This window comes from Lactuca serriola, chromosome 8 (assembly GCF_051521515.1).
Source record: "Lactuca serriola cultivar US96UC23 chromosome 8, Lser_US96UC23_V15, whole genome shotgun sequence".
In the NCBI taxonomy this organism is placed as follows: domain Eukaryota; kingdom Viridiplantae; phylum Streptophyta; class Magnoliopsida; order Asterales; family Asteraceae; genus Lactuca; species Lactuca serriola.
The window spans coordinates 239,758,175-239,830,263 of record NC_136415.1 but is presented as its reverse complement, the minus strand read 5'-3'; the positions used below and the strand labels follow the sequence as shown (position 1 = coordinate 239,830,263).

General features: G+C 35.4%; 3 protein-coding genes and 1 long non-coding RNA gene across 7 annotated transcripts; 1 reads left to right on the top strand and 3 right to left on the bottom strand.

Annotated features, from left to right (window-relative positions):
* Positions 1 to 2,192: 2,192 nt before the first annotated feature.
* Positions 2,193 to 5,187, bottom strand: LOC145065707 (uncharacterized). Its single transcript, XM_079012756.1, has 2 exons — positions 2,501 to 5,187; positions 2,193 to 2,402 (listed from the first exon to the last, which is right to left on the bottom strand). The coding sequence occupies exons 1-2, from the start codon at positions 5,111 to 5,113 to the stop codon at positions 2,379 to 2,381; spliced, it is 2,637 nt and encodes an 878-aa protein (XP_078868882.1). The 5' UTR covers positions 5,114 to 5,187; the 3' UTR covers positions 2,193 to 2,378.
* Positions 5,188 to 31,524: 26,337 nt separating this feature from the next.
* On the bottom strand, positions 31,525 to 33,886 carry LOC145068697 (uncharacterized). Of its 4 annotated transcripts, none has more exons than XR_013689078.1 (4): positions 33,680 to 33,886; positions 32,866 to 33,541; positions 32,660 to 32,757; positions 31,525 to 32,522 (listed from the first exon to the last, which is right to left on the bottom strand). It is a non-coding gene; the product is annotated as an uncharacterized LOC145068697 (long non-coding RNA). The 4 variants fall into 4 exon arrangements; XR_013689077.1 differs by having other exon boundaries at positions 32,660 to 32,971; positions 33,430 to 33,541; XR_013689079.1 differs by having other exon boundaries at positions 33,430 to 33,541.
* Positions 33,887 to 39,580: 5,694 nt separating this feature from the next.
* LOC145068414 (Alkaline-phosphatase-like family protein) lies at positions 39,581 to 46,161 on the top strand. Its single transcript, XM_079015376.1, has 21 exons — positions 39,581 to 39,873; positions 40,471 to 40,793; positions 40,875 to 40,909; positions 41,251 to 41,372; positions 41,539 to 41,628; positions 41,752 to 41,871; positions 41,948 to 42,031; positions 42,140 to 42,217; positions 42,936 to 43,061; positions 43,180 to 43,269; positions 43,368 to 43,403; positions 43,498 to 43,553; positions 43,656 to 43,791; positions 43,886 to 44,315; positions 44,393 to 44,484; positions 44,556 to 45,057; positions 45,161 to 45,296; positions 45,398 to 45,439; positions 45,521 to 45,686; positions 45,779 to 45,862; positions 45,942 to 46,161. The coding sequence occupies exons 2-21, from the start codon at positions 40,504 to 40,506 to the stop codon at positions 46,044 to 46,046; spliced, it is 2,820 nt and encodes a 939-aa protein (XP_078871502.1). The 5' UTR covers positions 39,581 to 39,873; positions 40,471 to 40,503; the 3' UTR covers positions 46,047 to 46,161.
* Positions 46,162 to 63,439: 17,278 nt separating this feature from the next.
* Positions 63,440 to 65,901, bottom strand: LOC145070968 (basic leucine zipper 34-like). The gene is made up of 5 exons (XM_079017917.1): positions 65,300 to 65,901; positions 65,118 to 65,208; positions 64,884 to 65,010; positions 63,793 to 63,997; positions 63,440 to 63,703 (listed from the first exon to the last, which is right to left on the bottom strand). Exons 1-4 carry the CDS (start codon positions 65,833 to 65,835, stop codon positions 63,837 to 63,839), a joined length of 915 nt encoding a protein of 304 aa, XP_078874043.1. The 5' UTR covers positions 65,836 to 65,901; the 3' UTR covers positions 63,440 to 63,703; positions 63,793 to 63,836.
* Positions 65,902 to 72,089: the final 6,188 nt, after the last annotated feature.

Below are 72,089 nucleotides of genomic sequence, written 5' to 3'. Positions count from 1 at the left end.
TACATAAAGAACATATGGCTTCCTTGGAAAAAAAAAATTGTTAGTGCTTGGACCGATAAGTTCTTGCATTTTGGCAACCAATCTTCATCAAAAGTTGAAGGTGCTCATGCTAAACTTAAACAATACTTGCATGTTTCTACAGGAGATTTGCGGGAAGTGAAAGAGAAAAACTGTGTTGTAGTTGAGCATAAATTTAATGAGATTAAAGTGAAACTCTCGAGTGATAAACTTTAAGTTCCTCACAATTGCAATATGTTGTTTTTTAAAGAGCTTCTTTTTTAGGTAGTATATCTCCTTGTATCGGTGTCTTTATGACAACTATGGGTCTTCCATGTGCTCACAAAATAAAATATTGGAAATGAACTACTTTATCGTTGGATTTAATCGAAGGATTGACAAACTATCGCTAAATTTTCAAAATGATTTGCATGACGAAGGCATTAGTAGATTTAATGAGTTGTTTAACGACTTGTGTTTAGCGTATCAAAGGTGTCCTTAAACAAGAAAGAACATGTATTTTTAGTGATCACTAAACTTATGAATCAATCTAACACTGTTTTTGAGCCCGTGATTCAACGACCAAAAGGAAGACCTCCAAATCAAAAAAGAAAAGAGTAATAACTTCCACAACACGAGGTCCTTCAAGATTTGAGTTGGTGGAATCATCTCAGTGACGCAATAAAGTGGATGGTGAAAACAACTTAATCGATTTAAACGTATATACAGTAAATCCGTTTGATTTGGATGCTCCTTTTTGAGCACGTAATAGTTCTTCATTTTTATATTGAATGACTAGTTCTTTATTTATTATTTTCTTTTTTTGATTTGGATAATTGTTTAGATTTCTATCTGGATGATTGTCTGATCATATTTTTTTGGTAAAAACTTGGTCATATAATTAAATTTTTGATTAAATTTTTGATTTTAAACGTTACAATCAAGTGAATTATATACGTTTGATTTATATTTTTGAAGTTTATTTGTGACAAAAAAAATCTAGAGCAAAAAACAATTTTTGTAGTGATAGGGGTAAAATGTAAGTTTGATAAAATAGATAAAATTGTAAAATTGAAATTTTGTAAAAAAAAAATGATAAATATGGTAGAAAAAGATATATTTATATAGTCAAAAGGATAAAGAATGAAGTTTAGTAAATAGAGGAAAGGATAAAATTGTCTATTCATAAAAAAAATAATAAAAAAAAAATGTTGTGGATTGCAAAATTTTAATATGTACAAATCACCTCCCTCTACAAAAAAAAATTAACATGTTTTTTTTTCTTTTGGTATTACAAGACCCAAACACGCAATGGTTTCCGGCTTTTAACATTTCTCTCTTGCTTTTCTACGTAAAATGATAAATATCAAGGTTCTTCGCCATGGCACGTCACAGCTCCAAGGCTTGCACCTGCCGCCAAACTTTGCCAAAACGCCGCCTTAACTCATATATGTGTATAAAAATGAATAATAGTTGAAAATGCATGTAAAAATATTAATTATATAGAAAATTGACGTCTTAAGTCATGCCTTATAAACGCCGTGACTCGCCAAGGCTTGGAAAAGCTTGAGACTTGACATTGCCGCCAAGTCACGCCTTACGTTATTTAGAACCTTGATAAATATACCCTTGATTAAGATAAAATGATAGACACCAAGTCAAACACATAATTAGGACACAACATTAGCGTTTTATTACATTTGGCAAGCTTTTTTTGGAACACCGACCAACATACATTGTAATCTACTTTTTAATTTCACCTATATCCCCACACACAACTAGAACAAGGTAGGCTAAAGGCATGTTGGTACTTACTAGGGTAAGTACTTAATCTAAACGACTATATATGATTGTTTCATTTTTACTTAATCTAGACATAATAACTTAATAGGTTAAGCTAATAACCACATGTAAGCAACCTATTAAGACATTAACCCTTTATTTATTTGTCCTTTTTTGCCTCACGTTAAAATTGATGAATATAACGGAAACAAAATTGGTTATTAGTCACATTCACACTATTTATTCAAACTTTACTCATACATAACTTAATGAAAGGGGAATAAATAAAGAAAAGACTTATGTCAACCAGACAAAATTTTGCAATTTTTTGTCTCATAGGGAGGGATATCTACCACATCAAGTTTGGTCTAATCTATGTTGGCCACGTCAGCAACACACATGCACATGATGCATTACAAAAAATTGATATAAACACTAACATAACATATAACATAACATAAGATATAAGACAAACTTTTGACATGTGTCACTAATCCAACCCTACATTCAATGATAAGTAGTGTTTACTTCTAAACAAAAGCAAGATTTACCAATGGAAACTTACTATCTTCCTCTTCCCTTCACAACAAAAAATCACTTCAATCTTCACCACCTTCCTTTTCCTGCAACATATCAACCATCATCACATCACATCACATTCATGTATTACTATTTCATGAAAACACTATAACCAAGTTTACAACTTACAACTGATGTTTACCTTTGATTCATCAGCATCAAGAGGAACACTTTCCACATTATCATTCTCCATAACTTCATCTTCTACCTTCTGATCCATTTCAGGCTCCACAGACATTTCCTGATCCTCCTCCACTGACTTCTGGTGGACTTCAGCCTCACCCAATAATTCCCCTTCATCCCGATTCTCTTCACTTTCAACAGCTAATTCCGGTTTATCCCGAGTCAATTTCCGTTCCACAGACATTCCTTTTAGATTCTTCACTTCATTCTCAACAGACACCAATTTATCAGCCATCTTCAAGACCTTATCATGATGCATTCCCAATTTAGAAACACATTCTTCTTCATGATCCTTCAACATCTTAAGAATCTTCACACGATCTTCCTCTTGCTTCACCCGTTGTTTCTCTAACTCCCGTGTACTCAAAACCAAACCACCGGGACCCGCGTCTTTGTAAATTGGTTCCTCATGAAGGGCATAACGTTTTCTATACTCGGAGAATTTGAATCTAGTATCATTCAAAGCCTTTCTATACCCTGCTACAAGATCCCCCATTAGATAAAGCTCACGTTCAAGCCTAAATACCTCTGTGTGCTTCTTTGATAACTCTTCATCTTTTGACTTTATCAACATTTCCATGTAGTTTTGGCGTTCTTGAAGCTGGTTTATTGCTAACTCGTGATTATATTGGGAGTTTTCGAAAGCTTGTTCTTTTGATTCGTGTAGCATCTTGGCTTTTTCCATCCATTGTTGCATTTGATCCATGCATGTATTGAAATCGGTTGGTTTTTGACCCCAAATTTCATCGGTTTTTAACCTTTTGTGATTTGGGTCGACATGGGTTATGTGTTCTTCGGTTTCCATCACTCTTTTGCCACCATTGAAGAAAGAGGAGGGCCCACCATGAGACATGAATGAACCTTCTCTTGACCCAAAAAGATCCATGCCATTAAAAGGATTGTGAGATGCTTCGACTCCTTGAAGGAAATTACCAGTTAATCCATCTCGATCTAGAGAATCATCATTCGCCTCCATCTCCATGTTGAATCCTTCATCTGCTCTTTCACCACCTTCTTCTTCTTCTTCTTCTTCTTCTTCTTCCTCATCTTCATCCTCCACTTGTTGAATCTGTTCATCTTCATCTTCATCTTCGAGTTCTTCGACCTTTGGTTCTTCATAGTTGTTCAAATCACTATTACATCGCTGCAAAAAATGGTTGCCTAGTTCATTTTTCCCAAACAAAGGCCAGTTCCCTTGTTCCTCCTCTTCCTCCTCCTCCACCTCCTCCACCACCTCCTCCTCCACCTCCTCCGCCACCGCCTCATCCTCCTTGTGTTCTTCGGCATCCACCATGACCTCATCATCTTTCTTGACCTCTTCTTGTACTATTTCCTTGACATCTGACCCTAAAGTTAACTCAATACCTTGTTCTTCAACTATCAAACTTTTCTCTTCATTCTCTTGTTTCCCTTCTGTCTCTTCTTGTTTTCTTTCTTTCTCTTCTTCTTTCCTTTCTTTCTCTTCTTCCTCTTCTTTCTCTACTTCCTCTTGTTTCTCTCCTAAATCTTCAGCAATGCCATTAGCAACACCTTCATCTTCTTCCATGAAGAGCTCAGGACGCTGTGACCTTATGAGGTACTGCAAATGTGATGCATAGTAGCAATCAACGAGCTTATCTCCTTGAGTTAGTTCTTTCTCCACCATATGCCAAATCAATCTAGCGGGATCCATTTTCTCAGGGTGGCCATCTTTAACACATCTAGTCATTTTAGCTAAATCCGGTGGCATAACCCATGAATCCTCATGTAAAAGTATCCAACTTGAAACGAAATCATCAATGAACCCAATTGCTTCATCGGAAAACACCTCAGAATCCAAATCCACCTCCTCCACAGTGCTACTGCTTCCTTTCTCTGGCCTCGGAGCAGGCAGCTTTAGAGTTCTAGCAAAGTCAGTCCTATTCAGATTTAACCTGACATCATTAACGTAACTACACCGCTTCTTCTGATCATAATTCACAATCAACTGAACAACAAGATCGGTCCTTATGCTACGGTCGAACTCGATTTTGCTGAACTCGTATAACCCTAAACGCTTTAAAACCTCCTCGTGCTTAACAAAATCTAATTTTTTGGTTGGTATAAAGGGAATGGGTTTGAGGATATCGGTTAGGTTTTGAAGTTTCTTGCGTTTATGAGGATTACGGTTAAAGGCTTTCTTGCGTTTGTTGAGTCGGCGCTGGGGGTTGACTGGTGACGCAAGTGGTGGTGGTGCTGGTGATGGAGGTGGGTTTTTGGTTTCTTCGGGAAGTACAATTGGTTCGGGAATTGTAGCATGAGACATACCTGTTTGATGATCGTCTTTTTGTTGCGATTGTTGATCGTCTACATCATGCGTCAACAGGGCTTCTTCGTCTTTGTCTGATTTTTGAGGATTCTGAACTCCGACATCATGGAGGGGCGATTGATGAGGGTTTGGGGGATCTAGGGTTTCAGAATTTGGTGGTTGCCGCGGTGGTGACTGTTCGGCTTCTTTCGATTGAATGGAATTTGGATCTTGGTGTTGCAAATCGTCGTCGTCGTCCTTATGTTGTTGGGGTTGAGAATGGGAGGGACTACGAGTAACAGCCATGGCGACAACTGGTGACTGTTCCTTGGCTTCCTCTGCGTCAAGATTCAAAACCCGGAGCTTATTACATCAAGAGTAAATTACATAAATAGTCCTCGTCGTTTGGGTAGTCTATAGATTCCGTTCTAATTATATTCTTTGACACAATTTCACAAATGGTCCTGTTAGTTTAAAATATTTCTCTCATACGGTCCTTATGAAAAACAATTGCATAGATGGTCCCTTCCAACAAAGGTTGTCACGCCATTGGTCCTTATGTATAATGTATTTTTGGTTTGACGTTATATATTGTCAAAAAAATAACATTTATGTACAAAAAATCATAACGACTGTTTTAGGAAAAAAAAATTGTATGATTGATCCTTATGTTTTCTTAAAGCACACATAGTAAAAAATAAAAAAAATAATAAAAAATCATAAGGAGTGTTTTAGGAAAAAAAAAATTACATGATTAATCCTTATGTTTTCTTAAAACCTACGTAGTAAAGAATTAAAGATAAATATTTAAATTCCTACACGTTTGATCTTTATGGTTTCAAAAGCTTATCTGTCTAATCCTTTTTGACATAACAAAACGTTTTTGCCATTTTTATTTTATTTTTAACTAAAAATTACCCCCTCCTCACTTCATGAGAAACACAGCGTGTCAAACTCATAAGTTTCAATGTCCTTTTTTAGGGGTGAGAGTCCTAATCTATAAAATTTCTATTATGCAATAAACATTTTTCTATTTTTTTTTAAAACAAATGGACCATTTGTTGTAAAAAAATTTGCATAGGGACTTTTTCTATAAATTAAAATGACAATTTTGTAATTTACTTTCTACAAAGGAATAAAGTCAGCCAACATATGAAAGTCCTGTAACGAAAGTGACAACCCAAATAGTATATAATTAAACACATGGACCATATGTGTAAAAAATATACTTCACAAGAACCTTTTCTTGTAAATTACGGATACATATTTTCTAATTTATTTTCAATATAAGGACCAAAATTGTCAACATATGAAATTCAAATTTGATGGACTAAAGTAACATTTTATAGAGTAAATGGTGGAAATTGTCGTTCTACAAAGTTAGGGGCGAAAGGTGTAAGGATACGAAAGTCTATTGACCAAATCTACCAATATAAGAAAGTTTTGTGATCAAAGTCTAAAATAATACACTTTTGTGACGAAAGTCTAAAACACAAAGTATATTAGTCTAAAACACAAAGTATATTATTGGTCAAAGTTTATAATTATAAACTCTTATGGCCAAAGCCTAAAACCTAAAAATATATTATTCCTAACCAAATTATCTTTTATTATATATAATAATATTTCTTTTTTTAATTTTAGTTGATTTAAAAAAAACAAAAAGGGAAAGAAAATAAAACGCGTCTCTCTCTCTCTCTCTCTCTCTCTCTCTCTCTCTCTCTCTCTCTCTCTTGTTGGATCACATCACGACTCCCCGACTATCTAACAACCGCCATGTTTTATGTAACGTCCCAAAATTCATAGAAAAATTTTCATTTTCTTTAACAATAAGTCATACAAACGAGTTGTTTTAAAACTGATCATAGTGAATATATTATTTAAACATTAGAATAATAGCATTAATTGTCAATGCGGAAAACTCGTGGGACACCGTGCAGTCACGTTGGGTCCTTCCCTTTCAAACTGGAAGTACCCGAAACCATAAGCATAAAGCTTAGTGAGTTTCCTAAAATACCACATATCATACATACAATAAAGATTGTTATATGTCAACCATAGTCTTGTCATTATGCCATGAGTTGTATCATGGTCTTTCCTTTCCATGATGGGGGCCAAAACCTTGGGTCTTACTGGCAAGTTTCAAGAGTCACCTTCTGGTCTTCCATGCAAGTATCATAAAAACAACTAGCATATTACTTATAATTGTCAGGGTCTAATCTCTAGTCTTGCATACAATTTATCGGGAGCCACCTCCAGGTCTTTCATACAAATACTAAGGGTCACCTATTGGTCTTCCTATATAACATAAGCCAATGGACCGACATTGGTGCCTTCGACCCCCCGAGTACAGCGAGAAGACTCGCCTGAATCAAAAAGCCAACTAACACTCAACCCAAAGCTACACAACCGCTATAGCACTCCTATCACAACATACAAGGTCTAACCTTATACTACATACTGAAATCAACCATCTTGGCCAAAATTCAACCCATGTCAAAAGTCAATGGTCAAAGTCAAAGGTCAATGTTGACTTCAGTCAACCACCACGTCGAGGCTACCTATGGCGAAAATGACTGGGAAAGTCACCTCATTCTGATAACCACCCACCCTTACTATTGTCGAACCCAAAATAACAGAAATCCCAAGCCCTAACGAAGAATGAACTTCAACTTTATAACCCAGACCGCACAAACCTATCATTCCTGAACAAATTTACGGATACCCAAAACATATACGCCTCGACCACTTATCGATATCGAAAAATCCTCATCCAAAACAAAATCAGCTACATACTAAAAAATCGGACAAGTACAGGTGGTCATGGTCTATCCGCCAGCATGACTCCATCAGTCATTCACTCCCAATGAAGGACAGCTCAACCAACCAATGCTCGAACGATCACCAAGTCCGCTCAATAAACCCTAGTGACAGCTATAAACCAAACTGAGTTCTCACATCACATTTGGCCCCAACCCAGCCTACGATTTACCAAGTATTAAAGATGTTGAGTCCCACTCACAACCCTTCACCCAATCATGTGATGATCTAAATCATACTAGAGAATGCCACGAGCCAAGTCATAGACTTCCATCACTGTTACCATCGCATACCAACCTAGTGAATGTTATGGTGCTCTGCAGTCTTTAACACTTCCACAACCGCATCCTATCCTAGTAAATGTTACAACTGCTCCACAATCTTACATCACTTCCACAACCATACACTAAACTGGTGAATGCTACGGTTGATCTGAAGTCTTACATCACTCCTATAACCGCACACTAACCTAGTGAATGATACAACTACTTTGCAGTCTTACATCACATCCACAACCACACATTAACCCAGTGAATGCTACGGCTACTCCGTAGTCTTACATCATTCTTGCAACCGCACACTAACCTGGTGAATGTTACGGCTGCTCCGCAGTCTTACATCACATCCACAACCACACACTAACTTGGTGAATGTCACGACTGCTCTATAGTCTTACATTACTCCTACAACCGCACACTAACATGGTGAATGCTATGGCTGCTCCACAATCTTACATCACTGACCAAAGAAAATTATTCCTTGCTTAACCGTGAACCATATCGCAACCAGAAATGGCTCTCTAGTTGACTTAGGATAATACCATGTTGACTGGCCTTCCCAGTTAATCCTTAATCAAACAATATATTATCCACACCACCCGATTAGCCGTTCAAGGTCCCGCTGACCACACGGTAGTCTGCTCCACACTCACAATCTTGACCTATTTTGGATTCTTCCCAGCCTCAAGGAACCCTGATGCTTCCTACAGATATATCAATCCAAAACTCTACACATGGGCAGAAATTCAAAAGTGGATCTCACTTGGAACTATCCCCGACAGCCCCAAGTGACCATCCCTCACTTGATTCATCCACATTATGATAACTGATGGGTTTTATGCATAAGAAACAATCTTATGTGCTCATACAAACCCTAATGCTTGGATCTAGGTTTCTCTATTGTACATGCTTTGAATCCAAAGCCATAAAGCCTATATCTAACATATAATAAACTGAATTAGGGTTTAGATAATTACCTTTGATTGTTATATTGCAGTAACAATCAATTCCTTGCTTTGATTGGCTTTAGAAAGCTTAGTGACTCAAGTGCTGCACCTCTAATGGAGTCACAAACACCTTATGCAACTTGGATGAAGAGGAGAAGAACAGAGGCTGCCCAAAATGACTAGAAACCCTAGAGGATCAGTTGTCCACGTTTTTGGGGCATAAGGGTCCTTTATATACATGTAGGCTATTAGGGTTTTCAACTAGGAAACCCTAATCTGACTGCTTAAGCCCTAAGCAGCTCATGGACTCCTTTAACATATCCCTTGGACGATTTCTAATGGGCTTTCCATAGAATTCGTCCAACCTATATATTATTAGGTGATCCATAGCCCAATTATAATTATCTTATAATTACAACTTCAGTCCCCTAAGTTTAATTAATCTCTTTTAGCCACAAAATTAATTATCAATTAATTCTTTGAGAAATATTAATTAAACAATATGATTTCTCTTTTAATATATTATTCTCATAATATATTAATAAATCATAATTAAACCTTTCTCTCCTTAATTCATCCTACATATTTCTATGGTGAAGGCAACCCAAAAGGACCATGTTCATATTTGGGTCAAGTACATACCAAAATAGTTATGGACTTAGACACTAATCCAACAATAACTTCATAATCACTAGATTACCTAGCCATCCCACAATCTTCCTACCCAATCACCACCACACTGAGCTTACTAGACTAAGACCCCATGATAAAATGATATCGGGTGCTCGTACCCCAAACCAGATAAAAACACTTTACTACTCTTGAAAAAGATTTTTGTATCCAAAGTACCCTCCCTTGATAAAATTCCACATCCTTCTATAATCCCAACGGATGACTATGAACCCAAAAGATCCACAATTGGAATAGATAGATAATCAATTAAATGTTCTACCTGTTGGGTTTTATGTACTATAACACTCCTATGGTGTACATACAACCCTAATGTTTTGGTTCTAAGTTTTCTCTAGTTATACATGCAATAAAATTATCCAAAGCATGAAACCTATAACTAGCATACTATATTGATATTTGAAAAATAAAAACTACTTAGATGAATACCTCTTTGTTGTAGCTTGTAGAACTTGTCATTTCAAGAGCTTATCACCTCAAATGTGATTCCTCTAATGTTTCACAAAACACCATTAACAAATGGAGGATAATGAGAATGAGGCTAGGAGGCACCAAAAATGGCTAGGGTTTCACCTTGAATCATTTGGCCAGTTTTAGGTGCATTAGGGGTTATATATAGTGTGGAATTCCAAGAGTTTCAACTTGTAAACCTTAATCCACTTCCTTGTACCGTAATCCAATAATCCATATGATAAGCCCTTTGGACTAATTCTTCATGGAATCCACAAAGATTTAGTCCATCCTAATCAACATGGATCATTAGCCCAAACTATATGTATGAATGATTTACCTAATCAGTCCTCGTTAATTTAATTAGTCTCTTTTGATCACTAAATTAATTCCACATTAATTCTTGATCAACACTAATTAAATAATATAAATTCTCAATTAATATATTATACTTATTATATATTAATAAATCACAAAAAACATCTTTCTCAATTATCCATCCTATCAAATTGTTCTGGTGAATGCAACCCAAAAGAACCATGCTACTATCGGGTCAAGTACATACCAAAAATAGTTATGGGCATAGACACCTAATCCAACAAACCCTAGTTTCCTATAAACCATAAATAGAACATGAAGATAGGCTATCGTGATCATTGACCTCCAATTATACAACTCAAAACCTTCGAAGTAGCCCCACCCATTGATGATGAACGAGAACTGTAACGCCCGCGTTTCCAGGCTAGGCATTATCATTGATGTAATAGTCTAGGTTAACCCTTGTAACTCTTTTTGGAGTATTAATGATGAAATATTTGAGTATTATGTGAATTATGTGAATTATGTGTTTATTTTCTTAATTATTATAATTAAATGAATTAAGAATAAAATAAGCGTCAAAATTAAAGTATGAGATAAGCCCGATATCTTTGCATAAAGATGTAGTGGTCGAAACAAGGATTTCGAAGATATAAAGAATATCGAAATCCGAGTTATACAAAGAAGTTATGACCTGTCGAAGTTTCGCGACAGAATCGACAACGTTGAATGACGTAAAAAGTGAAATTTATGTTAGAGCAATATTTAGCCTTAGTGATCTAACCGAAAGTCGTAGAGTTCGTTAAACCGAGAGCGTGCATAAAAAGAACGCCCAAATCTGACTTCGTATGAGGAAGTTATGATTTTTCGAAGTTTTGACTTAGTAGTATGCAGCCCGAATACTCGATTTGAGATCGAGTGGTTTTTAGCCGAAACAATCTAAACGAGAATTGAAGATCATGTTAATTGTAGTGAAACGATGAAAAGATAGGCGAAAACGGATGTCGGATGAAGAAATTATGATTTTATAACGGAGTTTTCCTGTCCCGGCCTACTAAAAATAAATAATAAAAATAAAATCAAAATTAGCCGACGGAGTCTAAACAAAAGTTGCAGAGCGTAGTCTCACCTACGCGTGGATATAAAGAACGTCAAAAACGAAGTTCCTATGAGGAAGATATGAATTTTTGAAGTTTATTAAATATTTTCGATATTTAATTTAAATATAAATTATCCGATATTATCCAAGGGGGGGAGTCAGCGAGCTGATCCAAGTTACGCCCAGCGTAACCTTAAATTACGCCCAGCGTAATTCGAAGTTCCATCCCCTATAAAAGGATGTCGAGGGCAGCCGATTCTTTTGCTCATTTCTTCCATTTCTCTCGCGTTTTTGCATCGTTTTTCGTGCAAGAATTATCCCGAAGCCCTGGTATCATTCCCGAGCCCCGAAGCAAGTCCCGAGGACCTGAAGATCTCGAGAAGTGCAATTCCCGAGCTGAAGCTCTGCCCGCGAGGAGTCCGGTTTTTGTGAAGATCTTCCAGATCTGCCGAAGAATACTACTTCTATAAGCCGTAGTGTTGTCCGATCATCTTCTGATCAAGTGAGTGTGTGGTTACTTTCTTCTAACGCATAATTATGAAGTATTTTATATAAAATATGTGTTATGTGTATATTTTGTTGTTATATGTGTGAATGTATATTCACTTTCTTCTATCTCATGGATTTGATTTATTCTCTATGAAATACGTGTTATGTGTATGTGTCTCATCTGTTGTTTGGAATATGTATTGAATGAGAATGCTATACAAGTTTTAAACTATGTATAAAAATATATATATTTTTATCTACTAATATGTTGGGTAGAACATGAGTAGATAGTTGTGTGATAAACAGATGAGAGGCCTCGATGTTGTTTTGATTTAGTCATCTAGCGGAGTTTAGACGACGACCACAAACTTTTTTAGACAGTCCTGTGGAACGCTAGCAGGTTCGCCACCTGTAGGTGTTAATGAACTTGGCTGTTCATTCGTTGTACTCCATCCCCCTCATGGTTGCCTTATTTGACATATATTGCCGGGAAACCCCCGAATGCATGTGTTGTCGCCCCGACGAAATATTCTAAGACTAGGTCCCTTGTGTTAGTTGTTTTAGGGACGTAAAGTGAGAATAACGGGAATGGGTAATTGGGTTATTGTTGGTTGGTGGAATTAAATATAATTATTTATTGTGGGTTGAAAACCCTATATGCTCACCAGGCTCCCAAGCCTGACCCACTCAGTTTATTTGTATTACAGGAAGTGGCGTAAGGGCATAAGATGGATGAATCATCAAGTTGTTTTGTTTACAAGTCTGTATATGTATATATTTGTTGAACGACTTGTAATGTTATCGTTTATGCTATATGGTTTATATCGAAACATGACATCCCGAGTTTTGATTATATAATGAAAATACATTTCTTTATGAAATGCTTTGGTAAATATTATTTTATCACGTTTTGTTTTTAGGAACAATTCCGCATCTCTTTCAAATCAAAAGGATTTACTCTGAAATTATTTTAAAAGCATAAATGGAAATCGGTCTTTTCTGGCCAACATTTTGGGGATGTTACAGTTGGTATCAGAGCATTAGTTTAAGCGAACTAGGAATTTGTAGGATTTCTAGACTTAAACTTAAAATGCTAAGTGAAATTTTGAGATATGTGTCTGTGATATTTTAGACACGAGCACTAGTTTATTTTAGGAAAGTTGCCTAAAATGTTTTTATGTGCTAAATGTTATATGTTGCCATATATGATATTATTTGTTCGGATCTATGGTCTGTTGCCGACCGGATCTAGAAACCTTATGTGTGTAGGATTCTAAGCGTACGTCTACGATATTAGAACTAGCATGTAAACGTTTCGGAGTGATAAGGATGATTAGAATATCTATCGTGAATGAGGATCTAATTTCACCTTATTTGGTGTATAGATCAAAAATGGTGAGAACAAGAAGTGGAGTTGGAAATGCTGATGAAAACAGGAATCAACCACCAGTGATTGAGCAAATACCTGTCGTAGCAGCAGCACCTGAGCCGATAACAATGGCTGGTGTACAAATGATGATTCAAACAATGTTGGATCGTCAAATGGAGGAGACTAGGCGATTGCTTCAACAAAATCGTGAAGAACTGTCAATTCATGTGGAAGAGTCCGAATTAAATGAAGGGCACTCTGAAGGTGGAAACTTCAGTGGGTCTGTTGGTCAAGCCAACCCACCGATAGTTAGGAAAAACAATCAGGATGGAAGAAATCATGCAATGGGATGCAAGTACAAGGACTATCTGACTTGCAAACCATCGACCTTCACTGGAAAGGAGGATCCAATCAGAGTTATGGATTGGATCTCGGAGATGGAATTGGCCTTTATGACTTGTGGCTGCAAAGGTAAGTTGCAGACCACGCACGCAGTGCGTCAGTTCCGAGGTGGAGCTGTTCGATGGTGGAACACTCTAGGGAAGACTTTAAGCCCTAATGAGCCACTGCAGTTGTCATGGGCGGAGTTCTTGGCGCAGTTCAAGCGCAAGTTCTGCTCGGCTCAAAATCTGTTGGATTTGGAAAATAAGTTTCTGACATTGACGAAAGGCAGCATGTCAGTTGATGAATACACAAACGCTTTCACCGATAAGATGGAGTTTGCTTTGCGCATCGTGCCAGATGAGCTGACAAAGTTTGACCGATACGCAAAAGGACTTCCATGGGAGTACGCGGTGCCAGTGCGTCAGGCACCTACTCTAGAGGCAGCTATTTGGGTTGCCAAGTCTGTTGAGGACATGATCAAGGGAAGAACCGCCAGCAAGATTGAAGTTGGCGAGAAGAGAAAGTTTGAAGGAACTTCAGGTTCCAATAAGAAAAGCAAATTTTCGAAGTCTGATTCGAAAAAGTTTGGAGGAAAAGGAGGCGAAGCGAAATAGTGTGAGAAGTGCAAGAAAAAGCACTTTGGGAAATGTAGTGAGGATGTAACCTGCTACAAGTGTGGAAAAATTGGGCATTTTGCCAATGAGTGTCCGTCCAACAAAAGGATGTGTTTTTGTTGTAATGAAGAGGGACACATTTTGAAAGACTGTCCGAAGAAGAAGGAGGTAGATAAGCCCAACATTCCACCAAAGCCGAAGGCGAGAGCCTTCCAAATGAAACTTGAGGCTGCGAAAGATGAAGCTGATGTCGCTTCAGGTACCTTTCTTGTTAACGAACTACCTGCTCAAATTTTGTTTGATTCTGGAGCCAACTACTCCTTTTATTTCGCATGAGTTTGGTAGAAAACTAGCTTTGCCTATTGATAGACTAGATAATACTTTATTAGTTGAAGTTGCTAGTGGCAAGTTTGTACCTGTTAGCCATCGTATGAAAAACATCTTAATTGACCTTAATGGGAATAAGTTTCACGAGGAATTATTGCCTATCGAACTAAATGGTTTCGACATCGTTCTGGGAATGGATTGGCTTAGCGCCAATGATGCCGAAATTTTATGCAAGAAGAAGATAGTTAAAGTAAACCCGCCAGGGAAAGAGTCATTTATGGTGTACGGGGACAAACGCCGAGTAAATTCTGGAATCATTTCTCTAATGAAAGCCAGAAAGTGTTTGACCAAGGGTTGTACATCATATTTAGCATTTGTGATTGATGCTAAGAAGGAAAAGAAGGTGATACAGAGTATTCTAGTGGTGTGTGATTATCCAGAAGTATTTCCTGAATATCTTCCTAGATTACCACCTGATAGATAAGTGGAGTTCAGAATAGACTTGTTACCAGGGACCACGCCAATAGCAAAAGCATCTTATCGATTAGCACCGACAGAGATGAAGGAGCTGATGATACAACTTCAGGAGTTATTGGACAAAGGTTTCATTAGACCTAGTTCATCACCCTGGGGAGCTCCGATGTTATTCGTGAAGAAGAAAGATGGAAGTATGAGAATGTGCATCGATTACAGAGAGCTGAACAAGGCAACAATAAATAATAGATACCCGTTGCCAATGATTGATGACCTGTTTGATCAATTGCAAGGTTCGAGCTATTTCTCGAAGATCGATCTAAGGTCAGGATACCATCAGCTAAAAGTGAGAGAGCAGGATATCGAGAAGATTGCGTTCAGAACACGATATGGACACTATGAGTTCGTGGTTATGTCCTTTGGACTAACCAATGCTCCAGCAGCATTCATGGATTTAATGAATAGGGTTTGTAATCTGTTCCTTGATAAATATGTGATAGTATTCATAGACGACATTCTGATTTACTCGAAAAGCCAAGAGGAGCATGACAGACACTTGTGAGAAGTGTTAGAAGTCTTGAAGAAGGAGAAGCTATATGCAAAGTTCTCTAAATGTGATTTTTGGATTCGAGAAGTCCAATTCTTGGGTCACGTGGTCAACCAGGAAGGGATAATGGTCGATCCAGCAAAGATTGAGGCTGTAATGAAGTGGGAACAACCAAAAAGTCCCACGGAGATCCGAAGCTTTTTAGGATTAGCTGGATATTACCGAAGGTTTATCCAAGGCTTTTCTTCAATTGCTACTCCATTAACAACTTTGATCCACAAAGGAGCTACTTATGCTTGGAATGATAAGCATAAAGAAGCATTCGGGAAGCTAAAGAAGAAGCTATGCGAGGCACCGGTACTTTCTTTACCCAATGGAGTTGAAGACTTCGCTGTCTATAGCGATGCGTCTGGGGTTGGATTGGGTTGTGTTTTGACCCAAAGAGAAAAGGTGATAGCATATGCGTCTCGACAACTAAAGGAGCATGAAAAGCATTACCCGACTCATGATTTGGAGTTGGCAGCGGTAGTTTTCGCTCTGAAAATATGGAGACATTACCTCTATGGCACGAAGTGTAAACTTTTCATTGATCATAAGAGTCTCCAATATCTCTTTAATCAGAAAGAGTTAATATGAGGCAACGATGCTGGCTAGAGTTACTCAAGGACTACGACTGTGGGATACTTTACCACCCCAGTAAAGCTAATGTTGTTGATGATGCTCTCAGTCGGAAAGTCAATGTTGAGAGGAAAAGGCCAAGAGCGTTGAGAATAGAAGTTGTCTCGACAATTGTAGAGAGTATAAAGAAAACTCAAGAAGAAGCATTAGAGAAGAATAACCGAAAAGAGGAACGTTTGAGTAAAACGTTAGTGTTCGATATAAACAGTCACAGACTGAAGATGTTCCAAGATTAGATTTGGGTACGTAAGTCCGGAGGAATTAGAGATCTTCTGATGGAAGAAGCTCACAAAACCATGTACTCAATTCATCTTGGCAGCACTAAAATGTATAGGGACCTGAAACCCTACTACTGGTGGCCGACGATGAAGCTTGATGTTGCAAAGTATGTGGCCGAGTGTGTGTCTTGTGCGAGAGTCAAGACACAACATCAGAAACCATATGGGAGTTTAGAACCTTTACCTGTGCCTATGGGTAAATGGGAAGACATTGCGATGGATTTTGTCACTAAACTACCCAGAACAAAAAGTGGTCACGACATGATTTGGGTGGTCATTGATCGATTCACTAAGAGTGCGCATTTCATAGCAGCCAATGAGAAATGGTATATGGAAAAGCTCGTGAATTCTTACATGAAGGAAATTGTGAGGCTTCACGGTGTTCCGTTAACGATTGTATCGAATCGTGATAGCCGTTTCACCTCAAGGTTTTGGAAAAGTCTACAAGAGGAAATGGGTACCAAGTTGTGTTTAAGTACAACTTACCATCTGCAGACTGATGGTCAGAGTGAAAGAACAATACAAACACTTGAAGATATGCTGAGAGCATGTACCATGGAATTCCTAGGTAACTGTGTTAGTTGTTTTAGGGACGTAAAGTGAGAATAACGAGAATGGGTATTTGGGTTATTGTTGGTTGGTGGAATTAAATATAATTATTTATTGTGGGTTAAAAACCCTATATGCTCACCAGGCTCCCAAGTCTGACCCACTCAGTTTATTTGTATTACAGGAAGTGGCGCAAGGGCATAAGATGGATGAATCATCAAGTTGTTTTGTTTACAAGTCTGTATATATGTATATATTTGTTGAACGACTTGTAATGTTATCGTTTATGCTATATGGTCTATATCGGAACATGACATCCCGAGTTTTGATCATATAATGAAAATACATTTCTTTATGAAATGCTTTGGTAAATATTATTTTATCACGTTTTGTTTTTGGGAACAAATTCCGCAACTCTTTCAAATCAAAAGGATTTACTCTGAAATTATTTTAAAAGCATAAATGAAAATCGGTCTTTTCTGGCCGAGATTTTGGGGATGTTACAAGAACAGTCAGCGATCGAGAATGCACTGATAACAACCCGGTAATAAGAAGTTTTCCACTGAACCAAACGCATGCAGAACTACATATACCCAACCTTGAAGTTGATTGACAGATCAACCACTGCTTATTTTAGACTATAAGTAGCAATTTATACATCGAGCTGACAAATCCTTCAACAATCGATGCTAAACTTGAGCGACATAACCACCTCTTGAATAGTTCATTGGCCTTCCTGAAAGGGACCATTTGCTACAACGACCCCTTTGACTAATAAATGCTTGTCGTGAAGACAACTCATAGTACCGATTCTCCATCTAAGAATAATTTGACTACCATACGCTTCACCTCTAAATCCCTGACCTTCACTCCATTTTGAGGCGCAATCATAAAAAGTGTGGCATCATCCTCACAGTCGAGATATAACATAGACAACGAAAGTTTTTCTTCTCGATTCACTTCTTCTGATCACCTAGAACAACTTGCCAGAACACGCTCTATCCGAAATCAAGGAAAGCATACCCCTGGTCCTCATCTTATATAGTCTCCATGAAAATGACTCTTTTTCCACACATGAAATTTTCTTGAGGAAATCAAACCACAAGAATCCTCTCGCGCATTTCCATATTTTTTGCGAATACCGCAACCATCCGATTTTCTCCCACTTAGTCGTCCTTCGATCTCTACAATCATATGATCGGTTTCTCTTTCCGCCAACATAGAAAACTAGAAGAAAAAAATACTCATCATAGAAAATAACATCATAAGCCATCGACTGGTCATTCAACCTCAAGGCTGCAATCCTCAAGCCACTCATCCCAATTGTTCCATTCTTGAGTCCTGCGGCTCCAACTGTCGCTTCCTCAAGAAAGACCCCTAAGACCTTGAAATTAATTATTCATTCAGGTCTACACCAATCAACCCCAACTGACATGGCCATTAAGGCCCAAACAATCACCTGACCCGTCTTCTTCCCAGACAACCATAACCGAAAAGCTGATAATATCCAAAATGTTGCAATAGATTCATGGTGCCAAACCATGTTCCTACCTTCAACCAGCTTCTTAGATTTTTTGGGGGTTTCCTTGATTCGAATACGGATCCTGTGCTTCAAGTAGTACGAGCTCAATACTACCTTCCACACATATATGTACTTTCCTTAGAATCATCCTGAATCCTCTAAGTCACTTCCTCATAATGATACCCTCCAAAATTTGCTAAACAACGCATCACTTGCACTAAAGTGCTTCCTAAGATCTCCTAGGATTCCCACCTCGCCCTACCATCAGCTGTTGAAGGACTCCTATCGATGTCAACTAACTACTTCATGAGTATAATTACATGCAACAAAACCTAAATAATCCTTCGACTAAAAGACCCAACCTTACAACAGTTAGACTCAGACAAGAGCTGTGGAATAAGGTCAGCTCAATCACTCTGAGATTATTTAACTTTTTCAGCATGTAACATAGCATATTCATGCAATAATTAACAAGCATCAATATGAGTCCTACAAAGCACAAAGCAAGCAACATTCAAGCATATATAACTAAAATCATCACATAAATAAGCAGTCTTATCACAAAAGCTCCGAAATATCTCTAGTCACTAGCATGCATCACTACCAGCTCACGCAACAGGCATAAATGCATCTTTCCTAATCATGCATCCTATCATGCAACACCGAGCTGATCCTTAGCCCTAATCTAGTGTAACGACCCAAATTTCACGTCCAAAAAATTTCATTTTTAATCAATACTTTGGAAAACATTTGTAAATAAAACATTGTCTGATCAAATCATTTCATATTCATACATTGTGTTTGAAAACCAAAATACGAATTCAACCAAATGTCAGAGTACAAATCTCAGAAAACAGTATGTGTGTATGATGTGCCACTACCGCGCCAGCTCCTTCCCCTTCGATGAAGAGGTACCTGAAACCAAAACTGAAAACTGTAAGAACGAAGCTTAGTGAGTTCCCCCATCGTACCACATACCATACAATCACACAACATATATATATTTTCAGACATATTTGGGTGCCCGACCTACCCATTCGGTCCTCTCGACCGGATACTGGCTAACATATCTGGGTGTTGGCCTCCCCTTCGGTCCTGTCGACCGGATACTGACTAGCATATCTGGGTGCTGGTCTCCCCTTCGGTCCTCTCGACTGGATACTGGGGACTATTTCACCCCCTTACTACTACCACATAACACATCACATAATCTATCTAGCATGGTTGGACATGACTAACCCTTCGGCCCTATCGACCGGTACTCTAGGGACTATCTCCCCTACTGTCACTAGTACATAACATCATATCATACTAGAACATAAACATATCGGTAGTAGCAAACCTAGATGGATATCACATAGACAATCATCTAATCATATAACTCCTACTGATGGGTCGGCATTGTGGCTATAGACCCACCGTTACTGGAAGGTAACTCACCTCGAAGTAGCTGCTGATTTGCGCGGGAACTGACTATATGTTGTTGCTGCTCCGGAAATCCTCCGGCTGTAATTCCCACAAAACACTCAATCAAACACTGCTAACTGTCATTAGGGTAAAATAACCATCTTACCCCCGACCAAGTCAAAGTCAAAGTCAACTACCAGTTGACCTGACTCGCCGAGTTGGCTCGCCAACTCGCCGAGTCCCTATCCTTCCATTTTACCTTATGCCCATCTCTACTCATCGAGTTAGGCGATGGGCATAATTTGCCATTTTCCCTTATGCCCATTTTCCCTTATGCCCATCTCTACTCATCGAGTTAGGCTCGCCAACTCGCCGAGTCCCTTATCCTTCCAAATGAACATCGACTGAATCTTCATCCGACTCGTCGATTTGTATGAGCAACTCGTCGAGTTCATCTTCAACTGATAAACAGGTCCTGTCCTTGACTCGCCGAGTTGTATGAACAACTCGTCGAGTTCATCTTCATCCATATAAAGATTTCCTTGGACTCGCCGAGTCCCATGAATATCCCGAACAATGGCTTAGTCCAGAACATTAGGTCACTCCCCGGGACTCCCTAAAACCTTTCCACACTCAACTGGGTCTTTTTGACCCTCAACTGATTTGGGACTCAATCTTGGACTCGCCGAGTCTGTCGCATATTCTCACTAGATCTTCGATTTATGATGTACAACTCTTGATCAAAGGATAGATCTATGCTCCTAGGACCGTTCTAGCACGTAAAGTTACAACCTTTACGTGCTTTCATGGGACTTTAAGCTCAAAAGGTCCTAAAACAAGCCCTTGAGTTGCATGGAGCCTTTCATGGGTGGAAAAGCACCCCCTTTCTGCTTAGTGACCCCTCAAGGGTCCTAGATTCGTACCCTCATCCCCAACCATGCTTGCATTCATGGTTGGCTAGCTAAAATGGCTCATAAAGCCCTAAAACTACACAAAATGGGAGCTAGCATTTGGAAGAACAAGGTACAGACTTTTTACCTTGAATAAGCTGCAAATGATCCACAAATTCGGATCCCTTTTAGTCCCTTCTTGCTCCTTCAAGCTTCTCTTCCTTCCTTGGATCACAAGAACATCAAACTTACTTCAAAGGCTCTAGTTTGCTTCAACAACGGCTAGGGTTTGCTATGGGGGTCCTCTGGGAGTAAATGGGACGAAGGAGGCCGGATTAAAGTGTTTAAATAGGGTGCAAACCCTTGGATTAGGGTTTTTGTCTAGACAGGGTCTACTCGCCGAGTTCATAGCTTAGACCCCGCGTCTTATCCCGCTTCTACTCGGTGAGTTGGTCCTTCAACTTGTCGAGTCCAAGGAAAAAATGCAAATATTTAAAGAGTTAATTACAAAGAATACGTACCAAGAACCAGGTGCTACATCTAGCATGCAATTCTCATATACTCACATCAAAAATCAATCATATAACACACATGGGTATTTTGGGAAATACTTACTTGAGCTCGGTTGATTACACACATCACACCCCTTTTTATTTTAAAAACCTTCTTAGAAAATCATTTTCTTTTAGAAAAATTTACCAACTCCTCGGTTTGAGTTCAATCACAACCGAGAGTATGCATGAATTCCTCAAACCAAGGCTCTGATACCAACTTGTAACGCACTAAATTTCGACCCAAAAATTTCAATTAAAACATTAGGTGTTTATTCAAATCATAACTACAAGATCGCAAAAACAATTATCAGAGTATCATTAAAAGTTATCATGTGCACAAGTTCCCCATTGATGCGATGCAATCGATCTGTGCCCCACCTTTAATATAAGAAAACTGAAACATGTAAACTGTTAGCGTGCAAAGTCACTCTTGGATGTAATGTTTTAGGCTTACTCTCTTGTATGTATAAATGGGTTGAGTCTTTCCTATAAATAGGAAGTGAGTGACTCCCATTATGTAAAGGAATCATTTGGAGTGTTAGACTAGAGAGAGAATTTGTGTACAAACCCATTTGTATAATCTTTCTAGATCTAATATGAGCTTACACAGATTTATTTACTCCTTGTGTTCTTGATTTTGTATGATGAATCACTAGATCTTTCTAATTCCGCACATGCCATCATAATCAACACCACTACAATTGGTATCAGAGCGGGTGTTCTTGATTTTCATCAAGAATTGATCCTTGATGGCTATTTTGTTTTGATGATTCTTTTTCTTCATTGATCTTCGTGTTTAGAGAGTGTTCTTGTGTTCTAGAAGTCGAATTTCTCTTTGATTTGATCCATAATTCGACTTTCTCTCTCTAGAATACTTGTTTGTATCACTTTATCTCTCTAGAAAACCCATTCAAAATCACTTTCTCTCTCTAGAATTCTTCAAGTTTTTGTGATCATGGTGGGTTTGCCATATGATTCTTGGATTGTGATCGTTAAAGATGTGAAATACAAAGTCAATGAAGATCAATTTTATGGGTTGTTGTTAAGCAAATTGATTTCATGGGGTAATTTGGTTTCTTATGGAGGTTTGAAGGATGATCATGGAAGCTTGGTATTTCAACCAATTTGTAAAATTACATGGTTCAATAAAATTGCCTTGTTCATATTAGTTCGTAGTAGAAATCAAAAAGAAGGAGAAGAAAGAGATTTGTTCAATAAGAAATACATTTCTCTAATTGAAAACCCAAATGATCTTCGTGCTCTTAAGTTTGTTGAAGTTCTTGACAATGGAGTTCAATGTGATGTTCTTGATGTTCAAGAAAAAGGAGTTCAAGTTGATTCTCAAGATGAAAAAGTTTTTTTCTCAATTGGAGTTCAAACCGATGATATTTTGTGTTCTTGTGATTCGTTTGAAGGAATGATTCCTTATCAAAAGCCGGTGATCCAAGAAAATCACAAATATCAAACTCCAAAAGATTTGATTAAAACTCAAAATGTTCATGTTGTTGAAAGTGGGTTTGTTCATGGAGTCAAGTCTTCAAGATGCAAAAAGATGAGAAAGAAAAAGAAGAAGAAGATGAATCGAAAGAACAAGCGGGTTTACTCACAAAAATCGTCATATGTTGTGAAGCCAAAATCCGTGAAGCAAATTTGAGTTCCAAAGCAACAATCTCCAAGTGTTGAATTGAATTTGAAGTTAAAACCCAAATGTGTTGGTGGTTCTTTTGAAGATGTTCTTGGATCGTTGAAGAACACGAAGAACATGAAGAACGAGTTGTACATCTCGCATGGTGGGTGGTAGAATGTTCGATTTGGAGATTTTCTCATTCCGACAAAAGAACCAAGATCTTCCAAATTTGATTCGTTTGTTGAAAACGGAACTTGATTCGTCAAAAAGGTATCACACATTCTCAAATGGATTCCAAAACATCCATGATTTTGATTCGTATTTTGCGTTTTTCATTTTTGATCGATTTGCCTCATTGGATCAAATCCGTTTCAACCTCTTTGATTGATCCAATTATTTTTTGTTTAGATCAAATCATAAAAATCAAAATCAAATATTATTTTTTCACTGTTCATCCACATTTGTTTTTGAAGCCCACGATAAATCAATTAACTTTTTCATTTGAGGCCAACATTTGAATCGTCATTATTCATTTCCAATTTCTTTGAGCCCAAAGTTAGATCATATACTGTTCATATATCTTGAGCCCAAAAGTATTCGATCCAATATCTTTAAACTGTGAGCCTAAAAAGTTGTTAAATCCATTCGATGCTTATGAGTGATTGTTCTTCATTCGTCAAAGTCATATGCATTACGAGTTGTACATTTGTTCCAAGTCAATCTCCAATCTTCATCAGTTGGTCTTTCGCAGATTATTCATTAGTCGATCTTTCATCTCTTTGTTCTTAATAATCGATCGATTTGTTTGTGAGATTCGATTTCAAATGATATGTATATGATGAAATCGATTTTCTTCAGGTCATAGAGTAGAAATCGATCGGAAATTTGGCATTAGAAACATCGATTTTGTGTTTATTAATCCATGATTTTGAAAATTCAAACGCGAGTAAAAGTCAAAATCGATTGTTTTGTTGTTCAAATTCAAAACCGAAATCGATTTGAGAATCAATCTGATCTTCGAAATTGATATCAGATGGTGTTAATTCAAAGTCGAATGATTAGAGTCGATTGTTTAATGTTGAAAATTTTCGAAGACTTGATGTCTGTATTCGTTAGTTTGGAATCGATGGGTTTGTTGGAATCGATGGGTCACTGTTTGTTTGTTCTTGGATTTGATTTGGGTTTATCAATTCGAAGGGTTGTGATGTTAAGAACGAATGAAGTATTTGAGTACTTGAACAAAAAGCGAATACCTGTGATTTGGAATAGTTGGATTTTGAACGAAGGGTTCATATATGATCAGATTTTGATTTGTGATTTCGAATGTTTGATGTCGGATCAGAGTTAGTTTCTTGAAGTCGGAATGAATTTGGAATCCGTCAACATTCAATTGAAGTGTTTTGATAGATCTAATAGTTTGAAGGATTAGATGAGAAAGTTCAATTTTTTTCAATGGATCGAAGATTTGTTTGGATTTGGTGATGATATACAAAGGGTTCCAGTGTGTTTGATCGATTTTGATCTTTGATTTCGAAGGGTTGGTACTTGCTTTGTGTTTGTGATCGGAACGAAGAATGATAGGAATGAATTTACGAAGGGTTTAAGGTCGATGATTTGATTAAAAGCTTGATAACGAAGAGTCCCTGTGTTTTGATGAATTAACGAAGGGTGTGTTGATGAAATTTTCGAAGGGTTCCTGAAAGCTTAAAAAAAAAAAAAAAAAAAAAAAAACCCGAAGAGTCTAAAAACGAAGGGTTATATTTTTGGATGTATTTTTCGAAGGGTGTGAATTTACGAAGAGGAGAGAGAAAGTGAGACTCTTCGTATGTTTGTGAATTGAAAGAAAATGACTGAATTTTCGAAGGGGGTATTTTGGAAATTCATACGAAGACTTTTACTGTTCATTAATGAGTCTTCGTATGCTTCGTGCTTCGAAAGAATTAAGCAAATGACAAAGTTTCGAAAACAGCCCCTAAAGCTTCGAATTTTTGGCACTTCAAACATTAACACAATTTTCGAATATTTGACACTTTTCACCCAATTTCGAAATTTTTTTTTGGAGCTTCGAATATTTGAGGTCTTCGTATGTTTGGAGCACAAAGAGCAGAATTTTCGAAAATGGTCCCTGAAACTTCGAATTTTTGGCAGTTTTCACCCAAATTCGAAAAAGGACTATTTTTTGCTGAAAATTGAAGATTGTGCATTTCTGGTCCCTGCAGTTTGTGCAAATTGACGCTTTCTACCCAGATTTGAAAAAGGGGGAGAGTTTTGCATATTTGGCTGTTTTGGACGCAACGGGTCTCTGCAAGTTTCAGAAAGTGACAATTTCTACCCGGATTTTGAAAAATCTTGCAACTTTCACTTAAAAAGTCAAATTTTTTCATAAATTGGAAATTTTTGTGGTTTTTTCGTGATTGTTTTTCCGTGCAAGATTTTTGGTGATTCATTTTTGGTACACATCAAGGGGGAGTATTGTGAAGACTATTCCTCGGGCGCTTCTCATCCTTAGTGGGTTTTATAATCATTTTTTGATTATAAAAAGGGGGAGAATAATGGGTATTCGAAGCTTCTCGGGTTTGTCGAATATTCATTTGCGGATTTGAAGACCGGTGTTACTTCGAGGGGGAGTTTGGTCTTGATCGCGCTAGCTCGTTGGAGATTAAAGTCGGGACATCCAATCCTAACTTTGAGGGGGAGAATGTTAGGGTGCAAAGTCACTCTTGGATGTAATGTTTTAGGCTTACTCTCTTGTATGTATAAATGGGTTGAGTCTTTCCTATAAATAGGAAGTGAGTGACTCCCATTATGTAAAGGAATCATTTGGAGTGTTAGACTAGAGAGAGAATTTGTGTACAAACCCATTTGTATAATCTTTCTAGATCTAATATGAGCTTACACAGATTTATTTACTCCTTGTGTTCTTGATTTTGTATGATGAATCACTAGATCTTTCTAATTCCGCACATGCCATCATAATCAACACCACTACATAAACCACAAATCGTAAGCACAAAGCTTAGTGAGTTCCCTAAAATACCACAGACAACACAACACAAATAAACAACTATGGGTTATCAGCAACCCTAGGGATTATCAGCAGTCCTAGTGGGCAAGCAGCACACCCGGTGGGTTATCAACAACCCTAGAGACTATCAGCAGTCTTAGTGGGCAAACAACACGTCTGGTGGGTTATCAGCTGTCACACCCCCGAACTAGACGGCGGAAACGTCCGGGGGCTTGTGCGTGTGACTTCATCTTGAAATATCATTACAATGAATATAATTGAAACATAACATCATCATCATCACACATGTAATATTACAACATTCATTGTTTACATCGTGTATTGTATTTGAATATTACATGCCAAAACAGTAAGAGTATGATGAAACAAAATATAACACAATATCCATTAGTTTGTTTTGTTCATCCTGCTTCAACGATTTCCTGAGAATACAAGTTATTTTGAAAACGGTCAACATAAAATGTTGGTGAGTTCATAAGCATGTTTGTGAAAATGATTTGTATAACTTTGAAAACCACTAGAAAATCCGATATTTTCTGAAAACTGTTTAGTGTGTTTGCGTAAGATCTTGTATTAATGCATGTATGTTATTGTTGTTTGACTAAAAAGGTAAATAGAATATAGAGAGAATGTAAGAGCATGTAAAGAGAATATTCTCAGACAACCCGATGTTGTCTGTACAAGAGAAAGTTGTCGTACCAACCCCCGAGGTTGAGTACCAGTAAGAGAATGTTTCCGAGTAATCCAAGAGAATGGTGAATGGTGAATGGTGAATGGTCTTCCGTAAACTTCATAACGTTAATTTCTCTAAGCGAGCCGTCATAACCATACTAAATAATGACAATTTCGCCTGTCTTGGCATCGTTGGACGCCGACAGAAAATAGAATAAGGTTTTTGTCACCCTAGACTGGCCTAGTCTAAATGTAGCGAATAGCTCAGGTGTGGGGTGTCATCCCTGTATAGATCTATACACAAATCCCCGCTCTCCCTCCAAGAGACTCTGGTTATAACTACAGGCTACGATCGTACACTTAATAGGTGCCAACCGATAAAAACTCGCTAGATCCTTAATCGAATTTACGCGAAGAAAAATGTATAAACTCATTCTAGGACCAATGATCCATGTAAGTGAACCACTAAGGCATCACTAAACATGTAAATCATTTCAAGACCTAAAGGGAATGAGATTATATAACATGGGCCCAAAATATATGTGAAATGACAACTAAGGCCCATTTCACATGTAAGGTATTTATAGTCCCAAATAGCATGCAAATAGTATCCACTAAAATAGCATAAAAAGAATAACGCTTATAAAACTCATTCCTAGGCCCAATAAACATGTAAGTGGACCACTAAGGCCCACTATACGTGCCTATTATTTCCAGGCTCAAGGAATGTGAATGTCTATCCTAAGCCCAATATACATGTAAAAGGACACTAAGGCCCACTAAACAAGTATATTATTTCCAGGCCCAATAAGGATATGAATACCTATCTCGGGCCCAATATACATGTAAAAGGACACTCAGGCCAACTAAACAAGTATATTATTTCCAGGCCCAATAAGGATATGAATACCTATCTCAAGCCCAATATACAGGTAAAATGACACTAAGGCCCACTAAACATGTATATTATTTCCAGGCCCAATAAGGATATGAATGTCGTTTTTAACCCGTTTGTTATTGTTTTGTTTATTTTAGCTTGATTATTTACATAATTGATATCTAAAGCTCACTTTTTGTAAAAATGACATTCTTGGCCCAATAAGCCAAAAATTTACAATTAGGGCCCAATTTTGTAAGAATAATACTTTAATCTCCAATTTTGTTAAAAACTTGTGTTGATGACTACTTTGTGATAAAAATAGCATTTTAAACCCATTTTTGTCAAAAATATCATTTTTGGCTTGGTTTTGTGAAAATACATATTTTTCTGGTTTTTGGCTTCCGAACTAGTTTTTAGAAAATTTGTAGAAAATTCATCGTAAGTCGAAATCTGGATCCGTAAATTTTGGAAGTTTGGAAATTTTGTCTACTCTGTTCACAATTTTTCTCATAATTTTTTATGGCTTCAAACTAATGTGAAATTACTCATCTTCACAGGTTGGTCCGAAATTATTTCAAATATGATAGGCAGTTTTGTAAAATTCGCCAAAAATTGTAGAAAAATCGTATGAAAACGTGAGAGTAGTCATTTTAAAGGTATAAATCTCAACTTTATCCATGTAAAACAGTTTTGAAAAATACTTCCATTTGGAGGGTCAAAACAGTCCGATATTGGACCAAAAGTTTTCTGTCAAGGGCTGTTTTGTGGGTTTAGTTTATAGATCTTTGAACACAACACTTATTTTTGCTATATCAAGTATACAAATCCCAGATCTACATATTTACATGTAATACTTGTGATAAAACATACTTTTCTCAAGATTCATATGAAGATCCTAGTGATAAACTTCAAGTTTCTTAACATATTTTTAGATTAGTGAAGAAATCAACACATAATCACCAAATATTTCATGGAAAACACACATAGTCATGCATATACACATATATCTACACAAATCAACTTGTATTCTCCCCCAAAAACAAGTAAAAACCAAAAACAAGGGGGTATGAACTCACCTTGGGGTTTGGATTTCGGTTTTGATGAAGATAAGAAGAAGGTGGTGTAAGTTATGACTCTAGTTAGCTTCTTGAAGTGATCTTCGAATCTTGATGAGTTCTAGGGAGCATAATCACGAATTTGAGGTGGTAAGAGGAGATTTTTGAAGAGGTTAGGAAGTTAAATCATAGAACTAAGTAAGAACTTACCAAAGTTGATGATTTCTAAGAAGAATCTCTTGAAGCATACTCTAATTCTCGATTTTAAGAGGGAAAAAGAGGAGTTTTCTTTGGAGAGTTTAAGAGATAATGTGTTTGAAAAATGAAAGAGGATGGTGGGGGGTTTGGCTCTTGTGGCCGTGAGTAGAGAAGAAGAGGGGAAGGGATGTGAAGTGAGATGTAATATGTATAGAAACATGAGACATTCATAGATATATGTTGTATAATTTGCATGGAAGTCTATTAGATAATTATGAGGTGGCACGCCTCTAGTTATCCCTATATTTTATTTTATTTTATTATTATTATTATATATATATATATATATATATATATTTTTTGAAGACATAAATGGGCCGAGAATGAGGGAAGGGAAAAGAGAGGGAAAAGAAAAGTTTGGGCCCTTAATGAACATTCTCGAGATCATAGGCCCATCATGGATGTTTTCGGCCCATTGGGCCCTTTTTGTGGGTTTACGGCCCAAATCTATGTTGTTGAAGAGTTTTCGGCCCAATTAGGACCCACGAAAATGAAATGAGTCATTTTAGACCTAATAAGGCCCATGGGAAAACTTATGGCCCAAAAAGGCTCTTATTTAATAAGTATGGGTCTATTTAAGGTCCAAGTAGTGTTCTTTCCTCAATTTAACCAAATTGAGAGTTTGCGGGCCCATTACGCCCAACATGAGGATCCTAGTCCATAAGGAACTTGAACCGGGATTTCTAAGGTTTCCAACCCTTAGTTGAATATATGAGATGTATTTGAACGAGGATAGAGTATAGTATTCACTTAGATTACAAGCCTTACAATAGATGATGGTTTAATGAGAATAGAATTTCCTAGCAAAAATGCCAGTTGTGACATCAGCAACCATGGAGACTATCAGCAGTCTCAGTACACAATATCACATATTATAGTAACAACAAGCAAGACCCGGCTAGTCAACACACACACACACACACACACACACATATATATATATATATATATATATATATATATATATATATATATATATATATACACTAGCCGTTTTACCCGCGCCAAGCGACGGGTGCGAACAATTTTTTCATATATTCGTTTCTATAGACGTTTAGTTCTTTTATGCAAGTAGTTTACTACATCTAAACAAATATAAATAAGAGTCATGTTAGCAGAAATGAATTCAATGAGAATTTAAAAATAAAAAGATGGGATTCTTCACAAATATACTAACACATGATTGATTGTAAGTTATTAATTGTGCAACACTTCTTTATACATTACATTTGATGTACAAACTTCATTGTCATTGAATTGTTCGTTAGGGTTCACTAATACTTTTGTATATGTCACATAAAGTTGGCAAGGCGAATATTTAGTTTCGAAATTCTTTCCATTCAGAAACATGTTATAATTCAAGGAACACAAATTATTTTTCAATGAATCGTTTCCTTTTGGTGTTTATTTGTCTTTCGAAAATCTCCATTTTTATTTGTTGTTTTGGATTAAAAATAGAACTATGTTGATGCTTTTTGTTTAAATGCACATTGTTGATTAGAAACCCGATTAAATCTTTATTATTCTGTATAATTATGATTTGGAAAAACTTAGATGTTTTGACTATAACTATATAAATGTTAATTTAAATTAATTATTTTTAAAAAACATTTGTTGATAGTTCTCCTAAAATAATGTGGTTTTTCCCACTTTCTGTGAGTTTTAGACATTTAACCAATATCATTTGATTAGTATCTAAAAAATGTCTTTATGATCACTTAACGTGGTATGTATTCAAGAAAAACAACAAAATTAAAAGAGAACTAAGGCTATGCGAATTGGTCTCGCAAACCACTCGACATTTGCCTATTTGACATTTGGCACACCGCGCCATGAGTGCAACATGGCAAAAATGGCAACTCTATTCGGAAACTTATTGCCAAGCATTCTAACCCGTTACTCCCATTTGACTTTTTAACCAACCAATCACAATGGATATTTTTTTAAATTTTATTAACATGCAAAAATGGAAATGTGCACCCCGTAAATGAAAAAACTTTAAAACAATGTGACAAATCCTAGGTAGCGCCTATATAGATCGTGACAATTGACACCACTCCTCCAACCTAATAAAAGAATAAATATTGACATGGAAATCTTGTATGTATCTTTGGTCAAATAATTTTTTAAAAACTATTTATTGTGATGATGCTATATGCAAACATCTACATCTAAAAGATGTTCGATACATATTTTCAAATTCCACATGAAAACTTTCATTTGAACAAAGCATAAAAATTACAAAAAAATAATTAATTGAAACAATTAACTGAATGAATCGTAGATTAATAATTTAATATACTAGAGTATTTTGGATTTTTTTTTAGTTTCATTTCACAATAATAAAACGAACAATAATACGATGCTATAAAATTAAAATGAATCCAAAAAATTGAGACTATAATAAACAAAAGAAAAATACATTGCAATTCCCATTTGGTTCTGATTACAAAACACTAAATAGGAATTAATATATTTATGTTAAAAAATTTTAAATGAATCCAAAAAATTTGAGACTATAATAAACAAAAGAAAAATGCACCGCAATTAACATTTGGTCCTAATTACAAAACACCTAAATAGGAACATTTTCAAATTAGAAATTAACATAATTTAGAAATCCAATACACGAATGTGCCGCCTTTGTTTTAAACTCCATCTACACTATCCCACCTTGCTCCATTGCTCAATTGAGTTGATTTTTAAGAGCACAATATGTTGATAAGAAAAAATTTAGCAAAAGAAAAAAGATAATTTATTAACATCAAATTACTACTCAATAACAATCAAAAGGGATTTTCATTTAACAAATATTTTATTGGACCTAGCAATTAGTGATTCATACTCCATTGTAGTAACTTGTCAATACTTCATTAATCTTTACAAATATGGAGAGATAAATAGAGATCCAATTATAAAATACTTATTTTTAATTACTTTTATTGAGGCTCCTTTGAGAATTAAAATTGAATTCATCTTCTTGTGAAAGACTATTGGGTAAACATCATATGACAAAAATTAAAAATCAATAATTTATTGTTTTTTCCTTTTATTTCAACACGATGTACCAACTAAGAACGAACATATAAGAAAAAACATGTGAATAGCCTGACACGTTAGATGGTCGTCGTTGATAAGTTATATAATATGAGAGTGCAAATTCTTTTGTTAACAACTTGTATTGAAGGCTTTAAATCGAAATAATACCTCCAAGATATACAAACCTGCATAGAGGAAGTAACCAATCAAACATCATTATTCATCCACTTTAACATTGCAAAGAAACTTTAGGATCCTGAAACAATTTCTTTTTTTGATCCTTCTAAGAAAGGAGGATTTTGAAACAAAAATCTGAAGTTGCTTTGGGGGATTAGCAACAATAAATAGAATAAAATGCAATTAGAATCAAGAACTCGTAATTACCAAGAAAGAAAGTAATGTTAGTTTTGTTTTTATGGAGAGGGTAAGTGAAACATACCAACTTTTGAGAGATGGTGAGTTGCCGATGTTTTTCCTTCAACAAATAGGCAAAGGATCAGTTTGGTTTCCATCTCCTTATGAAACTCTTATCCAATGAAATAATAGAAATGAACTTTGATAAAAATATATGTAATTTCTTATAAACTTGACAATTGGAGTAAAAATGTATACCTTCGTCCTCACTTGGACTTTCAGTTTAAGGATTTCGCTCAACAAAGAGAACGCAAAAGACATCTGCAAGTCCCTTTTCTATGAACCACAATCATTTCCTGTAAAAAATTAACAGAAAGTAATCACTATAATAATTCAATATGTTTTACATATATCAATTTTAGATCTCAAAGAAGATGTCAAAAAAGGAATGCGATTCCAACTACTTCTAATTAATCGAGCTATTTATCCACCAAAAGAGCCCCTGCAACTTCAAACCATCATCAACATTAAGTTCCCAACCCATTGCAGGAGTGAACTTTTCACCATCCCCTGTTCACGGACATTTTATCAAACACTTGTTTAGTACCATCAATATAATCTATCAACCTCATAATCATTAACTATTTAATGAATAATATATCATTTAATCTAATGAAATTCTATTTTATTGTTTAATTAAATATCTAAACCATAATATATTTTAAATTTCGGATAAATTAATTGAAACCCAACATATCCTTTAACCAAATCGGCACATGAATGAATTAGGTAACTATTTTTTTATTTAAGATCAAAATTAGGATAATCGGTATCCATTATGAGTACTCATTCCATCGAATAAAAATACAATATCAAACCTGCGAAATCAAAGGAAGCCATTTTCGTTTATGGTGATTAGGTCTTCGCAGAGGAATTTGTCGGGTTTAAAGTAAGAAAAATGTATACCTTGGAATTCCTTGAGCAATAAAAGAGAAGATTTATGAGAGAGAGAGAGAGAGAGAGTTTACCTAGATTTTATCATAGCAGACAATAGAAAGGACAATAGCGTTAAGATGCCCCATACAGATCCAGTTTTTTGTGTTCTTCATCACCTAGATGAACCGACTGCTTGTTGAAGACCTGCAATTAGTGGAGTAAAAGAGAGTTATGGAATAATAGATTAAAAGAAAGCATGAGCCTCTAAACCCTTAGAAAAAAATAAACATAATCATCAGAAAATATGAACCTTTTAGTGCTAAAATGAGAGCTCTGACTAACCTTTGTTCACTTCAAGATGCGATTAGTGGTGATATATCTAGGGTTTTATTGAAGCAGCAACATTGAATAAGGAATGGGTGCTATAAAGCAGCAACGACGATTCAAGGGTTTGAGGGGTCATCATTTTTAGATGGAACTCGGTGTTCGCTAAACGCAAAGAAGAGGGGTTCGATTTGCCTACTCATGGCGGCTGTTGTGTTGTGTGTAGAGAAGATTAGGTGACATCAAACAGATACGGTAATACCATGTATATGCGATGTAATTATAAGCTTAATATTATTGTACATGTATATGCGATGTAATTATAAGCTTAATATTATTGTACATGAGGTAACAGGTATTATACCTCTTAATTTTCAAGAAACATACAATACGTTTAATAATATAGTAAAGATAAAGATATATATATATATATATATATATATATATATACACACACACACACACACACACACACACATATATATATATATATATATATATATATATATATATATATTACCACACAGGCTCATACAAACATGCAAGAGTCACAAAGATAACAACATCCTACATATACAATTTAGTGAGTCGCCATTGGTGCCTTCGAGTCACAAGCACATGAAGAAGACCCACCAGAATCGAAGAGCCTTGAAACACTACGACACAATCTCTTTTCTGCACTGCTTGCACCCACAAATCCACTAATACCAGAACAGATAAAATCTTAATTAATAGTCCCAAACCCTCAAGTTTGACCCAAGGTCAAACTTGGTCAAAAAGTCCACGGTTAATATAAGTCAAAGTCAACAAGTCAAACTTCAGGCTGAGTACGCCCAACTTACTCAGCTCGTACAAATGGCATACTCACCATCCAGAAACTGGACCCCATATGAGTACGCGCAACATACACAACGGTACGCCCAACGTACTCGGCCAAATGCCACTTTTCCATTAAGTGCTTAATCTCTTAAGTCCTTTCATCAAACACTCAAATCTAGTCCCACAACATCATTCTAAGTCATAAAGTTTCCACATTTATGGCTTTCCAAGTCTAGAAAAGATCCAAAAGCCAAAACCTTAACTATATAAATCCATTAAGACATCATGACACTTGCATGGAAGAAATAGAAGGACAAATATCACATTTTAATGGATCCCAATAGCTTCATAATGGATAAAGTTTCCAACTTTATCCATTGGAGTGGTCCAAACCACGAAGATCTGTCCTTTAAGTATAAAAAGGGACAAAAAATGCATCTTTTTCAACTTAATCCATTAAGTCTAAGTCTCAAATCTTCAGATCTGAATCACAATGATGTTTAGATGGATAAAGTTTCAAACTTTATCTATAACAAGGTCACAAACTTTCAAGATCTAAACTTTATGCACTAAAATGACCAAAAGCTCATAACATCCAAAACTAGCTAGATCTATGTAACACCCCGTTTATTTAAATAAATTAATAAATTTAAGTCCCGGACTAAGTTGTGAAGAATTTTGAAAGTCGAGGGTTAAAAGTGTACGTTCGGGACTTAAATTGAAAAGAAGTGAAGGCTTAAGGATTTATTGGCAAATTAAAGATTTAAACTGAAAAGATTTTATAGAGTCAAGGGCTAAAAGTGTAAGTATTGGATTCAAATTGAGAATAAATTATGAAGGAGGGGCTGTTTAGTAATTTTGGGCCTTATTATGAAAAGAATTTTAGAAGTTGGGGTCAAAAGAGTAACTATTGGATTAGATTTGAAAAGATTCTATGGGGAGGGACTAGAACTGTAAATATGGGAAAGATGTATGTGGAGCCGGGTATAAAGCGTGACATCCGGCCAAACCCTAACCCTACGAACCATTTATGCAGCCGCCATCATCGGAACTCCTCCGGCAGCCGCTCTCACCCCACCTCCCTTCCAGCCACCGCAATCCTTTCCCCTAGCCGCCGTGAATCCGGAAATCGCCGAGTGACCACCGCTACCCTCCTGCCGTCAAGTCGCATCCACTCTCCGCTGCTGTCGCTACTGTTGCATCGCTGCTACCGTCGATGGAGGGCTCGTTTCCATTGCTCCGGTCAGCGGTTTCCATCCCGAAGGTCTACTGATTTGTTGTCGCTGCCCCAGCCACCATGAGCGTCGTTGTACCGCTGCCAATAACGCCACTGCCGTCATTACCACCGGCCGACAATGCCGCCGCTGTGCGTTGCTGTGAAGCTAATAGGTCGTCGGTTCTCATGGATAGCTCAGTCGACGTTGTGGTAGTGTTCGTGGTATAGTTGTCCCACCGGGAAGCCTTTGTTGCCGCCATCTCGTGTCACCACCGCCACTGTACGCCACCAAGTAGGTGGCCGGAGTTCGTTCGCAGCAGAAGACGTATGTGTGGGTGTGTTTATTGCAGTTAAGTGGTGTTTGGGTGTTGTTTAGTCGGAATTCTCGATGAATAGCCACAGCTACCACCATAAGGTGGTGGCTGCCGCCTTGTACCACCGCCGGCCGCCACTAGGGTGGTTGTGTGTGTGTTAGTTAGTTAATGTGTGTGTATAAAGCATTGTAATTGTAATTTCCAAATTGAATAATAAAAGAAATGGGAAACCACCACCTTAGGGTGGCCGCCGCCGCCGTGAGCCGCCATAGACCACCACTACCCGAGGTGGTAGTGGGTGGTGTCCCACAAGCAAAACCCTAATGGGCTTAGAGAGCTATTTTGGGCCTATTGGGCCACGTTTGGATGAGGAACCCTAATTAGGGTTTAGAAAGCCCTAATTATGGGTATTGGGCCTTAGACCTATTGGACCCACTGTTGGGCCATTGGGATTGGATTGTGAATTAATCCCAAACTATTCCATCTCATTTATATAGTAGAGTAAAGGACTTAATGGACTAAGTCCTTAATGGGCTAATTGAGAAATACTAATATTTGAGAGATTATCAGCACGCACACGAGAATTATTTAATAAGTGAATATTAAATAATAATCATTGGCAGAAATTAATCTAAGCAATAATGGACTTAATGGATTAAGTCCCCAGTGTATTAAGTCCTTAGTGGGTTAAGTAAGCAACACTTAACCCTAGTTATCATTTGATGTGAAACCCTAATTTCACTTGGGCTTTGTGTTGGGCCATCCGAGAATAATCAAATGGACTAGAGTAATTAGTTGGGCTTTAAGGTAAGGCCCGTATGAAGGATTGGGCCCAATTTGGAAAATTGGGCCATAGATGGGCCATAGTTGGGGCCGAGAGGATTGTATGATATTGGGCCCTTAGAATGGAACATGTTGGACTAGAATGGACATTTGGGCCTTAAGGGAAGTCCATGTAGAGGTTTGGGCCCAATTTGGAAAATTGGGCCATATGTTGGGCTTTGATCCCTAGTTAACTTTGGGCCTATGGATTGGGCCTTGGGCTTGGGTAAGCCAAGCTAGGGGTAATGTAGTAATTATCCAAAGCATGTATTTATAGTTATGTGTTAGAACCCAATTATTAATTGGGTGTTATTTGGTGTTGACAGTTCGGGAACCTGTCAACCAGTAGCTGGGGTGGAGTCTGCGGGACTTCAGCAGTGTGGGATTGTGTCTACGGGACTTCAGCAATGTGAGGTGAGTTTCCTTCCAGTAGGAACGGGTCTACGGCCACAATGCCGGCCCGTTTAGTTAGCAGTAGTTCCGGACTTCAGTCCGATGCAGTAGTTCAGTATGCTTGGTGTCTTTGTGATACAGACAGGGTATGAGTTATGTGTTCCGGACTATGGTCCGATGCAGTATGCGGTATATGTGTTTAGATTATATGCTATGATTATGTTATGCTATGTTCAGTTAGTTTTGGACCTCGGTCCGTGCAGTAGTTAGAGTGCTTGATGTCTTTGTGATTTAAGCATGTTTTGTGTTATGTGTTCCGGACTCTGTTCCGATGCAGTATGCAGTATATGTATTCATGCTAGTTGATATGTTTATGCTATGTTATGTTCAGTCAGTTCCGGACTTCGGTCCGATGCAGGGGACAAGGTCCCAATCAGTTCCGGACTTCGGTCCGATGCAGTTAGTTCCGGACTTCGGTCCGATGCAGAGGGCAAGGCCCTGGTTAGTTCCGGACTCCGGTCCGATGCAGTTTCCGGACTCCGGTCCGATGCAGTTTCCGGACTTCGGTTTGATGCAAAGGGCAAGGCTCTGGTTAGTTTCCGGACTTCGGTCCGATGCAGTGGGCAAGGCCCAATAGATGCTTTATATGTTATTGTATGGTATGTGGTAGTTTGGGGGAGCTCACTAAGCTTCGTGCTTACGGTTTTCAGTTTTGGTTTCAGGTACTCAGTTTTTAAAAGAGGAGCTCGGGAAGATTGCAGTGCACACACCATTTGTTCAGCCTGGGATGTTTATACTCTGATATATTTGACAATTGTTAAGATATTTTGAGATACATTCTTTATGATTCTTATATGACGATTGATGAACAGGGTTTTATTACTATTTTAAAACGAAATTTTCAGACTGTATTTTTGGGATGTTACAATCTAACAAATACATCATCAAGATTCAAACTTTATACCTTTAAAAGAGAGATCAAGGTGAATAAGGCCCGGATCTACAAGCTCTAAATGCAACCAACTCTTCTTCAAGGAGTTCCTTCGTCTCTAATGTGCACCATGCACACTCCAATGTACTCAAAACACTTTCTTTTAGCTCACAAGGCTCAAACTAGGGTTATGGTTTCATGGGAGGGTGTTGGAGATTTGGAAGCAGAGAATGGAATGGGTTTGGGGAAGTTAATGAACTTAAATAGGGCTCAAACTAGGAAAATAAGGTTTGGGCACTGATCGTGTACGCCCAACATTCTCCTGGTATGCCTAACGTACTCGGGATGCCCTAGTATGCCCACCGGACGCAGTTTAACCCAAAATTGTCCAAACTTCAAACGGTCGTAACTTCTTCGTTTTAAATCCGATTTCGACGATCTTTATATCCATGGAAAGGTATTAAGGAGCTCTACACCCATATGTGATTACTTTTGACTTAAAACACATCAAACAAAAATCCACAATTCATTAAAAAGTCTGAAACACTACTTTTCCCATTTTACCCTTTGACTCCAAAGCACAAACCGTACGCTTAGATCACATAATCTACATTACCCACATTCGAATAGGTCTAAGCCTCTATCTCCCAAAGCCCGAATACTTATGATACTTGATCTTTGGGTCTCGACCCAAAATTATGAAACGACTCGAAACAGGGTGTTACAGTTTAAATAAACAATCCCATACACCCCCTTATTTGATCTAACAATTCAAACTAACACCAAATAGTATTTAAGGCCTTGTTTGATAAACATTTTATTGGGTTCATTATGAAAAATAACAGTTAAAGTCTTATTTGATAAGGTTTTTACTGGGTTAATTAAGAAAGATAATATTTAAAAATCCTTTTAGTGCGTTCATTAAAAAAATAAGTATGAAGGAGTGTCATTTGATACACTATTTATGCCTCGTAGCCTCATAGAAGATAGATTTTATTTATAAAAACAATTTATTACTTTTTGAAAAATCAATAAGTTAAACAAAGTTGCAATATGAAAGACTTTTAAAATAATTTGTCATCACTCTTCAAAAAAGAAATTTATAAGTTATGACTTTTCAAAACCCTTATCATTTTTTGGATTATAAAAGACAAATATATATATATATATATATATATATATATATATATATATATATATATATATATATAAATAAAAGTTAAAACAAATACTTTTAATAAATAACTTATTTACTTATTGATTTTTTTCCCTATAAAAATTAATCCAAACATTTTTTTTTAGAAATTTTTTTTTCCACCAGGATAACTTAATTAGACTTTTTAAGCCATAAGTATTTTAATTTTAATTTTATTTTATGTTTTTGTTAAAAGTAATTTCGAGATTCAAAATGAAATCCAAAGCTGTAAAAGAAGCCTCGTTTGCCCTTCTTTCAAAAACACGCTCCTTTGAAAATAGCTTCTCCACGCCGATGATCAATATGCTGACATTGCTTGTTCGCAATTAACCATCACCATCACTGCCATCGTTCTTGTTCTCCATCGACTTCACCTTTTCTTCTTCATTGGCGCTGCTTCTCCAATCGAAAGAAAACCAATATTAGAAGGGAGACGAATAGAAAGGGGAAGGCCTGTTCATCGTATTGTTTTCTAGTCCATCATGCCTCCGTAAAGCTTCAGTTGCTGACATCAAACTACAAGTAAGTAATTTCAAATTATTGTTTTTAGTACCTGTTGCTGAAGCAATTTATTATTTCTAGTACATGTTGCTGAACCAATCTGTTTTTCTTTTTGTAATTTCCGCTGAAAAGATGATTGCAATAAAGGCCCACTAGCTGTTTGATAAAATGCCTGAGAGAAGTGTCTCGATTTTGAGTTTCCTGGTGCTCATTGATGCTGCTTTATTCATCGTAGTTTAAAGTTCTCTGCTATTGTAGAAGGCATTGGGTTGTTTTCTATAGCTAGATCATGTTTTATAGAAGGCTTTAGTTTGTTTCTTATAGCTTAGATCATGTTTTATAGAAGGCTTTAGTTTGTTTCTTATAGCTTAGATCATATCCTAAAGTTTGATGAATCATATGCTCATTTTCTTCTGCAATAAACCTGTTTTTCTTCAATTAGTTCAAACCAGTAACGAAATCTTCTGCGTTTTCAAAATTAAAAATAAAAGGAAGCGGAAGAAGTCTTTTGCTCATTTTCTTCTCCAATCAAGAGCTACAGAGGCTGCAATAATAGATCGTAGGGCTTTTACTGAAGCTTTTTCCTCAACATCCATCTCCTGTTTCTTGATTGCATAGGTTGTGGTTTATCACAAGTAAAAAATCGTCTACATGGGAATGTCATTGACTGAGTGGTGGAGGAGCAAGTCCTGGGGTGACCAGAGATGGGTGTTCATGGTGTTCTTCTCGGTGTTACTTCTCCATTGTGTTGCCATACTACTCTTCACCAGTGGTTTCCTCCTCACAAGAACAGAACTTCCACACTTCAGTCATTGTTCACAGGTTTCCCAATCTCCCTGTGGACTTCCAGTTTCATCTCCTCAAAGCAACCATGAAAATGTTACTTGCTGGACTAAACCTGCAGTTGATCGCATTGTTATCATCGTTCTTGATGCTCTCAGGCACACTTCTCTCTCCTCTCTCTGTTAAAAATATTCCCTCTCTACTCATGTGAAGTGATTTTTTAACATTTCGGTTTTCAGGATTGATTTTGTTGCTCCAAGTACATTCTTTGAAGGTAATGTTATGCATTGAATATGTCACAATCAGTTTACAGCTCTGAATTGAGATGAGAAAGATCAAAAGAAAACCTACATAACTAGAAATTACAGATTTGTGATTGCCTACACAAATCACAATTCTGAAATTTGGGTTTATCCATCTGTTCTCTCTCAGTTTTTAGCCCTAAAATTAAACAAAATTGGGAACCTTATGAACACAAGAAATGATATCTATGTTTTGTTATGATAAAGAGGGAATATTTAACTTTAACTTGAGGTTATCTCAACATAGAATTTATACCAATTTTCATGGGAAGGGAATGATGCTTATTGAAATGGTATTGTGGGAATGTTACAGAGAAGAAACCATGGATGGACAAACTGCAAGTGCTACACAAACTTGCATCAGATCCAGAATCTGCTGCTAGGATCTTCAAAGCTATTGCAGATCCACCTACAACAAGTTTGCAGCGTTTGAAGGTGAGCATAGTTGACTATAGTTCATACTTTTTATAAAGGGAAATACTTAAAAGAATGTAATGGAGCAAACCATAGGCTATAATCATTAATCAATCAGCAACCTCTAAATTGTTTTTTGTTTCTTACAAGTGATAAATGTGGCACATTTTAACTTCAACTCTTTCAGGGATTGACAACAGGTGGACTTCCAACTTTTATCGACATAGGGAATAGCTTTGGTGCCCCTGCAATTGTTGAAGATAATCTTATACATCAGGTTTGATTTAATCTTGAATTGGAACTGCATCATCATTCTTTTCTTTTTGATCCTTATATGGATTTGAGTTGGTTTTCTTAAGAAATTCTCAATGACTATTTGTTATTATATTTCCATCTACAGCTTGTTGAAAATGGAAAACGAATTGTAATGATGGGAGATGATACTTGGACACAGTTGTTTCCCAATCACTTCAATAAATCATATCCCTACCCCTCTTTTAATGTTAAAGATCTGGATACAGTATGCTTTTCACTTTGTTCTTGCATTTGATATTCATTTGATTGAGGTTCTTGTAAGTAACCGATTTGTTTGCCAGGTGGATAATGGTTGTATCAGTCACTTAGTTCCAACCCTGTATGATGATGATTGGGATGTAGTTATAGCACATTTTCTTGGTGTGGTATGTGTCCCTTTTGGGAAATAAGCTTTGATGATGTTTTAGTATGTAGTTTCTGATTATATAATATATGAGAATAAGCATGGTGGTGATTTATTTTGGGTGAAACAGGATCATGCTGGACATATATTTGGTGTTGATTCAGCTCAAATGATTGAGAAACTGGAGCAGTATAATGAGCAATTGGAGGTATATGCCCTTATAGATGCTTGTGTAAATTAGGTGATATTAAATTTTAAGTGATCTAACAAGTTCTATCAGCATTAATAAATAAAAAAATTGAAAGTACAATTCTATAAATTATAATTGGCTAAATTTTTCGAAAAAGGTTGGAAATACAATGCTGTAACATTGGTTAATCTCATAAAAGGCCTTATATTTTGTGTTTTTCTTGAAAAAGCCCTTGTATTTTTTTTTCATTTTTTCCGAAATAACCCTCAACTTTGTCATTTTTCCAAAAAAAAAAAACCTCACCCTTCTAACTGTTTCCGCCAAAAACCCTCAACTTTTTTAGTTTTTTCCGAAAAAACCCTCACATTTTACAAGTTTTTTTTTTCGGGAGAAGATGACTAAAAGGGCCAGATCTAAGAAAATGAAAAAAATACAAGGTCTTTTTCAGAAAAAAAAATAAAGTTGAGGCTTAATCCGGAAAAAAAGCACAAATTATAAGGTCTTTTACGAGATTAACCCTAAAAATAAATGAAAGCAGGATACAATAACACACAAATAAATGGAAGTACGTTGCTATTTCCTGTATTCAGCTCTATATGTTATCATCTAGGGAGCCAAATTACATGGTGTTTATATCTGAAAGACAGTAGACTGAATGATATATAGTTATCTTTATATTCTTTATAATCTTTTCTCTCACACTTTAGATTGAATTGGTGTCATTTTTCTACTTCAGAAAGTTGTGGAAGTGCTTCAGAGCCAATCTGGTAAAGGTGGCCTCCATGAAAATACTTTGCTTCTTGTTATGGGTGATCATGGACAAACTATAAATGGTGATCATGGTGGTGGAACTCCTGAAGAGGTATGTAATAATTTGTAAATTTGTAAATTTGTAATTGTATTTCTCTTAAAATGTCATTGTGTAAATTGTAAGGTATGATAATTTAAAAAGTAGCATATATCTATATATCATATAACAGGTTGAAACATCAATTTTTGCAATGAGTCTGAAAAAGCCTCCACTTCCTATTCCATCAGAGTTTGATGCCTCATCTTGTAAACTAGATCTGGTACTATTTCCTATTTATTCTGTTAAATAATTTTTTCTGACAACATTACCCCTACTATTATTATATAACTAGTACTCATTTTTCTATTGTATTCACAGCTTGGAAGGAAGGTTTGTGTTAGCTCTATTCAACAGGTTTGATTCTCTATATTCTTAATGCATATATTGGATTTTCTTTATAATGATTTTCAGTTTTCTTACAAAATTTTAACTTAATTAAACTCTACAGCTTGATTTTGCTGCAACAGTGTCAGCATTACTTGGGATCCCCTTTCCTTATGGAAGGTATAAATGATATAAATTTTTTTTTATATAATTTGATCATTTTTATTTCACCAATTAAAACTTCTTTGTTGTTTTTATTTTTTTATTTTTTTATTGAAACAGCATTGGTGGTGTTAATCCAATGCTATATGGTTTAGTAGCTGGAACATGGAAAAATCTTGAAGAAGGCCTTAGTCAACAAAAAGTCAAAGAATGGATGCAAAATTATGCAAAAGTACTTTGTGTCAATTCTTGGCAGGTAAACTTTTTAACTAGAATACATTTTCAAAAATTTAAAATTATAGTTTGTAAAATTACATTCTAGCCCTTCCTTTTTTCTGATATTCACATAGGTGAAGAGATACATAGATGTCTACACAGCTTCATCAGTTATAGGCTTCTCCATTGATGACTTGAAGCATGTAGAAGAAATATATGCTAAAGCAGTCAACACCTGGTCAAACTCAAACTCAACTTCCTTCCATGCCACGTCATCATTTGATTCTCTCAAAACACAAATAGATTTATATTCTAGTTTTTTATCAAGTGTTGCTGAGCTGGCACGCACCAAGTTCACAGAATTTAATTTAAAGACGATGGGCATTGGTTTTGGGATTTTATTCATGTCCATATTCGTCCATTTACTTTTCATCGTGAAGGTGGATCGTGTACATAAAGACATATTTGCCCCTAATGAAACTAGTCCTGTCTCCTTTGCGCTGATTGTGAGCTGTGTTTTAGTGGCTGCACGTGCGTGTAGCTTCTTATCAAATAGTTACATATGTAAGTGATGATTGTGCAAAAAGACGTAAATGCCCTCATCCTCATCATTGAAAATATTTTGTTTTTATCTGATTTAGTGGAAGAAGGAAAAATGACGAGTTTTCTTTTGGGGTCTCTTGGTGTTCTGAGCTTACGCCATTCAATCATGAGAAAGAAGATGATATTAGAAGTAAGGAAAAATTACGATTTTGTTCATATCTTTTTTTTTTTTTTTCTTTATTTATTTTTTCTTGTTCACAGGCAACTACATTTATTCTAATAATCTCCATCCTAAGATTCACAATAGAACTCAACTTATCAAAGCAAGGTTCCAATGAAGTATTGGACTCCAAGATGTATGTTGCTGACGTGGCGCCATTACTACCTTTGATCATATTAGCCTACATGCTTTACAAAAGCATTGCTTCATGTAAATTGGTTTTGAAACTTGTTATTACAGGAAGTATATTTAGTTACATTCTAGTTGCATTACATTGGATTTTAGAAAGTAACTTATCAAATATGACACATCCCATATATGATGTCATAAAAGGCAATGTCATCCCTCGTGTAATTTACATTATGGGTATTACACAGTTATTATCTCTAGTAGTTTTTCGGTTTTTTGAGGAAGTTGAAAGGGCAAAATGGGGAGAAACAACAATGATGAAAGGAGTTGCTATGCTATCTACATGGAGCTCTACACTCATGATCTTGTCTGGGAGACAAGGTCCCTGGATTGCTTTGGCTTTGGTTGTTGGAGGTACCCCCTAACCCCACCCCACCCCACCCCACCCTACCCCACCCTACCCCACCCCGACCCCATCAACCATTTCATACAATCTTTTGCTTTTTTGTTTTTGTAGGGTGGATGATATCAAGGCTGAAAGGCCTAGAAGAGGATCAAAAGAATGCTAAAATTGGTGTTTTAGCTTGTTATTCTTCCTCTGTTACTCAATGGAGCCTTTTTGGATCATTTCTATTCTTTTGCACTGGTCATTGGTAAGAAATTATTTGAAATTCTAGATTTTTTATAATGATTTTTGAAGTTCATATTTTTATTTATTTGTGTATTAAGTAAAGTGAGTTGTTTCTTTATGAAGGTGTGCTTTTGACGGACTTCGGTATGCTGCTGCGTTTGTTGGGTTAGTGTTTTATTTATTTATTTAATATCACAAAATTTCTAAAATGGTAGACAATAGAAGTTAAGTGTGAAATTGTTTCAGGTTTGACGAATTTACTATTATACCCCAAGCCATCCTTCTAACGATTGAGACTTATGGCTTTTCTCATATTCTTCCAACTCTTGGACTTCCATTTCTTGTTGCATACCATTATAACTCATCTAACAAAGCCAAACAAACACCACACTCCTTAATCCAATTATTTCAGGTTATTTTTTATAACTTGTTTTACTTAATTTTAACCCTTTATTTTGTTAATCTCTTTGAAATCATAGTTTGTTAAATTTTTTTTTGGTACAGGTTTATCTGATATATGGGCTTATTATGGCTATAACAACCACATTCACTGTTCTATGTGTCATAATCCAAAGACGACATTTGATGGTATATAAATGATTATTAAAAAAATATCAAAAAACAATTATTCAACTCAACTGAATCTTTTTCCACTGTTTTTTTTTAGGTTTGGGGATTATTCGCTCCAAAATTTGTTTTCGATGTTGTGGGACTCATTTTGACAGATGTCTTGATATGTCTTTCATCCCTCTTCTATTTTGTTCAAACATAGTTATAACAAAACAGACGTAAATATCCCTGTGATCTATTTTTTTTTTGTTGATTAATGATTTTCTATTTTTATATATGTTTGTTGAAGCATGTTAATGAGTAAGACATTCTTTACTTTTTTGAGAGTTATTTAATGTTTCTTTAAGAACGCACATGAGGATTCAGAAAAGTCCATGCTCTGAGCATCAATCATTCTGAGATCTGAACAATGTAACATGAGAACATGATTTTGCCACTATCCAATTATTTAATGGCCAAGTTTATAAAATATTAAAAGGCAATGTCCCACAACACATGCAACATAACATCTATGTTTACCACAAGCGTATATAAAATATTGAAAAAGCATATGTATCTTTCACTGTTTCATCGTTAACTATATAATTATTTAAAACAACACCTTTTTGATTACAGCAGAACAGCAGCATATTGTATCTTATTATTTTATGGGTTGATTCTTTAAAGTGTGGTTTTCTTTTTCCATTTAGATATCGATTATTGTATTTTATTGAGCTAATCATTACAACAATGAAAAAAATTAATACTTTGATACCCAAATTGACGAAATGGTAACAATATATTGTGTTTTCTTTGCATTTTGCCAATTTTGAAACATAAGGTCAAAAACAATACTATTATGGTTTTAACTACTACATAAAAAACTTATTCAGTACAAACGATTGTGACATAATTATAATCTTAGGGTGGTCGGAGTGGCTCAAGAAAACATGAATTGGGCAGTCGGTACGGGGGCTTGGACCGAGCAAAAAATGGGACAGCAGGTTATGTAGCCCGTGAGTTTGGTGAAGAATCTTGAGGAAAAGCATGCGCATCAATTGTGCACTTTGACCATTTTTTAAAACTTTTTATGTGTATATTTCTCTCTATTCCTCTATATAATTCCATAAATTCCTTATATTTCTCTCAATTCCGCTCAATGGATTCCAGAGGAAAATCAAAACAAGCCAGTTCTATCCTAAAACGCAAATCAAAGCAAGGCGGTTCAAGTCAAGAAATTCTATTTTTTTCTCCAGAATCCCAAAACTACCAATAAAATCTAAACTATCAACAATATCAACACTATCAACAAAACCCAAACTATCAACGATACCTGCTGTGACAAAGCTACAACTCATTTCATTTCCACATGATAATATGGGTTTTACTTAATAAATGCAGTATTCTCAAGGGCTTCCTGAAACGTAATTCCAAAGTTCTCCGCCCGATCAGGGCGGTCCAAACGTATATGGGGCCAGGGCAAATAGAAAAAAGGTCCTTTAAAGACAAATATAATAAAGATTAAAAAAAAATATCATTTATTCTTCACTATAAACACGTTCGATTAGCAATAACAAGCAAACAAAATTGTTTATCTTTTGAGCTAGTTTGAGTTTGAACCAACTTTAGGCCCTAAAAACCATTTAGGTAATAATTTTTTTTATATGTATACACCACATAACCCAGAAATTTTGGGCCCCCTAGACATGTGGGCACTGGGCGGTCGCCCGGGTTGCCCACCGTCTGGACCGGCCCTGTGCCCGATGTATCCTAGTACCAAGATACTCAAAACTTAGAATCATCAGATTCTAGTGACGAGCGCGCTCTCGAACAAGATAACAATGAGCAACAACCAGTTGCCGGGAACAAATGTGACTACACAAAGCGCCAAAAGTCAAAAAATGGTTGGAAAAGTAAGAGGTGACTTTGGCTAGGGCGTTTGTCGATGTTTCTGAAGATAAAAAACATCGAAATCACCAAAGGTCGGATGCATTTTGGGAGCCGGTTTTAGAACATTTTAATGTTCAACTGGGTGATACGTATCGAACATGATATCAAGTAAACTCAAAATGGAAATACCTTCAAAAGAAATGCAATGATTTCAACTGCATCTATAATCGTAAGATAAACAGTCTTGCTAGCAGGAGATCCGAGGTCAATGCTCTAAAAGATGCACAAAGCGAGTACCAGAGACTTATTAATTAGAAATCTTTTCCTCATGAAAAAGCTTGGGTTGTTTTGAAATAGCATGCAAAATGGTTGTAAGTAAAAATAACCGGTGACGAATCCATGCCTCATTCTTCAAAATGAACCAAATTAAACTCCTTCATCCAAAGCCAACACAACATCTTCAGATGCACAATTTCCACCCAGGTTCGACCATCAACACCAATAAAAGAAATGACCTTACCGCCTCAGAGACAATGAAAAGGAAAAAAACGGTATCCGGAGCATCAACACCAAATAAAATCGTTGACCTGGTCAACGAAATTGCCGACATCCATACTGTGAACAAAAAAGAGGCAAAAAAGAGAAAACGATGTCGGGATGAAAAATTGTGTCTTAATTGAGAAAATGAAGAAAGGAAAGCCAAATTGTTGGACATGGAGATACAAGAGAGAGACATGCAATTTTTTCTCAACCTACATGATCACTTGACAGGAGATGTTTTGTGGACAGCGCTTGAACGAAAACAACAAATTGCAAAAAATATGGTTAAGAGTTATAGAATTTTTCATGACCGATTGTTAATTTTAATTGTTGTTTTTTATTTTTAATGTTGTCTTTTTGTTTATGTTTTTTTTTTCTAGTTATTGTTTTTTTATATTTATCGTGTATTTTTTATGTATACTAGTTTTTTTTTTTTTAATTAAAAACATATTATGTTTTATTTAATGTTATATTTTATAATTTAATTAGATTAAAAATAATGATGTGGCAAGCGGGTTGGAAAAATGTTATTTTCATGTATTGTGAGTTGGGAAAGATAAAAGAAAAAAACAAATATGGAGCTGATGTGACATTGGGTTGAGTGAGTTCTACTCATACCACACTTATGGAGGTTATTAATATCGATTTCTTCATCCAAACTCATTAAAAAGGACAAGATAGACTTTTAAGTAATATAATTAATAATAAAAATAACCACATCTCTATAATTAAGGATATTTGTATGATTCAATTTTTTTGACAGTTTCTAAATATGTTGTAACCCCTCATTTTATGAATTGTAAAAGTAAACCGTGGTATGATTATCATTTAAAATAGTTGGTTGAATGATAATTACTCTTGCATACACTGATAAAATAATATAATGAAAAGTCATGTTGTTTTGAAAAGATTTGCTGATTTAATACCAATAAGCCGTTAGTTGATAGACAATGTTTGTTAATATGGAAGTTAGATTTAATGAGGTCTAACTGACTAAATCTTGATCATAAAATTTATCCATGATGATGCAGAACACGTGAGTGAAAGAATCGCTTAAAACAGAGTCCGTATGAGGAAGTGATGACCTATGGGAATTTGAAGTTTGGGGGGGGGGGGGGGGTTAAACTACAGTTGAGTTGGGAAGGTACATTGCCAAAAATGGACAAATTGGACCAAAACATGATCGTGTAACGCAAAACACGATCCACGTTTATGTTTTGGTGTCTAAATGCCTGAATTGTGTTAAAATATATTTAAACAATGTAGGATGCTATATTAGGATTATTTGGCCACACACGACCATGTTTTGGAAATACGACCCGTGTTTGGTGTTGAGTTCTCAACAACATGGATAAATGGGTGAGTCGGTTCATATTTTCCTATAAACACTTCAAATACCTTCTAAAAGTTCTTAAAACAAAAGAAAACATTTATGGAGGTCCCTAAACACCAACTTGAAGAGAATTAAAGAGGAAATCAAGAGGATAAGGTGGTGACTCCGAACTCAGACAACGCTTCGTTACTCTTAAAATAATTTCCTTCGACAAAACCTAGTATCATTACCACTAGGGTTTAGTCTAATATTCACCGAGACTAATTAATAGTCCAACTATTATTACTATTATATAAGCGTTAAACAATACTCTTCACACACTATGTACAGACAGGGGCCAGACATAAAACACTAGAGGGCAGGACCATTTTGGCATATAGCACTTCTGAAATCCAACAACCCTATGCGGCCCTTTTAAACCAGATTTCTCGTACCGCGAGTGGTTAAAAAGATACTATAACGACACTTATATAACACATAATAATAGCCAAAATTATTATTATAAGGTCCTAATAACATTACTATATTTAAATAAAAGCTACATTAGAAATAGTGTAGGCGTAGCTCACTTACAACGGGGTTTTTATAAAAAAATCAGGCTTCGCTGGAGCAGCGTTTCCGAGCCGAAAGCTTTTCTTCTTGGAGCCGTCGGGCGCTCCGGGGATTCCTTCTCATGCTAGGGAGGTTCCCTATACTGGGGTTTAGGGGGGCTAGAGAGAGAGAGAGAGAGAAAGAGAGGCTTATGGTGTGAAGAAATTATGAAGAGTTCATCTTTTATTTATATGGATTTTATCGTAGAGTAGCCCCTAAGCTTCGTCCGTATCTTCTGTGTACGAGCTCTGTTTTCTACGTTATTTATATCCATGTGTTGGTATTTACAAGTACTACAACTTTCATTTAGACCCCGTCGGCTAGTTCTCATTCTATCTCAGATTTACAAAACTGTATTCGAATTCGCCGCGCTTGAAGAATAGAGACTAAGTTTTGTCCATATCTTTAACATACGAACTCTATTCTCGACGTTATTTATATCCACGCATTGGTATTTAAGAGTACTACAACTTTCATTTTGACCCCGTCGGCTAATTCTCATTGTATCTCAGATTTACAATACTGTATTCGAATTCGCCGCGCTTGAAGAGTGGAGACTAAGCTTCGTCCATATCTTTCGCATACGAGCTCGGTTTTCGACTTTCTTTTTATCATTTAACTCTTATTAACGATATCTTCATTTCTCGTTTGTATTATTTTGGCTGAAAATCGACCGATCTAAAATTCGAATTTCCGGGCTGTGTATTGTTAAGCTAAATCTTAGAAAAATCATAATTTCCTCATACGAAGTCAGATTTGGGCGTTCTTTTTATGGACGCTCTCAGTTTAATATATTCTACGACTTTTGTTTAGATTACTAAGGCTAAAAAGTTCTATATCATAAATTCACTATTTACGTCTCCTGGTGTCGTGCCGGTTTTGCCGAAAAACTTCGACGGGTCATAACTCGGATTTTGGCGTTATTTATATGCACGGAACCCTTATAACAAATACTACAAATTGGTTAAGATTAATCCTTCTAAAAAATCTTCCATCAAAAACTCATTTTTGATGCTTATTGTCTCTAAATTGACTAGCCCGAATCTGCGGGCGTTACATGAATTAAACCCTAACTTGGAGAAAGTTGCTAAGAACATGGAACTTTTGTTGTGATGATTTGGGAAATTTTGAATCAAATCCTAAATTGTTAAACTAATTGAAATTTAGAAGAAAGCTAATATGCTTATTAATGGATGAAAACTAGAAAGAGATGAAATTGTATGTTCAAGTTCAAAATCAACTATGGATTGAACAAATGATGGAAAAGGTAAAAGGGTGTTATGAAGTTAAGTTACTTTAAGAAGCTAGTTATGTTGTTGGGTTTGTATACTGAATTATGCTTTGTTGTTTTGATAGGTTAGGAAACAAAAGCTGATAAAGAACTACATGAATTTGGAACTAATCCTTAAGTAAAACCTAAGGTGAGTAACCATGCTTCCTTCTTTGTTGATTTGGTATCTAGATATGTTGATATTGTTATGTTGATGAAAGATACCATTGTTGACAAATAGTTAGTTGATTTTTTTGTAGTATATGATAAGTTGATATAATTGAAAATTATAGCTTATTATAGATGCATGATGTAGTAAGCTTATATAGATGAAGTTCTTACTAGTGGTGGTTGTTGATGCCAACAAAATTAATAACCCTAAATCTTACACACAAAATAGTGTATAATGGTAAAGGGATAGTATCCACAGAGATTGGTTCAATTTATATCTCTACGAAATTCACTTGTTCAAGTACTTGTGAAACAAAAATAAAAGTAAAATGTGGGTTTAAATCTTTTTGATTGTTTTGAGGAAACTAAAACTATGCTTGAATGTAGAAATTAAAAATAAACAAGTAAATGATTTGATTAAAATAATGAAGGGAAGTTGGTTAATTTTGGAATACACCACATTAATTTTTTAGTTAACTTATCATTAGACAAAATGGAACAACGCTTGTGATTTAATTTAACTTGGCTATAGTAATTCATAAGCACAAATCACCTAAACTCTTCTTTGTTATTAAAATGGTTAGAGGAGCTTAAAACACATTTTCTTAATCAAATTCACAAAACCAATGAAGCATGTAATTTTGTGAAAATCAACTAGCATTAAGTTTTAAGAGTCACCAAGTCCAAAACATAATCAAATGCTTACATTATCATTATGGAGGAAATATTTCCATGGTCTAAATGAAATGAAAACAAACATATAAACCAATTGTTGCTTACTAATTTGAGGGTCCATTACTTAACCAAGAAATTAGCCAACAAAATAAACATTCATTCATCCAAGCTCATGATCAAGGACAAATAAACACAAACAAAGTAGATTAGAGATACCAAACATTGTTCAAGATGAAAGATGAAAGAAATCCACAATCTTCAAAATCTTCTTAGAGAGCAAATGTGTGTCTTCTTCCAAGAGTCCTCCTCATATCCTCTCCAAAACCAGTAAAAAGTGTTTAAATCTTGGACCATTTTTTTTTTCAAAAGTATTCCACACACTTTCCCCAAAAAGAGGCTAAAGGCAAAAGTATAGATTCTTCACAGCACGATCCACGCATACCATTTGTAGATCCACACGGACCGCATGGATGTTGCTGAATGGGATATTTGGCCCATTTGATTGGCCTTCTAGTTTGGTCCTTTATTTCTTGGTCCAGCCCACATGTAAAGGTTCGTGATAGCCCAATTGCATGTGTCTTATTAACTCTGCCAAGTGAAAGATCTAGTATGCTCAAGAGTCATTAAAATGATATTACTAAATAACATATGATACTAAGGGTCACACTAACAACAACTTGATACAATTGATTATTTATTAGAAATTGATTTTAATAAATATTCATAAACTCTTATAAATAAATTAGGATTTATTTTATGGAAATAATTATTTTACAATATAAGTAACACGTTATTTCATAAGGTATGAATTAATAAGTCATGCACAACTTTTTGGACTAGTTGAAACCTTTTGTATTTTAGCAAAAGACAAAGTTTATATTTTATAAACTTAGATTTTATAAAATATAAACTATCCATTCTTATATATATATATATATATATATATATATATATATATATATATATAGACACAACTCTTTTAGTTAAGAGAGTTATGGTCTTTTGATTTGTTTATTAAAAGGAAATGGGTATGGTGCAAGCATGGGGAGCTAAGTAGCCTTAGGTGCATGAAGTGCTTAATGGGTTAAGGACTTGTGGGTAATATTGTTGCTTTATGAAGGCTTTAGAGGCTTTCATTTGCCGTAGACTATCTTGCATGACTTTTGGCCGAAAATCCTCTCAACCCTCTCACTCTCTTACCTTCTTGCAAGTATTGAAGAATTAGAAGTTACTTACATTATCTCTTTAAGTCATACCTTTGTTTTTACTTAAAGCTTAAGAGTTGTAACTAGCATTACATCATGTTGATCAATTGTTGGTGTCCTAAAGTTTATCCATCTTCTTCAAAATTCAAGCCTCCCTAGAGGACCCAAAGTTCATCAAAGGTTGTTGCTTCTTCTTGCTTCTAAGGTTGTGCTTTAAATCTTTCTATTACTTGCAAGATGATCCTTGGTGAGTGATAAAATGTTTATGTTATTTATAAAACTCAAGTCTTTCGTTTGCCATTATTTGTATTTTTTGAAAGTAGTTTTTTTTAATAAATAAAACCTAACAATTGGTATCAAGAGCCACCTTGCAAGTTTGGTTAGATTTTATGAATTTTGGAAATCTAAGTTTTTGGAAAATATGGATAACTTTGTTTTGTATAAAAACAAGTTCATACATATTTTCTTTGACAACTTCATATTTGTTATTTTATGTGATAAAAACTTACATGCATTTTTTGTCACCTTAAGTTGTCTTAGAAAAACAATGGTTGTTTTATGTATATGTTATATTGCATGATGTGCATAAACTAGCCAATGACCTTTATGTTGTTGTGTTTATTGTTATAAAAATGGTTGTAATAATTTATTTATTCATATGGTATGTAATGATTAAATAAATTAGTCTTTATTGTTTATTTTTGTAAAGTAATAGATTAGTTTTTAGAAATAATTTATTTGCACAAAGATGTAACAAGAAATGAAGTTGGAGCCATTTTTTGAAGACAAAAGGGAAAATTTCGAGTTCTACTAGTGCTGGGCAGAACATGACACTTTCTGAAGAATGTCATGAATGCTGATCATATGCTGAAAATGTGCTGAACAGAACGATGACACTTTCTGAAAACTGTCATGAAATATGTGATTTTTTCTTTAAAGGAGCCCTTCAAATCTTTTGCAAGCAATTTATGTTTAATCAAGTGGGAGCTTCTACAAAAACATTACAAGAAGTATTTTGGTCCCTTTAAATATCCCTTTAGGAATGGACTTGACATCTTTTGTGTTGGCTCACAAAAATGTCACTAGTTGACTATGTTTATGCACATATCTTTTATGCATGCTTGTGTTGTTTATTTTATGCATTATTTTGTGTGGTTGATAAAATTAGTTTTTTAACATGCTAAAATAATTTTAAAAAAATAAACATCACATTGAGTACGAAATATTGACAAAATAAAAACCGGTTTAAAAATATTGCTAATTATGACAACTTTTGAAATATTGAATTATAAGTGTAAAAATCATGTTTTTATAACTTATTCAAACTCCAAAGTATTATCTAATGAAAGGAAGTTTTATGAAACAATATTAAAAGATTCTACATGGTTCAAACTCAAACTTAATACTAGATATTAATTTTAAAATTGAACCAAGCCGAAGTATAAAAACCTGTAGGTTTTTATAAGAACCTTAAAAGTGATTTTTTTTAGAAAATTGATACCATGACATATTGGATGCATGTAATTGTCATGATATCACATGTTTTAAATAGAATAATAAAACATACAAATCCCTTTAATACATGCATGTCTATGCCATCCAACTTTAGAAACAATTTTCACATCATTTGTTTAATGTTAGTGGGATAAAGGATACCTAACCATTAGTATCATTTTTAGGTGGCCAAATTATTTTTGCAATTTTTATGACCAAGTTATAGACCAATTATACAAGTTTCTCTAATTGGATGACTTGATTGGAAACCTCTTGTGATAAAGGTCACCTAAGCAAGAGTGTTCCAAGGCATACATGAGACCAAACATGTCAAATTAACAAATGAATTGTTAAGGTTCTCATACATCTAGGAATTACAAATGGTGTAATTAATACAAGTTATTTACCTTGTTAAAATTGAGTAAATGGGATAAAGGATACCTAACCATTTATTTGATTTGTAACTTGGATCCTAGACTTTAAATAAATAATGTTTTTGGAAACAAAAGGGTATCATTTTGAAAGAATTAAATACTAAATGAAAACTTTGTTAAACTTTTGTAGATGGCTCCACCAACTACTGTAACACACCACTACCCAATGAACATTCAGCCAATTCTTGATAAAGAAAAACTCAGCCACTCTAACTTTTTGGATTGGCACAAAAATTTAAGAATCGTTTTGAAACAAGAAAAGAAAGACTATGTCCTTGAAAAACAAACCCCTGATGAACCACCTGCTCTCCCAAAGGTTGCACATGGTGCATGACTAAAGCATAAATATGATTCACTTCATGTTTCATGTCTTATGATTGCTTCTATGGTTCCCGATCTTCAGCGGGATCTAGAACTCTTTACTGCCTTTGACATGATTGAATATCTCAAGGAGATGTTTAGTAAGAAAGCTAGAACCGAAAGGTTCGAACTGTAAGAGCACTCCATGGCATGAAAATGGAGGAGAGTGTAAATGTGAGCATGCATGTTCTCAAGATGAAAATCTATCTGGATCAACTAGAGAGATTGGGCTCTCCATATCCACAATACTTGGCCATAGACTTAATTCTGAATTCATTGCCAAAGTCTTATGATACCTTCATCATGAACTACAACATGAATGGGTGGGAGAAACCTATTTATGATTTGCACGGGATACTAAGAATTACAGAGAAGAATATCCCAAGGAAAACCCCCCAAGTGCTCATGATTAAGGAAGGAAAGGTCCAGAAGAACAAAGGCAAGAACTTCAAGGGAAAGCCACAAGATGGAAAGGGCAAAGGGAAGAAAGCTCCCCCAAACCCACCACCCAAGAAGAAGGAAAAGGTTTCCAAAGATGACACATGCTTTGAGTTTGGAGTTGTCAGGCATTGGAAAAGGAATTGTCCTAAGTACCTTAATGAGTTGAAGAACAAGAAGGCCTGGGAATACCCTTCAACTATATCCATTTTCATGATTGAAATTGGACTATTTACTTTTTCATCTAACACTTGGGTATTTGATACTGGTTGTAGAACTCATATTTGTAATTCATTGCAGGGGTTCAGAAAGAGTAAGGAACTGAAGACAGATGAGATGGTATTGCACGTGGGCAATGGAGCACGGGTTGCAGTCCAAGCAATAGGACATTTTGATTTACAATTACCATCTGGTCCATATTTAACATTAAACAATGTGTATTTGATTACCTCTATTACTAGAAATATTGTATCAATTTCCCGTTTAAAAAAATCTGGTTTTAATTTTGAATTTGTTGATGATAATACTCATTCCTTCTTGGATGGAATATTCTATTTTGAGGCTAGAGCAATAAATGGAATTTATGAATTAAACCTAGATGACACCTCAAACAATAAGTCCTTTTATCATGTTAACACCAAAAGGCTCAAACAAGATTTGAACCAAACATATGTATGACATTGTCGCCTTGGACACATAAACAAGAAGCGCATATCTCAACTCCAAAGGAGTGGACTTTTGGGGGCAAATGACATTGAGCCATTTGACATATGTGAATCTTGTTTATGTGGCAAAATGACAAAATCCCCTTTCTTTGGAAAAAATGAAAGGGCGAGTGTTTTATTAGGCATCATACACACTGATGTACGTGGTTCCTTTAAAACAATGTCTAGGTATGGTGAAAGATATTACATCACCTTCACTGGTAACTTTAGTCATTTTGGTTATGTGTATTTGATGAAACATAAACATGAAGCATTTGAAAAGTTTAAATTGTGTCAAGTGAAGTTGAAAATCAACTCAACAAAACAATCAAAATCCTTTGTTCAGATAGAGGAGGCGAGTACTTGAGCCAAGAGTTCCAAGACCATCTAAGGAGTCGTGGGATTATTTCAAAACTCACTCCACCTAGAACACCACAACTTAATGGTGTTTATGAGAGGAGAAATCAGACCTTAATTGATATGGTTTAATCTATGATGATTCAAAGTACCCCTCCTTTATCATTTTGGAGTTATGCTTTACTTACCGTAGCCCGTATATTGAATATGGAACCAACTAAAAAGGTAGAGAAAACAACTTATGAGATGTGGTATGGAAAGGCTCCATCCTTATCTTATATGAAATTTTGGGGTTGTGAAGCTTATGTTAGACAAGAGACTTCAAGCAAACTTGAGCCTAGATCTACCAAGTGCATCTTTGTAGGATATCCTAAAGATTGTTTAGGATAATACTTTTACATCCCTAGTGAAAATAAGATATTTATTTCACAAAAAGATGAATTCTTAGAAAGCAAGTTTCTAATGGATGAGGCAAGTGGGAGGCACATGGAACTTGAAGAAGATCAAGAACCTCAACCCGATGTAAAATTAGTTGGCACTAGTACTGAACAAGAGGTTGTTGAAGATGAAGAGATGATTGTCCTTCAACCTATGGAAACACAAGGTATTCGCAGATCCTGTAGAACCCGAGAGATATAGATTTCTCATTGACGAGTGCTTCATGATGATGAATGCTGATGAGCCCATCAACTAGTGATATGCAATGTCAGACCCCGAATATGACAAATGGCTTGAAGCCATGAATGCAGAGATACAATCCATGAGAGCAAATCAAGTCTGGGATTTGGTTGAACTTCCTCCCAATAGCAAGACCGTTGGAATTAAGTGGGTCTTCAAGAAGAAGACTGACATGGATGGAAATTTACACACATTCAAATAAAGACTTGTTGCTAAAGGATTCACTCAAATGGGGTTGATTATGATGAAACCTTTTCACCAGTCACTATGATTAAATCTATTAGGATACTACTTGCCATAGATGCATATTATGACTATGAGATATGGAAAATGGATGTCTTGGAAGAATATGTCTATATGGTTCAGCCTGAAGGTTTTATCAACCAAAAGCATCCTAATAAAGTGTGTAAACTCAAGAGATGCATTTATAGGTTAAAACAAGAATCTCGTAACTAGAATCATCGTTTAATTGATGAAACCACAAAGTATGGTTTTATTAGAAATGAAGACGAATCTTGTGTTTACATGAAAACTAGTGGGAGCTCAATGACATTCTTGCTCCTATATGTGGATGACATATTAATCATGGGAAATCACATTCCAGTTGTACAAGGTGTAAAGACATGGATTGGAAAGTGCTTCTCAATGAAGGACCTAGGTGAGGCACAATACATTCTTGGAATCAAAATCTATAGAGATAGATCAAAATGATTAATAGGTCTTAACCAAGGTACATATATTGAGAAAGTTCAATATGGAAAACTCTAAGAGAGGATTTGTACCTATGGCGCATGGTAAGAAAATTTAAAAAAAATCTAGGGGAAAGTCATTGGACAATTGTGAAGAACAGTCTCAAGTACTCAGAAAGAACTAAGGATATGTTCCTCTCTGTGGAGGTGTGGAAGAAAGCTTAAGTGTAAAGTGCTACACTGATGCTTCCTTCACAGCCAGTACACTCAGCGTACCGAGGAAGTACGCGCCGCGTATCGGCCTGATCCCAACCCTTTGGAAAAATGACTTAATCAATTCAGAACCTATTCTCCAATCCACAAGATATCATCATATTAAGGTCCTAATCCATAAAGTCGAATGTTTTAAGCCTTTGCATGGCTAAAAACACCCTAAGGTCTAATTCTAGCATCTTAGCTCCATGGAATGAGACATAAATTTTGCATGGTTGCACAAAACCCATCAATGTGACATTTTTATGCATTAGGGACCTCTAAAACATCCAAATCTAGAGGCTAAGCTCCTAGAGTAACCTCTACTCACAAGGAAAAACCAAAAGGGACTAAAATAAGCCATAAATCACCCCAAACTAGATCTACACAAGTAGTTGTCAAGCTAAGAACTTTATACCTTTAATAACTTGCAAAATAGGTGATAATTATGGATCTCTAAGCTTCACTCCAAGGAATGAATCTTCAATATCCTTTTATCACTTCAAAATGCACAAGAAAACACTAATATTCTTTACAAGAGCTCAAGAGCACTAAAATGGTGGCTAAGGGTAGAGATTAGGGTTTAGGAGATATGGAGGCTGATAAGAAGCAAAATTCATGGGACTTAATGAGATTATATAAGGGTAAAACCCTAAAAATTAGGGTTTCTAGCTGGCCGGAGTAAGCCTCACATTCTCCTACGTACGCCCAGTGTACGTGGGTGCATCCGCGATCCATCGGAGAACTAGTACACTCAGCGTACCCATAGGGTACACCCCACATACTGAGCTAGGGAAGAAAATGAAAGGTTTTTGCATAAGGGGGGGGGGGTTAAAGGAAACATACAAATATTTTCGAATGTTACACGCTAATCAGATTTAAAGCACCATGATGAGGTTACCATCATAAACACAAGCTGAGACTATCAATTCCAATATAGTATGCAACATACCAGAGTTTCCTTTTAACTCATGAAATAACAACACTTAACTCAACAAAAAAAACCATAAGGGATGTGTAACTTTTGTGACTGGATTATTAGCTCGTGAAGGAACCGAATCATACATATGGTTGTTGGGATCTCTTTTTCAGGTCATTTGGTAGACATCTTATTTTAGTTTTTATCTGACCAAGATTCTACAATAAAGAAGGCAATTGAGCATGTTTTTCCAAAATCAAACCATAGATTATGCATGCATCATATCACTTCCAAGTTGGCTATAAAGGCTACTATCCATGTTAGAAATGTGTTCACTTTGTATTGTTCATTTAATATATTTTTATTGTTTTTCATAAATATACTTTTTAAAAATTTTCATTTTTACTTGAATAGTATTTTTTTTTTAATTTTTAATAGCTATCTTGGTATACCTATAACGATCCTGAGTTTAAAAGAAGATTTAGTTCTCTTTTTTGGAATTTAAATATGGATAAATTAGAATTGAAGAAAGCTAGAACTCCTTAATATATGTTTTCCATATGTGGTTTAAAGATATGTTTCATCCAAGGTATTGTTGGATTCTTGTATGTTTTAAAAATGTTCCAATCTCTAGTCTTATAAGGATTACATCCTGTTCAAAGAGTGATAATTCATATTTTCAATAATCTGTAAATCATGAGACATATTTTATGAATTTTTTGATTGCCTTTGAATCGCCTATGGAGAAGCAAAGACACAAGTAAAGTTTTTATATTTTAAGGATGCTGAACAATCACAAACAGGTTAAGTATTCTTGATATCGAAGACAACACATACATATATTAGCATAAGTTATTTGGGCGCTTTTTGCATTAGGCCTTATGTTTAGCCCATTAGCTAGGTTAACCCTAGATAACTTTCCTAGTTATAGCTTTATTTACCTTTCTTTGTTGTTCACAATTTTTTTTAATCAAAAATGTAAACCTAGCCGTTTGTTCTCTATATTATTATTAGTTCTATGTAGATTGTTATTAGTTTTCGTTGTATCAGATTGTGTTCGACCGTCTTTTATGATTATTTGGTATGTTTTTTTTTGTTAAATTCAATTCTATATTCCTTCTGGTTTGTTTTGTTTGAATTTGTGGTTTTGAGGGTTTTGATTGTTGTTGATTATTTCATCACCTTTTGGTATGGCTTGTTCGTTTTTCGTCGATTTCGCATCGCAATTTGTTATATTGCGCCGTGAAAATACCTTTTGATCGATATTTTCGATGTGATTTTGTGAATCTCGTTGCAATTTGTGAATCTCGCTGCGATCATGGGTATGATTTTTTCTAATTTGTTTATGTATTTCGTTTGATTTGATTTGTTTGAATTATTTGTTTTTGGGGTTTCGATTGTTGCCGTTTTTAGTTTTTTTTTACACAATAATATTGGGTTTTTGGTTTGGGTTGTTTTTTCATATTACGTATTCTTGATGCAATTTTGGTAATCGCGCCACGATTTGGGAATTTTTTTTGCATATTACGTATGCGCTATGGGTGAAATCACGACACGTTTTCTATCGGTTGTTTCACTGTTCATTGTTTGTACTGTTGTACTATTCGTCGCTAGTGTTCATCGTTTGGTACTATTCATCGTTTGTCCGTTTTGTTTATTGTTCGAAGTTTTGTTTGTTTGGTTACCTGTATTTGTCCGTATTCGTTGTTGGTATTACTTTGCTTTTATTACATATTTTTTTCAATTATGAAAAATAATTGAAAGTTTTATTACACTTTTCTTTAGTTGACGGAACTCTTGAAAACCTTGATTGTCAAAAGTTTCCTACTCTTGTAGTTCTTAATGTTTCCGGTTCAATTCATGTTCTTATTTTTTGTTGATTTTGAAAGCTTCTTAAAGAAATAAGGTTTTATTATTTTGAATGGTTGGCCTAATCTATGCCGCTCTATTCTTTCTTTTTTTCGTTGATTTTGAAAGCTTCTTAAAAAAAAATAAGGTTTTACTATTTTGAATGATTGACCTAATCTACGCCGTTCTATTCTTCCTTCATCTTTTTTTGCTTTATTTTTGCAAGAATGTCGTTTCATGTTAAGAACAATTATAATTCTTTTGTCTTACCTTCTTGTTACAAATATAGTTTTTAAGAGTTTTAATGTTACAAAAAAAAAATATAGATGATATGCTTCGTTTGGTATTAGTTTTAAAAAAGTTTTCTTATTCTTTTGTTTTTGTTTTTGTTTTGCTCTTGCCAGTCACTCCATTTTGTGCTTTTTTTAGTTTTTGATTTGTTATTTCTAGCGTTCTTGTTCTAGTTTAATTCATTTGTTTGTTTTCCGGTTGTAGTTTCCATTTCCAATTTCGGTTATAAAAGTATTTGATTCAGGATTGTTTTAGTTTGGTCGTATTTGCTTATGTTCTAATTTTGCTTCATATCTCTATTTATTTTTATTTTTCCGTTGGTTTTTGCTTTTGTTTCGGTGTTGCTGTTGTTTAACAAACTCTCAATGCTTTTTGCTCAAACATATTGTGAGTTTTGGGGAGGGAAAGAGGATAAGGAGGATTGGGTACAATAGTTTAGTATAGTTCACATTTGCATATTGAGTTTTCTTTGATGTGATGCTTCCATTAGTATCTTTGTGGTTCTTTTGTATGCTACATAAATGCAAATTGTTTTTGTTTTGAACCCTTCATGCAGATTGTTTGTTTTGACTGCTTTTATGCAGATTGTTTGGTTTTGGTTGTTTTTGTGCAAATTGTTTGGTTTTGGATGTTTTCGTGCAAGTTGTTTGGTTATGTTGCTTCTCTTGAAGATTTTTTTTTTGGTATTTTGCTTATATGAAGATCGTTCGCCGCTACTGGAATGCATATTGTTTGGTTGTTTGTGGATATAAATGTTTGCTAAGGCACACTCAACTTCTTCTTTTTCGTTTCTTTGAAGACAAACTCTCAATGCTTGTTTTCTATCTCATTGTGAATTCGAAGGGGGATGTTAGCATAATAATTTCTTTAGGCTCTTTTTCTATTAGACTTTATGTTTAACCCATTAGCTAGGTTAACCCTAGATAGTTTTCCTACTTATAGTCTTATTTATACTTCTTTGTAGTTAACAATTCTCTATAAACCGTTCTCTCTCTCTCTCTCTCTCTCTCTCTCTGTATATATATATATATATATATATATATTATTAGTTATCTATGGATTGTTATTAGTTTTCAACAAACACTGTGAACGTGTTTATCACGGAACGTTTGAGAGCTTTTAACTTCTAGCGTTTGACAAAACACTCCGTTTTAAACAAAACGTTTCGTTAGAAACTACAAACTTTTAGCGTATAGTTTAAACAAAACGCTCAAAATCTAAAAGCTATTTCACTTAGCGTTTAACAAAACGATACTGGTTAGTTTTGTCGAATACGTCCTATCCGCAAAAAGTTTTCGATAATGAGATTTTCATATTAAGTTACTAAAAATACAATGTTATTTGAACTACTTAATTAATTTGGGTTTGCGTGTATCTAGCAAAAAGGGTAGATTAACGGACTTTATGATAGGAAAACTAATACATTGATTGTGAAAGAAAAGATACATGATTTGGGTGATTGAGAAGACAAAATATATATGTGAAGACCATGTATGTGGTACATCCAAACCATCGTGATCACAAAACAAACAAGCAATCCTTTCGTTTCTTTTTGATTTTTGCGAATGATATCATAAATAGACAATTAAAATGAAGGGAATTTAACAAATCATTGTGACGAATTAATTACATTTTGATAAATTTAATTAATAATAAAGAAACAATCTTCATCAAGCAGTGGGAACCATTGGAGATCATATGATTGGATTCTAGTTTAAGAACATCTTTGCAATCATACATCCTGTTAGCAAGGAAATCAGAATCACGATCATTAGGTTTATGTTCTTGACACAACAAATCAGTAATAAGCTCATGAAAGATTGATCTTACCAATAAGAGTGTTGTTGATGAAGATCAAGGGTTCAATGGCTTTGTTAGTTAATCATAAGTTGTTCTTGAGCATTAGCATGATCAGAAATGGGCGAATCATGATGATGGGTTGCATTTGATCCATTTTCCATCTTTTTGTTCATGTTTTGTTGGTAATACATCTGCTTAAGCCTCTCTATTTCTCCCTTCAATGCTTCTTGATGAGCTGCATTCGTTTTATAAAATAATATCATAAACAAAAAAGATTTACAAGAATATATATATATATATATATATATATATATATATATATATATATATATATATATATATATATATATATATATATATATATATTAAAGTTGATATGGTAGCCTGTTTGTATAAATTAAATAAAAGATATGGAATCAGAAGTGTATCGTGGAGTAACATGCACTGCATGAACATGTTAATATGCACTTTGAGTTATTATATACTATAGTTGATGAATTGTAAAGTAGAATATAAAAATGAAATACTTAATATTAATTTAAAAGTTATACTTCATATTTTTTGATTTTTTTTTTTTATAATTTAGATTTACATAACTTGTTATTTATATCAAAATTCTATATCATGATCATAATATATTGTTTTAGAGTTTTATTATCTATATAAATAATACTAGAAAATACATTATCCAGAACTCCAAACGTGTGAGAAAAAGACAAAAAGTAAGATAACTTTGTTTATTTTTTCCATCTTACTTTCATTTATTTCTAACACAATATTTTATTTTTAATCAAATCTTAATAAGATATTATACTCTAAAACTATATCAATTATCAAGTTAGACAATTTGAAATTGTTTTTCTGATGAAGATATAATTATGTAGAAAATTAACTAAGTATAGCAGTGAATTTTGTTATTTGGCTTAAATTGTAGTCTTCAGATATAATTTTCAACGTATAATGATTTAATAGAAAGAAATAAAGTAAAATTTCATAGTAAACAATATACATATATCATTGCAATTAATCCTACTTTTTAACAATTATATATATTGCAAATTTTCATTTATATGTATATATGATTAAATAAAGATTGATTAATTTGAATAAATTATACATACCATCTTTAAATATCTTGTCCTGAGAGAGAGCAGCAATCCTTTGTTTTAGAACACTGTTATCCACGTTTAGAACCAATCGTTGATGGTCCAAATATGCTACCCTTGGTGACAGCACTGATACTTCTGCCTTTTAATTGTTACAAAATTATAGATATATAAATCTTTCTGGATTTAATTATTCATCCAAAAACTATATATGTTTATAAAATTTAAAGAAACAGATTAAAAACATACTTGTAAAGAATTAACACTGCGTTCTAGCTCCGATATGTACTGCAATTTCCTCACCCTTGATCGTTGAGCAGATTGCCGATTCGCCAGAATTCTATAAGGAAAAATACTTAAAAATTTCACTCTCAATTCAGAAAAATAAAAAGGATTTACTTTGTAAATGAACATAAATTATACGTAATTACCTTTTTATCCTTTTGGGATCAAAAATCTTGTCGTTTGAATTATCCATAATCGTTCCTGCATGGGGATTGAACTGTGTATCGGATTTCCATGAACTCTCTTCTTCCTCGATCTGCTGCTGATCATTCATGCTGTTATGATCTGATGGTGACGAAGGATTTGAGCATGAAACTGTGGGCCCAGTCCCGTTTTCATCGTCAATAAACATAGACATGAACTGTTCCTCATCAAACCGGTCAAATTCCGTAGCTGCACCACCGCCATTGCCGCTTCTTGACCCTGGTGCAGATGATCTCCGGCAATTGTCCTCCGCCATCATTGGGATCTCTAGGAAGGCGGCGGAGTCACTGACGGATCGGCGGTGGGAGCCTCGTTTGGTTGACGAGAAGTCCAAGAAATCGTCCACCCATGACGGATCCATTTGGGTGGTGGCCGCAGCGGTTGTAGGTGGTGGCAAATGCTCAGTAGACGGTAGCTTTTGGTGGTGGTGGTGGTTTTCCGACCAGTTTTGTGGCACTTTTGGTGGCAGCTGTGCCATTTCTATCTCCCTTGAAAATTTAGTGCAAATGTAGAGAAAAATAAGTGAACCAATAACCAAACAAAGCAAGCTGCATTCTATATATATGTAAAAGACACTAAAGGATTCCCATGTGCATATGTTCTTTTAATTATTATTTTATGTCTGGTTTAAACGGAAAATGTTCTTCTTCTACACTTTTCTTTAAAATTTACGGCAAAGATAGAGTAATACAGAGATTACATTACATTTTTTGGATAAATCTCTTTGGAAACACAATACAATACTAAATTTTTGTGAGACTGTAATTTTATTTAATCCAGATAAAGGTGTATAGATATATTAAAAGAGTTGATATATAACTAACTATAAAAGAATTAATCAAGATAATACATTAAATTTATATTATTATTCTACAATGAATATTGTATATGTGTATTATTAAAGTAATTTTAATATGAATATTAATATTTAATTATTCATATTTTCATTAGAATGTTATTATTATATTATAAATTTTATGTATGTGTATTATTGTAGAAATTCTAATATTAGTTTTAACGTGTGATTATTAATCTATTCATTGCTGAATAATGACATAAAACTGGGGATACAAAATTAATTAGAGAATAATAACATGAAAATAGTGTTTTTAAGTTTTTACATTATTTACTGTTTTTTTAACCATCCCCTATATATATATATATATATATATATATATATATATATATATATATATATATATATATATATATATGAGACGACTCATTTGAGATTCTAAAAAAACAGAGATTTTGAGATTCACAATCAATCATATATTTCTGATTTGCTCATCTAACGATCCATCATACCGGTATCATCGGGGTGTGCCTAATCATAAATGATTATATGACAGAGAGTTATAATCATATATGATTATATATGTTTATACATATATATGCCTAACCATAAATGATTATACATATATGTTTATTAATAGATTAAGTAATAATATATGATTATGGTGGATGGTAGTAGAGGTAGTGGTGTTGGTAGAGGTGTCGGTGGTATACGTGACGGAGATGGCAGTGGTGAGGTCGGTTGGTTGCAGAGATGGTGGTAGTGGTGATTGTAACGCCCAAAATTTATGAGGTAAAAATATCATTTTTAATTCAACTAAATCAACAATTATATTTTGATTCAAACATTCAAAAGTGTATCGTAATAAAACAGTCATCAGTGTAAAATCCAAAAATCATCCTAGTGAGGTAACATGGGTGGATGCTGTGACAACCCGAAATTTCCATTCGGTCAAACCCTAAAAGTCAACCACTTCGTATCATAAGTTAATGTCCTTATTTCTTATTTTTAAGAAATATAAAGTTCGTATGATTATTTGAATATTATTTTTAAACGAACGGGTGAAAGAAAGTGTCGTCTCGGGTTTTGAATTTTAAAACCGCAAATACCTCGCGTCTTAGAAATTCCCGACCAAACTTTTATGTTTAGGTTGTAAAATCACCCAAAAACTGTGAACTCATACCTATGTATGAGTTTACTCCCCAAAAGTCTAGCCATTTGTGTTTACTCCCCAAATACCCAAAAGAGTAAACTCCAAAAAGGCTTTCAAGTATCATCCTAGATTTGATTCCAAATCTTCAAAGTTGTAAGTGTTCTAACCATTTCAAGTTAGTAAAACACTTAATCTAGTGTTTGTACATCTATTCATCCATTCATTTATGTATTTTGTCTAGATTTCCAAAACACCAAGAACACCAAGAACACACACTAAGTGTTCTTCGCCTTTTAGCTCAAATCAAGCCTCCTAATAGTAAGTACTTTCATCCTTGAGTGTTATTAAGCTAGTATTACATTTAAACATCAAGAAATTATGCCAATAACACAAGGTTATAGGTGTTCACGGTCCAAGAAGGTTCTTGGGCCGTAAACACCATAAATGGCACCAAAGTGTGCCTAAGTCCCTTGTTTAGCCCTAGTTTGATGTTTAAGACTTACCTTGACATGTTTAAACCTTCCATTGATGTGTTTAAGCCTTGAAAAACACCAAATACCAACATTTATAGGTGTTTACGGTTTGGGGATCTCCCAAAACCGTAAACACCCTAAAGTGTGTTTAAATGGGTCATTTTCCTTCCTTAGGCCTAAAAACTAACTTAGACAATTACCTAGTTGTGTTAAGGACTTGAAAACATGGCAACACCCTTTTCCATAAGGGTTTACGGTAGTAAACCCAAAGGGAAATGACCATGAGGCCGTAAACTCCTCTAAGGAGTGTTTTTGTTGCCCTAGTCCCTTCCAAAGGCCAAACCACCTAGTAGAAATGCTTCAAAAGTCTTGTTAAACCACAAAACAACACATGGTCAATAGGACTAGAGTTTATGACCGTAAACTCTAGAGTTTACTGCCGTAAAATCCTTGAGTTATGACCATCAAAACCGTAAACTCCAAGGGAGTTTACCCTTGAACCCCAAACACCCTAGCTTTGCCCTACCAACACTTGGATGCAATCCTTGTGATCTTTAACACTTGAATCAAAGTGTTTTCATGTTCTAGAGTGTCCCAACATATATTATTAGTTATAATTTGGCTAATTAGTTATATATATTTTCATTATATGATAACTAGGCTCGTGCGTGTGTACAAGTCTTCATTTGTCACCTAGCACCGTACCCGACACTTCAACCCAATCCACTCACCACAAGTGAGTTCATACCCCTTAACTAACCTTTGAAATACTTTTAAATGTTTTAAATGCTTTAATGGGGGGGGGGGGGATACAAGTTGAATACTTATAGTTATTATATCAATCACATGTGATTAATAACTACAAAACCAATGATTTTATTACTGTTCAAACTGTTTTACTTCAAACTGCTATACAAACTCTTTTTCTTGTCAAATACTTTACTTAAACTTTGTTATACTTATTATAAATTGCATGCCCGTATATGTATAGTTATATAAGCAATGTTTAAAAGGCTTAGGAAGGCCGTCCGCCCTATTTCCTTTTCGCGCTTGAGATGTGGTCTGGTGGGATATCGGGTAGCCGTCCGAGGGTCGTTTCAATATTAATTATATATCATGTGTACATATATAGTCATAAAAGTTCTTCTATATTCGTGCGTACTAGTTACATCATTAGTAAGTTACCATCGGGGTAGCACAGGATCATACTTATACTATTGCTAGATCAATGAGTCAGTTCATTCATGAGTCAGTACTTATTACTATGAGAACATATACATTACATTACTATGAGAACATATACAACTATACTAGAAAAAGAACATATACAACTATACTAGAAGAAGAACATATACAACTATACTAGAAGAAGAACATATACAACTATACTAGAAGAAGAACATATACAACTATACTAGAAAGAGAACATATACAACGATACTAGAACGAGTAACAATACATTACATATACATGAATACGTTGACAAAATTGTGATCCACTATATCAGAGCATGCCTTAAATGTCATGGCCCGAGTTGTAGCCAGAGTCTCTTGGAGGGAGAGCGTGAGTTTGCGTATACATCTATACTGGATTGACTATCCTACACCTTGCTGCTAGCTACAGCCGGACCTGCAGGTCTGCGGGTGCCAAACGTCATACCTTTTTACGACCTACATTTGTCGTTGTTACCTAGTCGATAGTATGGTACAATGAATCACATGATACCTTAATATAAATTCGGTTTAAGGTAGTTAGTACATCAGTAGTTCCTATAATACAACACTACAGTACTACAATAATTTACCCTTTATATACATTTAGTGATCATTTCACTTAAACATTAATGTACAAACTATATCTTGTTAATGATAGTTACACTTGGGAAAATTACACACTTTTACGATAAACGAACATACAAAACAGTTACGCCTTGGTAGAAGGCTACTTTTAATAGAAAATATAGGTTTTTCTGAGAGATTCAAACTTTTACAAACACTTACAAACATTCACATACTTTTATCACCAATATTTACAAACTCATGTTTAAAACCACGTTCAAACGTTTTGATACAAACACCGACACTAAAATACTTATGAACTCACCAACTTAATGCTGATAAGCTCTTTCAAAATAACTTGTATTCTCAGGTCGTCAGTAGACAGGTACCGATGCCAGCTTTTGAGAAGATGGAGCGCATCCAAGACTCATCTTATTATTTTGATTTACTTTTTGGTGTCTATAACTGTACAGAACACACTTGTATTAAAATTATATATTTAATGCAATGGATGATGTTTTTTGCTTATTTACTGTTATACTGTGTTGTGATACTTTACATGACGTCCTCCGCCCCAGAATGTTTCCGCCGTTCTTGGTTTTGGAGTGTGACAAATTGGTATCAGAGCATTGTTTATAGTGAATTGAGTATATCAACCCATAAAAGATATACTAACTATAAACCCATTTGGGATTAAAACACTCTGACCAAGAGTCTATACTTTAAATATTAAAATATTTAATTAAGTATACTAGTCTGCATTCATACTAAAATCAGTGTCACAATGACAAGAACAAAAGTATTACGATTGTTAAATATAACAAGTGAGCTCGGGGATGTATGGTCAGTCCTGGGAATGGCATAGCCCGATCAACTATGTTGGTCCGAGGAGTGATTAGCATATGTCCTAGAATGGTTGTGATATGTTAACAAGTCTAAAAACTTACCAACAATACCACAAGGAGATCAGTAGAACCTAAACTTAAAATACTATAGGGATATTTTGTGCTACTACAAGTTACTTATATACTATATTCTTATACCTCTCTTCTCGCGTAGATTTAAATGGCTGGATTCCATCATGGCGACCCGTACTTCCCAAATGAAGGCAATGCTAGGTGGGTCGAAGAAGAGCCCGAAGATGAGCATCCAATCCCTTTGGATGATCACCTCGCATAAGGCTTTTCTGATGGATCTGACTCTGAGCCTGAAGTCAACAACCTACCACCAGTAGGTCAAGCCCCAAACAACAACCCCCGAACAGCTTTCCCAGGTCCTACACCCTTGTGGGCAACCAACCTAAATCGCTGGAGTGACGAACAGGGTCAACCCTTACCTTACTTTGGGGACCGAAGCTTTTACAAACTCAGTGAAGGTGGCTCTACGGATCGAGCTCTGCCCGTCATTGTTCGCAGAATAGCTCGTAATGTTGAGCAAGGTCGAGCAGCCATCGACCGGGTCATGGAGATTGATGCCAACTCTGGTGTCAACACAGTCCACATCCGCCGTCTTGAAGAAGAAATGGAACGGACCAGGAGAGGCAATGAAACCTTACAGCAACAGCTGGCTGCCTCCCGAGCCGAAGTCATAGAACTTCGAGTTCGTCAAAGGGCTCATGAGCGACACCTTCAAGAGGTGGTTCGTCAAGTGGCAGACCTCAAGGTTGGCCCGAGGAATTCCCATCGCCGTTAGAAGATGCCTCGTACATCTTTGTCTTTTGGTTAAGGAATAGCCTTTAGTATCTGTGCTCTAAGTAGCACTTGTCTGTAAAATATTCCTAACTTTCAGTACTCTAACTAGGAATCTAGGAACTGTCAAACTTTCTGTATGGTATGATGTAAGACCTACTGTTAGGTCGATTTTCCCTGAACTTATTACATCAGTAATACCAGTATTATTGACAACTACCTAATCTGTGAGAAAAATCTGTACACTTGTGTTTTCCTACTAATCTTCTTTGTTGTGATCTCAAACACTCATTCAATTGTTGGACTATGGTTAGTTAGTCCATGTGTGACTCTCACCCCACTTACAATTGATTCTTACCATTCTATTTATCTTTATAAACTTATAGTCGAAAGATGCCTCCTCGCAAATCTCCCAGGAATAACCCTGCACCTCCACCTCCTCCTCCTCCGGTCATCGATACTGCAGCCCTGAATGCTGTCGTAGCTGCAGCAGTGGCAACTGCCATGGCTCAGTATCACTCTACTGATGCCAGCATAGGTGGAACCCCTGTTGACTCTATTCCTGCTGAAATACCTGTGCGCTCGAGAGAGTGCTCCTACAAGGATTTCACCAACTGCAAGCCGAAGTCCTTTCAGGGAACCAGCGGAGTCATTGCCCTCTCGCAATGGTTCGAGAAGACTGAATCAGTCTTCAAAATTTGTTCGTGCCCTACTGCGAGCAAAGTCAAATATGCCGCTTGCACCTTTGAAGGAAAAGCCTTGACGTGGTGGAATGACCACGTTAAAGCGCTAACTCTCGTAGTGGCGAATGACATGGGTTGGGAAACCATGAAGGACCTCATGA

Excerpts from the sequence above, each read along its gene's own strand:
- LOC145065707 (XM_079012756.1), bottom strand. The coding sequence starts at position 5,113 with ATGGCTGTTACTCGTAGTCCCTCCCATTCTCAACCCCAACAACATAAG. Across the intron at positions 2,403-2,500 it reads TTGATGCTGATGAATCAAAG|GAAAAGGAAGGTGGTGAAGA; the intron begins GTAAACATCAGT and ends GATATGTTGCAG.
- LOC145068414 (XM_079015376.1), top strand. The coding sequence starts at position 40,504 with ATGGGAATGTCATTGACTGAGTGGTGGAGGAGCAAGTCCTGGGGTGAC. Across the intron at positions 43,062-43,179 it reads GTGGTGGAACTCCTGAAGAG|GTTGAAACATCAATTTTTGC; the intron begins GTATGTAATAAT and ends ATCATATAACAG. Across the intron at positions 44,485-44,555 it reads GAAAGAAGATGATATTAGAA|GCAACTACATTTATTCTAAT; the intron begins GTAAGGAAAAAT and ends TCTTGTTCACAG.
- LOC145070968 (XM_079017917.1), bottom strand. The coding sequence starts at position 65,835 with ATGGCACAGCTGCCACCAAAAGTGCCACAAAACTGGTCGGAAAACCAC. Across the intron at positions 65,011-65,117 it reads GCAGTGTTAATTCTTTACAA|GCAGAAGTATCAGTGCTGTC; the intron begins GTATGTTTTTAA and ends AACAATTAAAAG. Across the intron at positions 63,998-64,883 it reads GGACAAGATATTTAAAGATG|CTCATCAAGAAGCATTGAAG; the intron begins GTATGTATAATT and ends AAACGAATGCAG.